Raw genomic sequence first — 60948 nt, 5'->3', positions numbered from 1 at the left:
TTCCAAAGCACACTTGAATCTCCACCAGTAGAAGCTTCATTCTTGCACTTCTAAGATCTTGATTTGTCCGACCTCTTCTCTCTTCAACACCTTTGAAAATGTCTGGCCCCTCCGACCGTCGTTTTGACTTGAACCTTGTTGAAGAGGCAGCCCCGCCTTCTCCAGACAACATATGGCGCCCATCCTTCGTCTCCCCTACTGGTCCTCTTACCGTTGGGGATTCCGTGATGAAGAATGATATGACCGCTGCGGTGGTGGCCAGGAACCTTCTCACTTCCAAAGATAACAGACTACTTTCCAAACGGTCTGATGAGTTAGCTATTAAGGATTCGCTGGCTCTCAGTGTTCAGTGTGCAGGTTCTGTGTCTAATATGGCCCAACGCCTATTTGCTCGAACCCGCCAAGTTGAATCATTGGCGGCTGAAGTGATGAGTCTCAAACAGGAGATTAGAGGGCTCAAGCATGAGAATAAACAGTTGCACCGGCTCGCACATGACTATGCTACAAACATGAAGAGGAAGCTTGACCAGATGAAGGAAACTGATGGTCAGGTTTTACTTGATCATCAGAGATTTGTGGGTTTGTTCCAAAGGCATTTATTGCCTTCGTCTTCTGGGGCTGTACCGCGTAATGAAGCTCCAAATGATCAACCTCTGATGCCTCCTCCTTCTAGGGTTCTGTCTAGTACTGAGGCTCCAAATGATCCCCCTCCGGTGCCTTCTCTTTCTAGGGCTCTACCGACTGCTGAGACTTCTCCTAAGCAACCTTTGTGAAGGCTCCCTCTTGTGTGCTTATTTTGACTCATGTATATGTACATATTTGTAGCTTATCGGGGATATCAATAAATAAGCTTTCCTTCATTTCAACGTATTGTGTTAAATACACCAAAGCCTTCTTCGCTAAGTTCTTTGAATTTTCTTTTGTTAAAGCTTGTATGTTGAAGCTTTCTGAGTGGAGCATGTAGGTTGGGGTAGTGTTCCCTTAATTTCCCGAGTGAGGAAAACTTCTCGGTTGGAGACTTGGAAAATCCAAGTCACTGAGTGGGATCGGCTATATGAATCTTAGAACGCCATTGTGCTCGATCATGTGTCATGTCCTTCGTTAGATCCAAGTACTCTAAGTCTTTTCTTAGAGTCTCTTCCAAAGTTTTCCTAGGTCTTCCTCTACCCCTTCGGCCCTGAACCTCTGTCCCATAGTCGCATCTTCTAATCGGAACGTCAGTAGGCCTTCTTTGCACATGTCCAAACCACCGTAACCGATTTTCTCTCATCTTTCCTTCAATTTCGGTTACTCTTACTTTACCCCGGATATCCTCATTCCTAATCTTATCCTTTCTCGTGTGCCCACACATCCAACGAAGCATCCTCATCTCCGCTACACCCATTTTGTGTACGTGTTGATGTTTCACCGCCCAACATTCTGTGCCATACAGCATCGCCGGCCTTATTGCCGTCCTATAAAATTTTCCCTTGAGCTTCAGTGGCATACGGCGGTCACACAACACACCGGATGCACTCTTCCACTTCATCCATCCAGCTTGTATTCTATGGTTGAGATCTCCATCTAATTCTCCGTTCTTTTGCAAGATAGATCCTAGGTAACGAAAACGGTCGCTCTTTGGTATTTCTTGATCTCCGATCCTCACCCCTAACTCGTTTTGGCCTCCATTTGCACTGAACTTGCACTCCATATATTCTGTCTTTGATCGGCTTAGGCGAAGACCTTTAGATTCCAACACTTCTCTCCAAAGGTTAAGCTTTGCATTTACCCCTTCCTGAGTTTCATCTATCAACACTATATCGTCTGCGAAAAGCATACACCAAGGAATATCATCTTGAATATGTCGTGTTAACTCATCCATTACCAACGCAAAAAGGTAAGGACTTAAGGATGAGCCTTGATGTAATCCTACAGTTATGGGAAAACTTTCGGTTTGTCCTTCATGAGTTCTTACGGCAGTCTTTGCTCCTTCATACATATCCTTTATAGCTTGGATATATGCTACTCGTACTCCTTTCTTCTCTAAAATCCTCCAAAGAATGTCTCTTGGGACCCTATCATACGCTTTTTCCAAATCTATAAAGACCATGTGTAAATCTTTTTTCCCATCTCTATATCTTTCCATCAATCTTCGTAAGAGATAGATTGCCTCCATGGTTGAGCGTCCTGGCATGAACCCGAATTGGTTGTCCGAAACCCGTGTCTCTTGCCTCAATCTATGCTCAATGACTCTCTCCCAGAGCTTCATTGTATGACTCATTAGCTTAATACCCCTATAGTTCATGCAATTTTGTACGTCGCCCTTATTCTTGTAGATAGGCACCAAAGTGCTCATTCGCCACTCATTTGGCATCTTCTTCGTTTTCAAAATCCTATTGAAAAGGTCAGTGAGCCATGTTATACATGTCTCTCCCAAAAGTTTCCACACTTCGATTGGTATATCGTCTGGGCCTATTGCTTTTTTATGCTTCATCTTCTTCAAAGCTACAACCACTTCTTCCTTCCGGATTCGACGATAAAAAGAGTAGTTTCTACACTCTTCTGAGTTACTCAACTCCCCTAAAGAAGCACTCATTTCATGTCCTTCATTGAAAAGATTATGAAAATAACCTCTCCATCTGTCTTTAACCGCGTTCTCTGTAGCAAGAACATTTCCATCCTCATCCTTGATGCACCTCACTTGGTTTAGGTCCCTTGTCTTCTTTTCCCTTGCTCTAGATAGTTTATAGATATCCAACTCTCCTTCTTTGGTATCTAGTCGTTTATACATATCGTCGTAAGCCGCTAACTTAGCTTCTCTGACAGCTTTCTTCGCCTCTTGCTTCGCTTTTCTATACCTTTCACCATTTTCATCAGTCCTCTCCTTGTATAAGGCTTTACAACATTCCTTCTTAGCCTTCACCTTTGTTTGTACCTCCTCATTCCACCACCAAGATTCCTTTTGGTGTGGGGCAAAGCCCTTGGACTCTCCTAATACCTCTTTTGCTATTTTTCGGATACAACTAGCCATGGAATCCCACATTTGGCTAGCTTCCCCCTCTCTATCCCACACACATTGGGTGATTACCTTCTCTTTGAAAATGGCTTGTTTTTCTTCTTTTAGATTCCACCATCTAGTCCTTGGGCACTTCCAAGTCTTGTTCTTTTGTCTTACTCTTTTGATATGTACATCCATCACCAACAAGCGATGTTGATTAGCCACGCTCTCTCCTGGTATAACTTTGCAATCCTTACAAGTTATACGATCCCCTTTCCTCATTAGAAGAAAATCTATTTGTGTTTTTGACGACCCACTCTTGTAGGTGATCACATGTTCTTCTCTCTTCTTAAAGAAGGTGTTGGCTAAGAAGAGATCATATGCCATTGCAAAATCCAAGATAGCTTCCCCATCCTCGTTTCTCTCCCCAAAACCATGGCCACCATGAAAACCTCCATAGTTGCCTGTCTCCCTGCCCACGTGTCCATTTAAATCTCCTCCTATAAATAACTTCTCCGTCTGAGCAATTCCTTGCACCAAGTCTCCAAGATCTTCCCAAAATTTCTCCTTCGAACTCGTATCCAACCCTACTTGAGGTGCGTACGCACTAATCACATTGATAAGTTCTTGTCCTATTACAATCTTGATTGCCATGATTCTATCTCCTACCCTCTTGACATCTACAACATCTTGTACCAAGATCTTGTCCACGATGATGCCAACACCGTTTCTCGTTCTATTTGTGCCCGAATACCAAAGTTTAAACCCTGAGTTTTCTAGATCCTTTGCCTTACTACCAACCCACTTAGTTTCTTGTAGGCACATAATATTTATCCTTCTCCTCACCATAACTTCCACTACTTCCATAGATTTTCCCGTTAAGGTTCCTATATTCCACGTTCCTAAACGCATTTTGCTCTCTTGAACTCTACCCTTCTGTCCTAGCTTCTTCACCCTCCCCCGTCTAATAGGATCAAAGTACTTCTTTTGTGTGTCCCGGGTAAAGTTGATAGGAGCATATGCTCCCAAACAACTTTGAGTGGAGTCGTTCGAAAAGAAGTTTCTATGGCCCCCTTGCTCATTTAACACTGCATCCGGGTGCCGATGGAGATACAGCGACCCTTGCTCACTTATCACTGTGCTCAGGCCACACAGCGCGCCACTTACGGGTGACGCCCTAGCTTTAGCGCGATTTTGTTCTGGATTCATTTTCATAAGGATTCGACGTGATCATGGAGTGCCGGCTGTCGACTACCTGACGCCCTCCCCCTCCTCCTTTATCCGGGCTTGGGACCGGATTTTATTTGAGTTTTGTTCCAATTTTTATGTTATTTACCGGCGTAGTTTTGAAGACTTATCTTGTTTTCACGATTTGGCATTTGGGCCAAAATCTAAATGAATCATAAAACAATGCGACACTTTGGATGCGGTTCTTAACTATCAATATTCTTTGACTGATGTCATGTTGGTTTTCAATTTTTTATCGAAATCCTTGAAATTAATGTGATAATGTATTTATATGTAGGTTACTATATTTTTAAAATTTAAATTTAAATTTAAAGTTGTTTGTATTAATGAGATTTTAAATAAAAAAAACCCATAATTTGTGGATTAAAATTATTAAAATATAAATTATACTCTCCAATATATTGTATGTGTGTGTGTGTCTATATATAAATACATGTATGTATATAAACATGGGTACATTCATCAAAATTAAGAAAAAAAATTATTGTACCAAAATTTGGGTACATTCTTCAAAACCACACAAAAAATAATAGACATTAAGCTTAATAACATTAGTAAGTTTTTTTTATTAAACTTGATATGGATACATTCTCAAATCAAGAAAAAGAATGTACCCATATAAGTTTATAAATGGATTAGAAAAAAATTGAATAGATTTTATGTAAAAAAGTGTACATTTTACTACAATAAATTGGTATATTGAAGAATGAGTACATTTTACTAGGGAGCATTTTTGCTCACCACCATAAACTATGGTGTATGCTCACCATACACCTAATCAATTGACACGTGTCATTTCACTTAATCTTGGTTAATTTTTTTTCAAAATTGAAAAACTAACATTTAATGTGAAAGTTAACTAGAGTTAAGTGAAATGACATGTGTCAATTGATTAGGTGTATGGTGAGCATACACCATAGTTTATGGTGGTGAGCAAAAATGCACAACAAATGGGTATATTGAAGCATGGGTACATTTTAAGATTGAAAATTTGAAAAATTACATGAATGGGTACATATAAGATTAATAAATTGGAAACCTTTTTATGAAAAATTAAGGGGTACAAACTTATTCTAATTTTTTTGTTTTTATGGAAATGTTTTGAATTGAAAATTAGTTAGGAGTTTTGTTGATGCACAAAATCAGCGAAGACTTTGGTACAACAGAAAGTGTCAGGTTTTGTGACCTTCGCTTGGTTGCTTCGGTCACTAGTGAGGATAAGTACGTAAATAAATAGAGATAGAGAAGCAAACACATGATGTACGTGGTTCACCCAGATTGGCTACGTCCACGGAGTAGAGGAGTTCTTATTAGTAGTGAAGGGCTTACACAAGTACAAAGGATCAAGCTCTCAATTTAGTGAGTTCTTGTGAATGATTTAACACAAATGGCATTAGGCCATATTGTGGGGGAATGACCCCTATTTATAGAAAAACTTGTAGCTTTGTCACATTGACATGTGTCATGTTATGATTGGTTCTTGATGTCGACACGTGCTGCGCTCTGATTGGCTTCTAATCTTGACACGTGTCGAGTAGTGATTGGCCTCCTGGTCGGAGGGGAACTCTTCTGGGTCCTTGACAGTATAGCGTTGGCCGGTGCTCGGTAGTTTCGGGATTGGTCAAGTATGGTACAAACAGTGCTCCCCTAAGTTCCCGAGTGAGGGAAACTCCTCGGTTGGGGACTTGCAAGATCCAATCCCTTGAGTAATCACGAAACTTCTAAGTACCGAAGTGTGGTCTGATCTTCATCTGCCCTTCTCTGGAAGTACCTTTCCTCCATCCGGGAATGGTGTACTTAGCTGATGTTGACGCACAAGGTAATGTATCAATTTCACTTAAAGCTTAGTTGTAGTTTCGGGCTTAGTCAAGTGTGATACAAACCCTATAGTAGGAGTCCCCCAAGTCGCCGAGCTAGGAGATCTGCCGAAAGAGGTGACAGACAAGGTAAACAGTCAAACTTCCAAGTAAGCAACCCAGGATCAGAGGTTTGACTTCGGCTTCCGGTTGATTGTTCTCATTCTCCTTGTCTCTCATTCAACTGCCAGGATAAGGAGAAGCAAATGGATAAGATATGATATGAGATACTTTTGCTTTTGAAGAAGTAACTTTCCACAGGCTTATTCTTGAACTGTGCTGGAGGGTTTTCTGGTGCCCTTCAGAGTAAAAGCCGACTCAAAAATTTGAGGGTCAAAATAAGTCCATCAAATCTAGAGTACGTTCGACCTTGATGATATGGGATACTTTTGCTGTTGACGGAATAATGAATGTGGTATGGAAAGGTGTCGTGCTGTAGTGATCTGTTTCAGCTCACCGTTGAACCTTCTGCTTCAATCTTTTGCATGGCAGAAGTGGTGTGCAACCTTTGCATTTAAATGGTCCTTCAGAACATTCCTTCATAGTGACTCATCCACGCTTGGCAGCTTCAGTGTAAAGAGCCAATATCTGATCAACTGTCATGAGGTATTTGCCGGTGGAATTCGTGACCTTGACAGCAGTTGAGGATGAGTACTCGAGAGCAATGCTAAGTAAGCAACCAGGCAAAGGCTCCAGGCAGTCAGTTCCAAATTGGAGGTTTGATTTCAGGTTCCGACTGACTGCTCTCTTTCTCCTTGTCCTGCAGGTATGGACAAGGACAAAGACAAAGACAGGGAGAAAGCATGATATGGGATACTCTTGCTTTCGATCCTGATGATATGAGATACTCTTGTTCTTGGTGTGGCTTATTTGCTGAGGTATTATCGGGGGGAAATAAAGCTGAGTATTTCGAGAGGTTATGTTGAGGGTGCCTTTTCGAATGCGAGAAAGGGTTGAGCATTTTTGCAGGTTTGCCTGTCCGTTGAGGAGGGAGGTCAATGTATATAGGGATTTCCCAATAACAAGTAGTAATGCTATTCCTTTACCCTTCTTGGTCACAGCAATGTAGTGGGAGCTGCCAGCTTCACGTGTTTTAATTTTGTCAGAGTACTTTGAAAAAGTGGTATGTGGTATCTGGAAAGCTGATGTTACGTGTGAAGATTACAGACAAGCTTTATCTAAGGAAATCTGGCTCTCGAAGTTCTGAGAGTTGTGCCTCTTCGGTTTTCGAACAAGCAATCCCGTCGAGGATTTGACTCTCGAGATTCGGAAAGCGGTGCTACTCCGGTTTTTTAGAAAGTAATTATGTTGGGAGTCTTTTCTCGAATGTGAGTAAAGGTTGGACGTTCTTGCCAACCTGTCTTGCCGCAAAACACGGAGGTCGACACACATAGGGACTTTCCAGTTGTCAAGCAGTGGTGCTGTTCCTTTACCCTTATGGGTAATAGTAGGGTAGCTGGAACTTCGAAATTCTCGTGCCTAAACTTTGTCAGAGATCTTTGACAAAGTTATATGTGGTACCCGAGGAGTTGATGGTGCATATGGAGAGCGGTGATTGAACAGTAAGATTCACGTGCTTTCTACTTCACCAGAAATCTTCGACAGATTGCCCGTAATTTCCGCAAAGCTGAGTGTGCATGTGACAGGTGCTGACGAGGCTGAAAAAGCAGGTGCTTCTTCGATTTCTGAGATCGGCCCTCGTGGTCTCTGAGCAGCCCAGCTTTTGAGAAAGCAAACGCCTCTTCGATTTCTGAAGCTCCGTCGAGTGCAGATTTTTATAGAGGCTGGCATTAAGTTCCACAGCACACTTGAATCTCTACCAGTAGAAGCTCATTTCTTGCACTTCTAAGATCTTGATTTGTCTGACCTCTTCCCTCTTCAACACATTTGAACATGTCTGGACCCTCCGACCGTCGTTTTGACTTGAACCTTGGAGAAGAGACAGCCACGCCTTCTCCAGACAACATATGGCGCCCATCCTTCATATCCCCTACCGGTCCTCTTACCGTTGGGGATTCTGTGATGAAGAATGATATGACCGCTGCAGTGGTGGCCAGGAACCTTCTCACTCCCAAAGATAACAGACTACTTTCCAAACGATCTGATGAGTTGGCTGTTAAGGACTCTTTGGCTCTTAGTGTTCAGTGTGCAGGTTCTGTGTCTAATATGGCCCAACGCCTATTTGCTAAAACCCGCCAAGTTGAATCATTGGCTGCTGAAGTGATGAGTCTCAAACAGGAGATTAGAGGGCTCAAGCATGAGAATAAGCAGTTGCACCGGCTCGCCCATGACTATGCTACAAACATGAAGAGGAAGCTTGACCAGATGAAGGAATCTGATGGTAAGGTTTTACTTGATCATCAGCGGTTTGTGGGTTTGTTCCAAAGGCATTTATTGCCTTCGTCCTCTAGGGTTGTACCTGGTAATGAAGCTTCAAATGATGAACCTCCAATGCCTCCTCCTTCTGGGGTTTTGTCAAGTACTGAGGCTCCGGATAACCACCCTCCGGTGCTTTCTCTTTCTGGGGCTCTACCGACTGCTGAGACTTCCCCTAAGCAACCTTTGTGAAGGCTCCCTTTTGTTTGTTTATTTTGACTCATGTATATGTACATATTTGTGGCTTATCGAAAATATTAATAAATAAGCTTTGCTTCATTTCAACATATTGTGTTAAATACACCAAAGCCTTCTTCATAAAGTTCTTTGAATTTTTGCTTTTGTTGAAACCTGTATTGTTGAAGCTTTGTGAGTGAAGCATGTAGTTTGAGGTAGTGTTCCCTTAATTTCCCGAGTGAGGAAAACTTCTCGGTTGGAGACTTGAAAAATCCAAGTCACTGAGTGGTTGTGAGACTGCCGAGTATCAAGGTGCAGTAGCATATGGTGGGAGTCCCCCAAGTCTTCAGGCGAAGAGAGTTGCCGAATGAGGTGTCTCGCGTGTTACTAATTTGTCAAAGTAACGAATCCTTGTTTCGATGTCACACATTCGTATATGCTTTATCTAAAAATATTTCCAACTTTTGTGTGTTTGATGCTGCATGCTATTGACTAGACAAGATCAAGTGCAATTAGTAGCTTTGCTCTCTTTTTCATCTTTTCTTTGGTGGAATTGCTTTTCGTTTCCACTAATCAGCCTGAGTGGATGCAAGATAACACCTTTCTCTATAGCTCAGATTGCAAAGTCGTCTTCATGAAAGTTTTTCCTTATCTTGTGAACTACAACATATCCAAATTTGAGATCCATCGGAGTAGTACAACTTCAGAAATTCAAGTATGATGAGTAACTGTTCATCAATGTTCTGTTAATCCGTCAGACTTGTTGTGAGCTTCGAAACTCCATTTGCTCTTGTTCAGATCAACATACTTTCTTCATCGAAGTTGTTCCTCAGCTTGTGAGCTACAACATATCCAAATTTAAGATCCCTCGGAGCAGTATAACTCCAGAAATCCAGGTATGATGAATGACTGGTTATTATTTTTCTGTCAACCCGTCAGATTTGTTGTGAGCTTCGAAACTCCATTTTCTCTTGTTCAGATCGGTATGCTTTCTTCATTGAAGTTGTTCCTCAGCTCGTGAACTACAACATATCCAAATTTGAGATCCCTCGGAGCAGTATAACTCCAGAAATCCAGGTATGATGAATGACTGGTTATTATTTTCTGTCAACCCGTCAGATTTGTTGTGAGCTTCGAAACTCCATTTTCTATTGTTCAGATCGGCATGCTTTCTTCATTGAAGTTGTTCCTCATCGTCTCTTTCATAACATATCAAAAATTCAGAATGAACTAATGGTTAAATATTTCCAGATCTTCGAAACATCACAGCAGCTTCGAAATCTGCAAGAATCCGACTGTCATGTTTGGAGCTTCAACACTTTAATTTCCGTCGCTCAAACAGAAATGGTTCCTTCTTGAAAGTTGTTCATATGCTCAAGAACTATAGGGTGTCCAAAATTCAGCTCCATTGGAGAAGAGTAGAGGTTGCAGAAATTTGATAGATGAAAGGAGGCGGAAGAGGGAGAGAGAGAAAAAGTCTCTTGGGTTGGATTTCTATTTTGGGGCAGATTCCAATTTTTGTAGCACCTTCATTATTGATGAATTGCTTGTACTTTTGTCCATTATGAAACTTGGGACTTTGGCTTGTTGTTGGATCTATTATAATATGTTTGGGAACATATATAAGTGAATAAATAAGAAGGAAAATTTTGGGCCCTTGTGGGTGTAAAACAAAAAATGTTTATGTTTACCCAAGTGTTTTTGTACAAGTTCAAGGGCATCTTGGGTTTTGTGAACAAAATTTGTTTATTTGGAGCAAGGTTTTGTGTTGAAGCTTTGTAGGTGAAGCTTTGGTGTTGAAGCTTTGTAGATGAAGCTTTCGAGGTGAAGCTTTGATGGTGAAGCTTTGTAGATGAAGCTTTCTGGGTGAAGCTTTAATGGTGAAGCTTTGTAGATGAAAGTATGTAGAGGGAGCTTTCTAGGTGAAGATTTTTTAGGTGAAGCTTTGTAGGTGAAGCTTTTTTAAGTGAAGCTTTTCGGGTGAAGTTTTTTTTGGGTGAAGCTTTGTGGGTGAAGCTTTTTAGGTGAAGCTTTGTGGGTGAAGCTTTGGAGGTGAAGCTTTTCGGGTGAAGCTTTTTGGATGAAGCTGTTTTTTTTTTTTTTTTTTTTTTTTTTTTTTTTTTGGCGCTTGACACGGTCTTCATTTGCTTGTTTTGTAGTGACTGTGGAAGACGGATTGCTTTCTGATTGAGAAGGGTTCCGGCATCGCTTGCTATGAATGTAAAAGAGTGAGGGCTGAGTTGGCTAAATTACCTCTTTATTGAATTCATTGCCAAATGGCCTTCATTACATAGGATGCCGAACGGCTATAGCTCAACACTTGTACATCGTGAGTCTATTTGTAGTAGTACTTCAAGTGATCAGCGTTCCATGGATGGCCAAGGGTCTTGCCATCGGAGCTTCTAAGTGTGTAAGAGCCAGGGCGACTGATGCCAATGACTTCATACGGTCCATCCCAGTTTGGACTAAGTGTGCCTTCACTCGGGACTCTGTCGCAGAGTAATCTTTTCTTTAAGACCCAGTCTCCTATTTTGAAAGAACGAGGCTTGACCCTAGAGTCATAATAGTTGGAGATGCGCTGCTTGTAGGCGACATTCCTCAAGTGAGCTTGGTTTCTGTGTTCCTCGACTAAATCCAAGTTGAGGGTGAGTTGTTTGTCATTTTCACTTTGAATGTAGTTCTGGACTCGGAATGTTGCTTGCTCGAGCTCAACAGGGACAACCGCCTCTGTGCCAAAGGCAAGTGAGAATGGAGTTTCTCCTGTTGAAGTCCGATATGAAGTGCGATATGACCAAAGAACTTGGGGTACAAATTCTGGCCAACAGCCTTTAGCTTTGTCCAAGCTGGTTTTCAAAGTGCGCTTGATTATTTTGTTGATGGCCTCAACTTGTCCATTAGACTGGGGATGAGCTGGAGAGGCAAAGCATAAGTTGATGTTGAACTTAGAGCAGAACAACCTGAACTTCTTGTTGTCAAACTGTCGCCCATTGTCAGTGACTATCGCATTGGGAATGCCGAATCTACAAAGGATGTTCTTCCACACGAAGTCTTCTATCTTTGCCTCAGTAATGGTTGCCAAGGGTTCTACTTCGGCCCACTTTGTGAAGTAGTCCACTGCAACGACTGCGTAACAGACTTTGCCCTTCCCTGCCGGCATTGGGCCGATCAAATCAAGTCCCCACTGGGCGAAGGGCCAAGGGCTGATCATAGGAGTAAGAGGCTCTGGAGGGGAATGAGGAATAGTTGCATATCGTTGACATTTGTCACATGAGCGGGATACTTTGATGGCATCCTGGTGGAGTGTTGGCCAGTAATATCCTTGGCGAAAAGTCTTGTGTGCTAGGGACCGAGATCCAGCATGATCTCCACAGACTCCCTCATGTATTTCCCGAAGGACGATTTCCGCCTCGGCAGGCGTAAGACACCTTAAGTATGGCAGGCTAAAACCTCGCTTATAGAGTTGATCATTGATGATCAGGTAGCGGGTAGACTTGTATCGAATTTGCTTAGCCTGGACTTTATCATTTGGGAGGGTGCCATGAGCAAGGAAATTATAGATCGGGGTGATCCAACTATCCCCCTGTTGTAAGTTGCATACTTCTGCGGCCATGGTGCTTGGTGTTGCCAACAGTTCGACATGAATTTTTCTTCCAATCTTGTCTTCCACAGCTGAGGCGAGGCGAGCCAGGGCGTCTGCATGACTGTTTGCCGCTCGAGGAACTTGGGTGATCTGGTAGTGGAAGTGCTTGAGCAAAAGTTGTGTTTGCGCAAGATATGCTGCCATGGAGCTGTCCTTAGCATCAAAGTTGTTGGTAACCTGGTTGACCACTAATTGGGAGTCACTGAAAATATCAATTTGTTTAACCCCGAGGTGTTTGGCCAAACGTAATCCTGCTAGAAGGGCTTCATACTCGGCCTCATTGTTTGATGCCTTGAATTTGAAACGAAGAGCATACTCCATTGCTACTTTGTCGGGCGTAGTCAAGACTAGTCCCGCTCCACAGCCCTGTTGGTTGGATGAGCCATCAACATACAGACTCCATGCTGAGGTCGTTGATTCTACTTTCTGAGCTTCCGATGGTAATGAAGCTACTGCTTCAGGTGTAGAAGCAATGTCAACAGGATATGTGAAGTCGGCGATGAAATCTGCTACTGCTTGACCTTTTTCGGCTGGTTTTGGTTGGTAGGAGATGTCAAACTCACCCAATGCTATCGCCCATTTGATCATTCGCCCAGACGTGTCAGGACTCTGGAGTATCTGTCGAAGAGGGTGATTGGTAAGCACGATGATGGCGTGTGCTTGGAAATAAGGGCGAAGTTTCCGAGCAGACATGACCAATGCTAGAGCTAATTTCTCAATGTTGGAGTATCGCGTCTCCGCATCTTGTAGGGCCTTGCTAGCGTAGTAGACGGGTCGTTCGACACCACTGTCCATTCGAATAAGAACAGAACTGACTGCTGAAGCCGAAACCGATAGATAGATGATGAGAGTGTCACCAACTTCTGGTTTGGAGAGCAGAGGGGCTTTACTCATGTACTCTTTGAGGTTCCTGAATGCCTTGGCACATTCCTCCGTCCATGTAATGTACTTCTTATTTCCCTTGAGTGCTTTGAAGAAAGGAGCACATCTGTCTGTGGCCTTAGAGATGAATCTGGTTAAGGCTGCCACCTTGCCAGTAAGGCTTTGGATGTCTTTTGAAGTTATTGGCTCTTTCATGTCGAGGATTGCTTTGATCTTTTCAGGGTTAGCTTCAATGCCTCGTTGGCTAATCATGAAGCCTAAGAATTTGCCAGAGCCCACGCCGAAGGCACATTTGTTGGGGTTCAACCTCATTCGATACCTCTTTAGAATGGTGAAAGTTTCAGATAGGTCGGTGATGTGTTGGTCAGCATGTTTGCTTTTGACTAGCATATCATCAACGTAAACTTCCATGTTCTTCCCAATTTGTTCGGCGAACATTGAATTGACCAGTCTTTGATAAGTTGCTCCTGCATTCTTTAGGCCGAAAGGCATGACTTTATAGCAATATAGTCCCCTGTCAGTAGTGAAGGCCGTGTGTTCTTGGTCTGAGGGGTTTATGAGGATTTGGTTGTATCCTGAATAAGCGTCCATAAAGCTCAAGAGCTCACACCCTGCCGTAGAGTCTATAAGCCTGTCAATAAGAGGAAGAGGGAAACTATCTTTCGGACACCCTTTGTTTAGGTCGGTGTAGTCAACACACATCCTCCACAAGACCTTTTGAAGCGAAAGACTTTCTTTGGTCGGATTTTTCCTAACAAGGACCACATTTGCTACCCATGTCGGGTAATTGACTTCGCGGACAAAGCCTATGCCTTTGAGTTTTTCAACTTCTGCTTTCATTGCCTCGTATCGTTCAGCGTCATAAGATCTTCGCTTCTGTCTCACCGGCTTGATCTTGGGGTCAATACTCAAACGATGACAGATGACATTGGGAGAGATGTCTGGCATGTCCTCGTATGACCAGGCGAAGACTTCAGTGTTCTCTTTCAAAAAAGATATCAATGCTAACCGAAGGGGTGGTGACAATGTGGTGCCAATATTCACCATGCGGTCTGGATGATCTCTTGAGATAGGTACCTTCTCCAACTCTTCAGCAGGTTGGGCTTGCTGGGTGAAAGAGTCATCTCGAGGATCATCGGGTTGATTGTTGCTATCAGGAAGATCCAAGGTCGCTTCATCTAGGCTGGTCTTTGTGACTTGGTCATGTACAGACAGGGTTTCCTTGGGTCCGGGCAAGTGTTGTTGCTTAACTGAAGTGTTGTAACATGATCGTGCACTAAGCTGATCTCCTCTGATGTAGCCGTTGCCATGGGGGGTTGGAAATTTCATCAACAGCATATGCGTGGATACCATAGCCTTGAGATCATTGATGCCTGTGCGCCCAAAGATGACATTATATGCCGTTGGGCAGTCAACCACTAGGAAGTTAGTGGTAATGGTAGCCGTGTAAGGGCCTGTACCAATAGTAAAGGGTAAATGTATGCTCCCTAAGGGTTGCACGATATCACCGGAGAAGCTTATCAGAGGAGAAATCGAGCGATCGAGCAAGTGTTCAGCTACACTGAGTGCCCTGAAAGCTTCGACAAACATGATATTGACCGAAGCCCCTGTGTCTACGAGGATTCGTCGAACATCAAAGTTGGCTATGTGAGCCTCAACGATCAATGGGTCGTTATGAAGGTAGATGATGCCTCTTTCTTCCTCAGGGTAGAAACATATCGGATCCCAGTTAGGTTTTTGATACTTCCCTCCCCTGATGTCTTCCACGTGAAACACTTGGTGACCAGGCCTCAGACTTCGTTCACTGTTTTTCATGGCCCTATTGGAAGATTCAGATATGGGTGTGCCGCCGCTTATGGAATATATGACATTCACCTGGCGTTGGTTACGGTTATCCCTTTGAGGGTGAAGAAGGAATTGATCAATTTTTCCTTCTCGTGCCAAAGCTTCAATACGATCACGGAGGATGATACATTTCTCGCTATCATGGCCGTTATGCTCATGGTAGCAACAAAACATGCCCGCGTTATTCGGGGGCGTGTAATCTGGGTGCCTCAGCTTTGGCTTTGGTATCAGGTGAGCTATGCTGGGGTAAATGGCCGCGCATGTGGCATTCAAGGGCGTGTATGTCTCATACCTTGGGGTAGGGGGTATCTTGACGCGGGTTTGACCCACTGCATTGACTGCCTGGGGGCGAGCGTTATTGTGGCGATACCCTTGGTTATCGGGATAGTGTCCCTTACTCTTTTTACTGAAAGGAGAGTGGTGAGGATGGAAATCCTTCCTCTTGCCTTGAAATTGATATGTCTGTTGATTCGGTGAAGCATTATGCAAGGCATGGGGAGGTGCCACTGCTGTTTGGAAAGTCGAGGTCTTCTCATTTAGGTGAGTCTGGCTTCCACCTCCCACTTGTTGATAAAGGATGGTTGTAGGGGGTTTCTCCTGATATGTCTTTGCCTCGGCGGAGGCATGGTTATAAGCCTGCGCCATCACCTCAGAGTAAGTCTTCCAAGTATTGGCATTGATCATGTATTTAAAGAAACAATCACGTAGGCCTGCCGTGAAGGCTTTGAGGGCAGTCTTGTCGTCTGCCTCGGCACACCGGGAGTATTCATGGCTGAAGCGGCCAGCATACATACGTAATGACTCGTCTGGCTTCTGGCGGATAGTGTACAAGTCATCTGCAGAGTGCAAGCGATCGGTTTGGAAAATGTGTTGGGAAACAAATAGTTTCCTCAATTCCTCAAATGAGTCTACCGTCTCAGGTGTAAGACGACAATACCAATTTAGAGCTCCACCAGAGAGGGTGGAGGGGAAGAGAAGACATCGCTCTTCGTCGGTGTGCATCCGGTATGCCATGGTGGACTCAAAGAGGTTAAGGTGCTCAATCGGGTCCTCTTTTCCAGTATAAAGTTGCAAGCCAAGCTTTTGCTTTGTCTTTGCTTGAATGGGGGTGTTGAGGATCCTCCTTGTAAGAGGGCCAGGCCTGGGTTGGTTCCAGTCAGGTATTTCAGCCTGACGTTCAGCCTTCAACTTGTTTACTTCCTCAAGAAGTTGTAGGACAAGGGGGTCCTGAGCGGAGTTATGTGTCACTGGAGCTTTCTTTCGTAAATCTCCATCTCCTCTTGGAATTAGGAAGGTTTGATCAAGGGCATGTGATTTTTCCCTGGACTCGCTGTACTGGCTTCCAGGGTATGTCTGTCGGAACACCTCTGAGTCCCCTGTACCCTCATGTCTCTCTAGGACTTGTTGCCCCTTCCCCAAATTGGTGGCCGGCTTGGGCCGTGGCAGGGGACCGAGTCTCTCAGAAATCCTTGGGTCATTAATCTTTGAGCTTATATGGATGGAATTCTCTTGACGTTGCTTCAGGAAATCCCGACAATCGCGAAAGACGGCTTTCGATCATTCTGCCCCTTCAGCAAAGAGGTGTCTCCCTCCACTTCTCATGGTTCGGGTCGAAGCAACTGGGTTAAGAGAAGCCTCATGTTGATTATCAAGTCGAGGGGTAATCTGTTCCCTATCAGGGATATCTATGTCGAATGCATGTGACCCTCCATGTTGGAGGGCACCCAGTTGATGGTTGACTTCCACGGGGGCAACAAGCTCGCGTGTCTGAGCTTGCCTAGCTTCGTGGAGTGTCTCGAAGAGCTTCTCATATTGCTCCTGGAGGACCTCATTCCTCATTGCTATCTTGTTGTTCTGAGCTTCCAACTCATCGACTTTAGCTTGAAGAAGAACTCGTTTTCCTTCATTCTTTCGTTGTTTCGCACTATGTGCAAGGGGGGTGTCATTCTGTGTGCTGTGGCTTCCTTCGCTTCCCATATTGGAGAGGGATGCCTGGTCAAAAGAAAGTGTACGAATGATAGAAACCAGCTTGACACAGCTGAAGAGAGTAGGAATAAGTGTCGTTTCCCACAGACGGCGCCAAATGTTGATGCACAAAATCAGCGAAGACTTTGGTACAACAGAAAGTGTCAGGTTTTGTGACCTTCGCTTGGTTGCTTCGGTCACTAGTGAGGATAAGTACGTAAATAAATAGAGACAGAGAAGCAAACACAGGATGTACGTGGTTCACCCAGATTGGCTACGTCCACGGAGTAGAGGAGTTCTTATTAGTAGTGAAGGGCTTACACAAGTACAAAGGATCAAGCTCTCAATTTAGTGAGTTCTTGTGAATGATTTAACACAAATGGCATTAGGCCATATTGTGGGGGAATGACCCATATTTATAGAAAAACTTGTAGCTTTGTCACATTGACATGTGTCATGTTATGATTGGTTCTTGATGTCGACACGTGCTGCGCTCTGATTGGCTTCTAATATTGACACGTGTCGAGTAGTGATTGGCCTCCTGGTCGGAGGGGAACTCTTCTGGGTCCTTGACAGTATAGCGTTGGCCGGTGCTCGGTAGTTTCGGGATTGGTCAAGTATGGTACAAACAAGTTTAATAAAGATGTGAGTATTAAAATACTAAATCAATTATTAATTTTTATTTTAAAAATTATGTAACTGACATGTAAATTCATTATTGCATTAATGTGATGTACCTTAATCAAAATCTGAAAACTAATAAGATTTCAATTAAAGAACATTAATAACCAAGGATCAGATACTAATTTTTCCTAAAACAATTTATTAATAGTTTGAGGTGTGTAAGGGGTGGATTTTTTTGCCAAATTGCCGTGCCAACCGAATTACCAACCGTGCCATACCGATTTTGTGCCAAATTTTTTGTGCCAATCGGTAATGGTACGATATTGTACCGTACCGAAATTTCTTGGTACGGTATTGGTAATGGATATCATTACCACGGTATTACCTTACCGTACCGAACATATAATATAATATATAATTTATAAATTATATAATATATAATTATATAACACATATTTATAATATTCTAATAATTTGATATGATGAAAGAGGCTCAATCTCGGTTCAAGATTCCAAATAGGAAGAAGATTGTGGCCAATGTGTGGGATTTATATGTGTTGGAGAAGTCTAAGTTATTTGAAGCAATGCATAATCAAAAGGTAAGTATCACAATCGATACTTGGACATCGGTACAAAACATTAACTACATGGTAGTTACCGCTCACTTCATGGATAGTGAATGAAAGTTGCACAAACGGATCATAAACTTCATAAAGATCACGGGTCATAAGGGAGAAGACATTGGGAAAGTTCTAGAAGTGTGTTTGAACCAATGGAGGATAGAGAAGATCTTTAGCATGGGGGAAACTTCTATTTGTTTTGGTTCGTAACTTCTATTTGGATTGTAAGCTTAATTTTCATCATGAATCTTGATGCATCATTTGAATTATTGTGTGTGTGAATTGTAAATGATGAATAATAGATGAATTTAGGCTACAATGTATGAGATAAAGGTACACTAAAAAAGTGTTTTGCCCTTGAATTGGGTTAAAAAAGCAAAAACAAATTTTGTCCCAAAACAAAGTGGCAATTACCATTGCCATACAATGCCAACCGAACATTTGGCAATACCGAACTTCGGTATACCGAAAGTTTGGTATGGTAATGGTAATAGATTTTACCAAACCGAAAGTTTGGTACGGTAATTGGTACGAGGGTTTTGGTACGGTAACCGTACCGAACCCACCCCTAGGTGTGTTATATATAATTATTGCTGTCGTATAAAACTAATTAAAAGTGTTTTAGTCATTTGACATGGATCTCGCAATTCACACCAGACATGGAACATCAAGAAAGCTAAATGGATCTCATACTTTTCCTTAAACAAACTTGCCCCTACTCCCTAGGAAAAGGAAGGAAAGATCATTGGACATTGGAAATTAAGGTAGACATAAAACTATTCTAAAGAAACAAAATGAGGATTCATAATACAACTTTTGCGGTTCAGATTCATTTCGCTTAATTGTATAATAAACGTTTAAAATAACAGGAGCTTACATACAGTGTTTTTATCAACATCATGTCATACACATCGAGTACATGCAAGACCTTTTCTTTTACTGATGAAGCACCAAACCCCAAGCATTAGGGTTGGTGAGGGCCTTGTATTTACTTCAAGTAAATTAATCAATACACCAACTTGCTTTTCGCAATGGCAGAACCAGAATTTTATGTGAGAAGGGGCCTCGTAACATGAAAAATTAGAGTAAATTGCACAAACTTTGAAAGACCCATCAAATTCAATACAGATAACTGAAAACATAAAAACATTGTATAAACTCAAACACTTGAATATGAGGTAAAGAGTTAAGCTAGAAAATTTAAAAGTATAACAAAAGGACTAAAGAACATACAAAGAAGCAAAAGGAGGTGAAAGGAAGTCTGCATTGAAATAAAAGAGATGAAGTGAAAAAGAATGCATGTAAAGGAAGTGAGTTTAGAGTGAAAATGGGCACACTTGAATTTTAATGGTATTCGACTGATAAATAGTAATGAGAAAAAAGACAGATTGGATCCAAGACTATTCTGGTCTCTGGCTTTTCATACCTCCAATATACAGATTTTAGAATTTGCTCAATGAAAATGTGCATACATGCATAAAATGATACAAAGTACAAAAAGAAAATGAAACTATGCACTAAAATATATCTATACTGATCAACTCGTAGTTGTACCATCTCCTCGTGACAAGAAGTAAAATAAAAGCTGTGATGTCTTCTTTTTTTCTTTTTTTCTTGATTTCTCCAACCACCCCCCCTTCATCCTGGGACGACCTATTATCAAAGGTTAATCCCAAACCAAACGGATCGTTCCTTTTTTGGATGTACGAAGTATAGGATTTTAAGTAAAAACGAGGTTGTGGGAGAGCAATACCGCAAGGCCCCAACTCCCAAAAAAAAAATGAATGCATTTTATATATTATATGACAAAAAACAACAAAATAATCATCATCTTTGATTAAAAATACATCATAGTTTAATTGTACTTAAAACTCAGAAATGACTTAAGTAATGGCAATCATCTAGCTGGAGACTTAATGATCAAGTTTGTTCATCGACGGTTAAAGAATAAACTAGAAAAATCATTTAATCTCTACTAAAAGTGATCAGTTTGTCTCTTGAAACGGAAGCATTGGTGAGGCAAATACACCTGGTTATGATCAAGTTTAATGTATCCGAAATTTCCACCTGCAAATACAAAAATGTTGCAATACAAAATTTTAATTTACTAAATTAAATAAATAAAATAGTTTGAATTTAAGGATCATGGACACCAGATACAATGTACTAATTAATATTCTAATATTACCCAAATGGGACAAACAAATCAGCATAATAAAAATAGTAGAAGGGTTGTTTTATTAACACCTTATATATTGTTGAATATATCTCACATACTAAATACACCCCACATCTACTTTTTCAATCAAAATTTATCTTAGTACATACACCCCACATACTTTCCTACACTATCCTCACACCCCAAACTTTCTACATACAACCCACATTATTCACATACATTCAACATTCTCTCATTGTTCAATCTCACTACACCTCCAAATTTCAAGACACTCGCTAAACATGTAAATACTAATTATGAGGTCAACTACATGACATTCGATTGTTGGTTTATTTTACTGGTAGAGCACAAATCCAAAATTTGTATCCCTCTCTGTTATTCCTCTAGAGTCGATCTCACAAAATTTTAACCTAATAAAGAATGATAGGACATGGATGAATTTTTATTTTTTTTTTCAAAATTATAATGGGTTCAATTCTTTTTACTGTATAAAACTTAAAAGAAAGTAGCGCCAACTGCCAAGCTTACCACTTAGAGACAAATTTGTTTTGGAGTAGTTATGGTTACGAATTCGTAACATTTTTTTATTTTTAGGGTTTAGGTTTCTATCAATTTGGGGGTTTTTATCAATTAGGGGTTTTAGGATTTCAGGGTTCGGGTTTAGACAACTAATTTAGAGTTAGGGTTCATATTAGTAAATAATTTGTGTATTTAATTTCTTTTAAATTTTTTGGGGCTAAATAGTCATTTCATGTAAAGATAAATGAGTGATTTAATAATAATATTTATGTGAGGTGTATTCAATAATCTGTGGGGTGTTAATAAAAAAACCAATAGTAGAATGGCATAAATTTCGAGGAGATTAAGATGCCAAAAAATCATATTATAATAGCATAATCCAAAACCACAATTATTATATTAGATTATATTAATGATTCAGAGGAGCTGAATCGGAATATAATCAAACTAATTTGTTTAATGAGGTTTTTGACGATGGGCTTAAAAGTTAATCAAGTCCAAATTATGGCATGCTTATCAAATCAAGAAATGTTTTTTTTTTTTGTAGAATTAAAGAATGTTTTGCAAACCAAACATTTTTGCATAGTTTAGTGACAGGCTACAGCTGCTTCAAGGGATTATTCTTTCTTCACAATGTTTAAAAACAAATATGATATTAGAGAGACCATTTGCTATAGACCATGGTGCAACAGTTGATAGTTTTGGACCAAATGATGGTATTTACTGTAAGAGGTGGAGAAGTTGGCTAAACTTCACACTGGGCTCACCATAATAATATGGTTCAAATTTGTCTTTAGCAATAATCTAACCTAAGACCTCTGACTTACAAGTAAGGAGAAATACTACTAGACCGTAGTACTAAGTAGCGTGTAGTAGTTGATGGTTGAATTCCTTATTTAAGTCCTTAAATAAGGCATTCAACTATCAACCACAATATCATGTTATCAACAAACCATGATCTTAAAACATGATCTCTCTAACATTTTCCCAAACAGCTATACAAAAACATGCATATGAATATTAAGAGAGAGAGAGCATGCGCGTTCTGTCTCATATAAACAAAAAGATAAACAAGCAAATAAGGAAACCTTAAAACCTAGTCCAAGGTTTGACCTCTTCTCATGTATATTATTTTGGACTACGTTATGACCTTTTAGGTTATGAACAGGCAACACAGTTTATATTTGTTTAATTATATATATATATATATATATATATATATATATATATATATATATATATGTAGGAATATAAAATCACCCTTTCCTTGGTTCCTAGAAAGAATAAAGAAATAAAAAGAGTAAATTGTGTTCAACTTGAATCTTGATGGAGTACATGCGAAGACTAAGAAATTGGGAACTTTAACGAAAAGCACCCGGTACTGTTCACTTTAACGAAAAATCACATTTTTACACTAAAAAGTCAATCCTGGTACTATTCACTTTATCATTTATTTTGTCCTTATCATTAAAACTCAAAATTTTCAAGTCCTTTTCATTAGTTTTCCTTAAGAAATTCTTGTTAAAGATCCGATCTAGTCTTGTAGACTAGCTACATTATTTTGAAAGATATATAGTAACCATGATGCATGTGAAACATAATCAAGTAGTGGTCCATGATATATATCCAAACCAATCTAGATCTTTCAGTATTTTTTTATACTACCAATACTGAAGAAGGCGAGAGATCAGGAGAGTCATATACAAACTCCCGTCCATAGTAAAAGGCTCCACGCCTGAGCCTTGCTAGACTCAACGATAGTGTAAGGTGTAAGTTAAAAGAACAAGAGAGAGGAAGTTTGTCCCTTAGTCTAGTCTGGATACTGTTAGTTTATTGAGTTATAAGTTGCGTGGAACGCTTCTTCCCCGTCTCCTCCTTTTATTGGTTGAGATAAATGATATCATTCTCTACTCTAAAGATGGCTTTTGCCTTTAATTTCATATTAACATGCGCATCAAGTAAAGCATATTTCCAATAGGATGTCTCAAGAAAATAATGGCTCTCACCTAAACTCCATTCATAAAAGGTAACACAATAACATCATGAGAAAAAAAGAAAACTAGTGTGTATAAGAATATCTATCATTGCACTCGAAGTTCCAAGTTGGATATCTTCAACCCCATTTACTTAAGAGCATGTTTGGTACCTAATTTCTTTGTCCTTCAACTTGAGATCATCATTCCACTATCCTAATCTTTGTTTTTTCTCTATCATCTTTCATTAAACAGTTCTCTTATTTCAAATCAGTATGCAATGGCCTCTAATTTTCCACCCTTTTTGTCAGAGGATTCAAAAAGTGTTGTTCTTCTGTTTTCCTTCTTGTAAGTTAAACATGATTGGCTAATCCTGAAATAAACTAATTTCCAATATTAGAATAAAGGTAAACAAAACTTGGTGTTAACAAAGATATTATTACCATCACTCTACCTCACTCATCATGTGACTAGGAATGCATTTTCGACTACATGTAAGAATCTCCCGATCCACAGAAAATGGGCCTATAAATAGCACATAAAATGGCATATCCTAGTCTCCTAGATAGGTACCGTCAATTCTCTTGGGCTTTACCTACTTGCTATGGGCAAAGATTAAATGGACTCAAATTCACAGGCCGGCAGCGGGACCTGCTTGATGCAGTCTGGTGCATTATACTGCCAGTCAGTCTCATTTGAGGACTTGGATTGTCTGCCCTTCCCATCTCATACCTTTCCCATGCGCCATATATTTTGTGGTCACGGTTAAGACACGTCAACATTTTATATTGATTTTTTTTATAAAAATAATAAGACAAAAAGTAATGGAAATATAAAATGTTGACATGGCTTAACCGTGATCACATAAATTGAAGGGCATGAGGGTATGGGATGGGGAGGGCAGACAATCCAAGTCCCTCATTTGAAGTAACAACTCGTATTCTGACCGGTGGGTTTTGCTCTACCGGACTTCCTTGTACACCGACTAGCTCTTTGTCTAACGGTAACTTCCCAAAATTTGGAAGATGTCTGTGAGTTTGATTCCTCGCTCCCCGTTGATTAAGAAATGATAAAGATAACAAATTGTACTACAGAAAATGGTGACGAATAATGAGTTTGTATATACTGGCAAATACCAAGAAACCTGTCAACCAACATTCACTATCAACAACTTCACATCGAACGGATTATACACCCTGCTCATGAAAGGAGTACAAAACATAGAAGATAAACACAAACTCTAAACCTGCTAAGAGAAAAAAGGGCCCTCAGCAAGTTTTAAATTTCAGTTGATCTTTCCTGGATGGTTAGCTTTGTGCATGGAGAAGTGATGCGTATTGAGTTTGTAAGCTGACCTGAGGCACATATTTTTTCTACCATCGTATTGAATTTCTTGCAAATTCCTACACATTTATGATGCTGCTTTCCTTCAGATTGATCACTGAAACCTTTTCCCGTCAAAATTAATTATGTCGCTGTGTCCTGCATTTGTGTCACTACAAAATGAGACTTTCACTCTAAAGAAGAAAACTCCTAAACAAACTCGAGTGGCAATATTTTCTTAAAACATATAAACCGAGAAGACATTTTCCATAATCATGCAGGTGGACAGCAGAAAAACCTTGAAATATGGAAACCGATTTTCTAAAACATATAGTGAGAAGGCGATTTCCACAATCATGCAGGTGAGAGCAACCATGCCAAGTGAACTCATATTAGTTCCTCAGTTGTCAAAGTGGTTTTTCCAGTGGGATATCACATAAAAAATTACTAAATGATACATACTACGCACTAAGTACTCCACTCTCTGTGCTGTTGATAAATTGCCTTAATACAAGAAGTCTTAGTGACAAACCTTGGCAATGAATTGTGTTTATCTCTGGTCCTGTCAGTTCTATTCCACCATCGCTTAGCAATGAGATTCCAGATGATGTTATGTTGAACGCGAAGGCCAGAGGGGGTGATATCGGAGACTTTGCCAGCTTGATGAACCTCTTCCCTACAAGAGGGAACGAGAATGTGGAGTCAGAATGAGGAATAAGGGAAATGACGATTCTGGATTCCAAGAAGTGTCACCATTGCAGCCATCTCATTAAAAATCATTACAATTTGGCTGTCTCTGGGCATATCTTGTAAATCTTCAGAGCCATAAAATGTTATCACCATTCAATTCCAATAATGTATGGTAAGAATTCCGGTTTCAGAAAGATGCCTATAAGGATGTTGCTAAATGCTAATACAGAACAATCAAAATGAAGGAAGAGGTTTTACTTACTGTCAATCTTCTGACAGATTTGTGAAGATATTAAGAAGGAGAAGGCAAGGCATACACACTCATATCTTAAAAACGGATTTGAAACATATCCTAGTTCCAACGATGGATATGCAGCATATGAATAACATGCATCAAAAGGAAAAGCATGTTCATATACAACTAAGGAGAAAGAGGCGGCTTCATGACAGTATAATCGTTTTGAAGTCCAAGCATACAAACCAGATTTAGAATCAAGCACAAGACGTATGGTCACAGCATGAGCCCAGTGAATCCCCAAAGCAGCAACAAGATGAGAATCATATTCTGTATGTTCATGTAATGCTTTTTCCCTGTGCTGCACTGCAGAGTAAGATATATTACATTCATAATTCATATGAAGAATCTCACAATTTGACCAAACTATCCTACCTTGAAAAGCATACTGGCAGGCTTCATCATGAATTTGAGATCTCACTTGGTTCGTAACAACAATAGGGATGCGTGAAAATTCAGCAAGTGACCTAGATATGTTAAGGAAGTGAAGGAGCTTAATCCCGAAAATAAAAAGCACAATCATCAACACCAATAAAGTTCCAACAGTCTAGGATTCTCACTTAATAAAGGAAATATGCCAACCCAGTAGATGCTGCCTAGGTGCGCCCTGCCCCTGTTCCCTGGACAAATATCATTAAAGCAAACTGGATAAAGCATGACTATTCTATTCGAAGACATGTTATGTAAATGTACACGAAATAATGAAAAAACATAGGATTATATAGCTTAACCAAGACATAGGGATAAAGGAAAACAGACCATATTTTATAAATTCACGAACCAAAATTTGAAAACTAGATATATATGTGTGTGTGTCTATATATATATATATATATCTATATATATATATATATAGTGCATTGACATGGGTGTCAAAGAGGTTCTCCGATATTTCTATAAACAGCTTGTAATGAAAGTAAATTTTATTTTATCTGCTCGGAAATTCTAAATTCTATTGAGACATGGGCCTGGAACAACAAGGTTTAGTATCCCAAGTACTATTTCTTATCCTAAAACAAAGTCATAAATGGAAATCAATTGAAAATGGCCTAATCATAAACGACTATATCCAGAACAGGTTACAAGCATCGTAGAATATTTGAACTTACCCTGCAACAAGAGCAGCCATGCTATCAATAATTAGCAACTTCACTTGGTTTTGAAGGAGTGAGATCTTGAGTTGTTGCAAACTGGAATGAAAATCATCTTAACAAGTTGGCATAGTCCGACACTCATGTTGAATCATTTAGTTGTATCTCAAAAGTCCACAGCACATTTTGTCAATGCTAGTGGACAACTGAGTTCCCTGTACACCAGGATTAATGTTCTCACTAGGGATAACAGAAAACAAATTTTGTTTCGAATAATACCTCTCAGTGAACTCAGAAAGTGATGTCGGCCGCATAACAAGAATCCTACCAGCCATCTACCATGCAAATAGAGGATAATATTTCATTAATCAAGCATATGATATTCACTAAAAATCTTATAGAGAGCGCAATCATTTCCCATATGAATACCTCTTGTGCCATTCCTTTCTTGTGAAATATTTCTGGGAAACTCTTTGATCCAATTTCTATCATCCTAATAATGACAGGTCAAGGTAAAATCTCCCATCTTTAACAAAATATGGTAAGGAAATTTTTTGACACAAAACAGCCGATAATTGATGTTTTATAGATCTTCAGTTTATTACCTTCTCGAACTAAATTTGGATTCTACATCGATGTATATTACCCGACCATCTAAACCTCCATAAGCTTCTGGCAACGAAGCCAACAATGCAAGCTTCAGACAGAACTGCAATTGAAATAATCATTCAAACGGATACTTAGTTACACGTAAATATAAATCAGGATGTATGATATACGACGATCAGATTGGCGAAAGAATTAGAAGTATACCTGTGTTTTGCCAATGCCAGCAGGACCAACCAACTCTGTCAAAACCCCAAATGGAATGCCACCACACAAGGCATCGTCTAGGCCTTTGAGGCGCGTCGAAAGGTGACCGCCATTGTGTTCCTTCTGAACCTGTTGCTCCATTAGACTTAGCACCTAATCAAACACAGATAAAACCACAGCATATCAGAAACACACCCAAAGAAAGAAAATTTTCAAATATTTCTATAAAAAAGTAAAAATAAAAATAAATAAATAAGGGTTTTGAGGATCACGGTTTGATAGGGAGGACATGTGATTTCACTGATGCGGGCTATCGCAGACGTGACTTCTGCCAAATTCACATCTAATACCTCCATTAATTCGAATTCGGTTAACGACAGAGCTTCCTGAAATTCATATTTAAACCCCCCAAAATTGAAAATTTCAGAAAGTATTTAAAATTTTAATTTTTTTTGGAACATTCGATTGAATGTTACCTTGGCGGTGGTGATGTTACGAGCGGTGAAAACGTTGGCGATGGATTTGGGGAGGCCCATCTGGTTGATGAGCTTGTTCGCCATTTTTACTCTGAGAAGCTCAGAAGCTTTCTTCCGTCGTCTGAAGTCCACGTTCCCGCCAAATGGTAGACCCTAACGCGCCATACTTTGTTTAGAGTGCGGAACATGTCAAATAAGCCCAGTGGGCTTTCCTCGGGTACGGATATTTAAGGCCCAAGTCCAGCCTAATTTCGTACAAGTCATAATGCTTTAGGTATCGTTTGGTATGCAGACGAGACGGGACAGGACGGGACGGAATGAAGAGAGAGCAAAGATGCCCTCAGATGGAAACAAGAAGGAAGAAGAAGGAGACGAAGAGGTTATAATTTTGTATTCCACGGATGTAGAACGAGTCGTTTCAGGAGGGGTGAGGCGGAACGAAAATTCACCCAAAATTCGTCCAGTGGAACAGCGCGTTCCATCCGTTTTAGGCGCACCAAACGTGGGACGGAACTGAAAGTCCTAGGATGGGTACTAACTTAATCTATAAATGACAACTTAACGCTAAAGCAAATTATGGTTTCTATTAATCAGTTATTCAAAATTAATCCTACACAAATATTCAACATGAATATAAAAAGCACACACATGATGTAGGATTTAACGAGGCAAAACCCACCACTGGGAAAATCCTCGGGCTACCAAGCCAGGAAGCACTAAGAAAGAAAGAATACATAAAGACTTACAAAACTCATCAACTAGACACTCATACCAGTTGGCAGCTTTGTCTTCACGCTTTGCTACTCGATCTTTCTTCAGTCCTCGAGTTGAAGTGGCACGGTACTAACGCAACCGTCAATCACCTTTCCCTCGAACTTTGCACGATGCTAACTCGATTATGCAGAATGTTTATATGATGAAGTGTTTATTTGGAAAACAATCAATTACGAAAATCACAAGGCTCATTTCCATAATTGGTATTCAATTTAAAACCTCAAAGAAAAACAGCATGAAAAATAATATCTTCTCTTAAAAACCCATGCTGTTGGAACCATAAGCAAACAACAGTATTTCAATTATTTTTCCACGCACACGAAAAACCCAACTGATGTTTCTTCAAAAATCCTTTTCAATAAAATCAGTTTCTATGCATAAAATGGTTCGCTTGAAACAATTTCAAAGCTTCCTTATAAATCCTCAATGCACGGGAACCAATTTAACCTGATAAGATTTCATAACTAAAACCTGTTTTAGCTAAATCGACAATCCATATTGATCAATAACTCTACCAACACCCAAACACGTTTTGATAACACGGTTTGAAAAGTCTCAATACCATCAGATTAGTCCTAATGCAATTAGACTATTTTGCATGCTTTAAAATCTCGAATATAAAGGAATAAGATATTTTAAAGAGATAAACCACACAATGGTTAAGAGTCCTATATCAAAAACAATAACATGAGATATAGATGAATGTAGTTGGATGTATGCATGCAAACATACCTGAATATTTATCGCGTGTAGGTAACATCTTTGCATCGAAAGTGTGAGAACCCTTCCTAGACTTAACCTATTACAATTGAAAATGTATAACAAGTCTAAGCTATTACAGACTCAGGCATTATGTCAGGGATTGCCAATTTTACCCTAACAATCTCCCCCTTTGGCATTTCCTTGACAAAACCCTCAATTAACAACATTGTAGAAACCTTAAACTAATGTACTGAAGTCTGTAATCTGCACACATTAAACAAAACACCCGTGACGTACAAAAAATAGATGTTGCAATAAAATTAAGACTTAAAGATGATTCAAGCATATCAACATCTTTCATCGTGCAGCAATTAAAAAAAACTTTATTAAGAAATAATCATCCAAACATCATGTAACATCAAACAAGCTCGTCTAACTAAAAACTCACAAACGAAAATACTCTCCTAGCTAAAAACAAAAAGAACTCTTCTAGCTAAAGTCTCTCCCCCTAACTCTAGTCTCTCCCCCTTTTTGTCACAGGGAAACGCCAAAGCCAATAATCAATCATGCTTGGCAGCACCATCGTCATCCGAAACCCAGTAGAGATCAGAATCCTGATCGTCGTCGGGATCCTCTTCGGGATCCTGTTCTGGATCATCTTCTGGATTAAGAGTAGGCAGCGGTGAGTGGTCCGGAATAGGTGGACAAGGAGGACGAGGAGACGATGGAACACAATCAGGATGAAAGTCATCCTCGTCATCAGAAGAAGAAATATGAATGAGAGGAGCAAACAAGTGGTTGGGAAGGCGATGAAAACATTGCTCCAAATTAGAAATACGATGACTGAGATCATTTGTGGATGACTTAATGAAACGTTCGAGAAAAGAAAATTTCTTGTTCAGATCAAGCATTTGTTGGAAGACCGCTTGGGAAAACAATCAGAAGGGGAAGAAAACAATTTACGTTTCACAGAACGTGTATAGTGAGGAGAGAAGGAAGGATTAATAACAGGAGTCTTGCCTTTCAGAACAAGAGGAACTGCAGACTTGCGTGAGGATGCCATGACAAAAAAAATTAGTGTACAACGTGCAATGAACAATGAAAGAAACCGTACTATAAAGAAGAGAGAAACCCAATTTACTCCAATTGCAAAGCAACTAGAACACCCAAAAAGATAAGAAATAAAATAAAAAATAAGAAATAAAACAAAAGGCACAATGTAATGGCCACAGAAACATAATACAACCAGGAGACTGCCAAAATAGTCGAAACCATATACATGCAATATGATTAAACAAGCCATCTCAACATCAACCCCTAAACTCACATGGAATATGATCAAATATCACTCAAGGTGTTTGGGTTAAAGTGTTTACACTCAAAAAGATCATTATGTGAATGCCCGACCATAGGCTTGCAGATCAATCTTATCTCCACACATCAACAACCTACTCTCAAGAGATGAAAGAAAGTCTTACGAAGGGTAGTAACTAGGCTTAGGGACTGGATAAAGTTAAAAGAGAATAAGGAGAATAGAAGTCCGGAAAGTTTTAGAGTCCTTGAGATATAAAACTGGAGAGAGTTTGAGACTGAAAGAACCACTGGAGCAATAGAAGACGCTGCACACATTTGAATTATTAGTGGTCTTCATGTATAACTGTAGCGGTGATATTACGTCCTTGGATTCTATTGATAGGCCTGCTGTTGATTCCGTTGATATATGTGTGGAAATCATACGACGTTGGTCTCCCTTTGTTTTTTTTATTTTTTTTATTTTTTTATTTTTTATTTTTTTATCAATATCTTGTCTTGACTTGGAAAGTTGCTATCAGCACAATAGTTTTGTCTGCAGTAGTGAAACACTCTTGGACTCTAAAAGAACGATGGAGGCAACTGGCTTTGATTTTGCAATGGAGGTGAGAAACAGTGTATAAAAATGGAAGTGGGTAATCTGGGCTTAAAAAGAAGCTCCATAAGACAGATAGAAAAAAAATAATAAAATAATAATAAGGCAGGGGGCTTATAGGTTAATGATGAAGAACGTAAGTCGGACTTTCATCTTACAGGTAGAGTAAGTAGTGATACAAAGCCTTGAGAGATCTCAAAGCAAGTTCTAGAGAGTCAAATCACATAAGATATATCACACAGAAACAATTAAAAGTGTATGAAAAATGCATACACTAATGGAGGCTCAAAAGCTCACAAGGTGCGGAGTTTCTGGCAAGTAGTCATGTTTAATCAGAAAACATACATATAGTATCAACCACCAAGGCAAAATATATCATGTTTAGCACAAAGCAAAGAATTTTGTGGACAAAAGTTGTGCATAAAAGATATGGAAAACCCCTTTTTTTTTTTTTTTTTTGAAGCTAGAAAAATGAAAAGAGAGAAAAAGAAACATGAAAAATGAAAACCAACAGAAGTTAAGACACACGACATATTCCTAAAGCCTTGCGAAGGGTTTCAAAACGATGAGTGTCTAAAGGCTTAGTAAACAAGTCTGCAAGTTGATGTTCAGTGGCAATGTATTCCAGCACTAAAACCTTCTCTTCAACTAAAACACGAATAAAGTGATGACGAATGTCAATATGTTTGGTACGAGAATGTTGAACAGGATTCTTGGAAATGTTTATGGCACTAGTGTTGTCACAGAAAACAGAAAAAGAACTTTGATGAATGCCATAATCACGAAGCATTTGCTTCATCCAAAGCAATTGCGTATAACAACTACCAGCAGCAATATATTCAGCTTCGGCAGTGGATAAAGAAACACAGTTTTGTTTCTTACTATGCCAAGCAACGAGATTATTTCCAACATAGAAACAACCTCCAGAAGTACTTTTTCGGTCATCAGCATTTCCTGCCCAATCGGCATCGGAAAATCCAGCAATTTCAGAATTGGTTTCAAAAGAATAATGAAGACCATAATCAATTGTACCACTCACATACCTGATGATTCTTTTGACAGTTTCCAGATGCGATTCTTTTGGATCAGCTTGATAACGTGCACAAGCACCAACGCTGAAAGAGATATCAGGCCTACTAGCAGTAAGGTACAACAAGCTTCCAATCATGCTTCTGTAAAGTGTTTGATCAACACTTTTTCCATTTGGATCCTTGTGAAGTTTTGTGGTTGTTGCCATGGGATTTGAGACGGGTTTTGCTGAATGCAAGCCAAATTTTTTAACTAGGTCACTAGCATATTTTGTCTGAAAGACAAAAATACCATCTACACTTTGTTTGACTTGTAATCCCAAGAAAAAATTTAGTTCTCCACACATGCTCATTTCGAATTCACTCTGCATGACCTCAGTAAATTCTTTTACACAACAGATGTGGAACCAAACACTATATCATCCACATATACTTGTGCTATCACCACGTCCTTCTTGATTCTTTTGACAAACAAAGTCTTGTCAACAGCTCCACGTGTATAACCTTTCCTTAACAAGTACGATGAGAGTTTGTCGTACCATGCTCTCGGAGCTTGTTTTAAACCGTACAAGGCTTTCTTCAAACGGTACACATAATCAGGATGCTTTGGATCAACAAATCCCTTTGGCTGCTCCACATAGACTTCTTCTTGAAGTATTCCGTTTAAGAAAGCACTCTTGACATCCATTTGATATAATTTGAAACGCAGATGACAAGAAAAAGCCAGTAACAACCGAATGGACTCCAATCTCGCAACGGGTGCAAACGTCTCATCAAAATCCAAACCTTCTACCTGAGTGTATCCTTGAGCCACGAGACGAGCTTTATTTCTCGTGATGATGCCATGTTCATCAGTTTTGTTCCGAAACACCCACTTTGTTCCTATAACATTTGTTTCTTGGGGTCGGGGAACAAGGTACCATACATCATTGCGAACAAATTGATTGAGTTCCTCTTGCATGGCCATAATCCAGTCATCATCTAAAAGAGCTTCCTTGGCATTTTTTGGCTCAATCTTTGATATATAGCACGTAAAGTTTACTACAGCAGTAGTTTTACTTCTTGTCAATATTTGATCTTCTACGTCACCAATGATGTCTGACTTGGAATGATCTTTTTGCACTTGCTTGTGTCCTTTCCTCAAAACTTTTGTTGAGTCAATATTTTGGTGCACTTCTCCCTGAGTAGCAGATAATCCATCAATTGATTTGCTTTGAAAGAATTCTTCATCTGAGGTAGGTTGTTCAACATTTAAGAGAGAGTCATTCACAATGACATTAATGGACTCCATAACATTTTGTGTTCTCTTGTTGAACACCCTGTATGCTCGACTTGTGAGAGAGTATCCTAGAAAAATTCCAATATCACTTCTTGAATCAAATTTTGCTAACATTTCTCTATCTCTGTAAATGTAGCATATACTACCGAATACTCGCAAATGCTTAACATTTGGCTTCTTCCCTTTCCAGATCTCATAAGGTGTGCATTTTGTACCGGGTCTAAGATAGACTCTATTTGTCGTATAGCACGCAGTGCTAACTGCTTCAGCCCAGAAATGCTTTGCCAAACGAGCGCTTGTCAGCATGACACGACTCATGTCAAGTAAAACACGATTCTTTCGTTCCACAACTCCGTTTTGTTGAGGAGTAATAGGAGCAGAAAAATTGTGATCAATACCTTTTTCATCACAGAACTTAGAAAACGATATGTTTTCAAATTCAGTTCCGTGATCAGTTCTGAGTTTTACCACACGATCATTTGAATTAACTCTATCATTTTGAATTTTATTCAATAAACCAAAGAATGCAGTGAATGCATCAGATTTCTCTCGCAAGAAAGCAACCCAAGTAAAGCGTGAGAAATCATCCACCAAGACAAGTATATATTTTTTTCCCCCAATGCTTTCGGTTTGTACTGGTCCAACCAAGTCCATGTGCATCAGTTCTAAAGGTCGTGAAGTTGAGATGTAATTTGTGGATTTGTGTGCACTCTTTGTTTGCTTTCCCACTTGACATTCTCCACAAATTCCAAGTTCTCCAGTCAACATCGGTAAGCCCCTCACATACTCTTTCTTGGAAAGCTTGATCAAATCCTTACAGTTCATGTGACCTAACCGTTTATGCCATAAATCCAAAATATCATCAGTTGCCTTATTGCATATGTCAGGCACATGTAACTCATTTGCATTCACACAATAACAATTGTCCTTAGACCTTTTTCCTTCAAAACTGTCAACCTCTTTAGCAACCTTTACACTACATTTCAATTTATTGAAAAGTACTTCAGCATCATCATCGTCACAAATTTGACTAATGCTAATTAGGTTAGCTTTAAGCCCATCCACTAACATGACATTTTTTAAGCATGGAATTCCTAGTGTTTTGATTTCTCCTTTTCCAACGATCCTTGCTCTTTTTCCATCTCCAAACGTGACTGCTCCATTTTTACAATCCTCGGTGAAAGATGTGAACCATCTTTTGTCTCCAGTCATGTGCCTTGAGCAACCACTGTCTAGATACCAAGTATCAGACTGACAAGATGAGAGAGCAGTGAATGCCACCAAGCATGTAAAATTGTCTTCCTCAGATGAAGGTGACACCTTATCCAATAGACAAATTTGAGTCTCTTTTCTTCTCCATACTTGCTTTAAGTTTGGAGTAAGGAAGTTAGGCATTATTTTTGAAATTCTATTCATTCCCTTTGGGTGAGCCACAAATCTCCCTTTGAGATTTGATTTTTCAGAAATCCAAGAAGTTTTAGTCTTATTTTCCTTTTGAAGCTTGTAACACCTAGGTCTGATATGTCCTATTTTTTCACAGAAGTGACAAATAGGAATAAAAGTTTTTGCCCTAATGAACTTCTTTGGTCCAACAAAATTTCTTACGAAATTTGACTCTTTTGTAGTGATACACGAATTTCCAAAAGGTTCATCACTACTCACTTTCATGCTAGGTTCTTGTAACGCTTTAACAAACTTGGTAACAGAAGTGGACGAACTTCCAGTTATATCAAAACCTAGACCGCTTTTATCACCTGAAATCTTTCCATAGCTCAACATTTTGTCAATTTTGCTTGAGCCAATGCTAAACTCTTCAACTTTCTTCTTTATGTTACTTAATTCATTTTCAAGACCTTTGTTGTCTGATGCTAGCATATGTAACTTCTCCAACATTGACTCTCGTAACTTTTCTGCATGTTCCATTTGAGATTGATACTCGATTTCTGCTTCATTCTTCTCACTTTCAAGCTGCACGAGTTTATTTTTCAGTTCTTCATTTTCCTTCTTCACTTTCATGGTGATATCATACAGTGCAGTGTACTTTTGTAAGACTTCTACGGAATCAGGCTCTTCAACTTCCGAATCATCTGTCTCATATCCATCAAAAGTTCCAAAAAATGCAACCACTTCCTCATCATCTTCAGATGCCGTGTCTTTCTCTGAATCACTGTCACTCCACGTGGAAGTTAAAGCCTTGTTCTTTTCATCTTTCAGCCTTTTAAGAGTATTGGCACATTCATGAGCATGATGTCCATACCCTTGACACTCGAAACACTTATCTTTGTCATTCCAACTTTTCTTTTCACCAAGTTTGACAGACTTAGATGTATTTCCATGAGAACCATCACTAGAACGAGGGACTTTGGAGTTTGAATCAAAATTGTTTCGATTTTCACGTCCCCTAGAACTTCTAAGTTTCAAAAATTTCCTAGCTTGTTTGGTAAGAAGAGCAAATTCATCTTGAGTCAAGGTTTCAAATAGATCCTCATTCATTTTTTCATTATTGACTTTAAAGGCAACATTTTTCCCTTTCTTGCCTTCTGTAAAGTCGGACTCATATGTTTGTAATGATCCAATCAATTGTTCCAACTTGTAAGTGTTCAAATCTTTCGATTCTTCTATAGCTGTCCTTTTTGCATGAAACCTTGAAGGAAGAGATCTTAGAATTTTCTTAACAACCCTATGCTCTGGAATGCTATCACCAAGATTGTGACAACCATTGACAATTACACTAAGCTTAGCATAGAAGTCAGAAAAACTCTCATCATCTAGCATTTTGATATTTTCAAATTTAGTGATGAGATTTTGAAGCTTGGATTCTTTGACAGTAGAGTTACCTTCATGAGTAACTTCAAGAATATCCCAAGCTTCTTTAGCCGTTATGCATTTACTAATGTAGTTAAATTGCTCAGGCGAAATGGCAGTGAATAACGCATTCAGTGCCCTTTGATTGAACGTGCTAGAGCTGCGTTCTTCTTCGCTCCATTCCCTTCTAGGCTTAAGCAACGACATGGTTACCGAAGACTGTCCTTCGTCTTTGGTTTCTTTAACTGTTGGAGGTTCCCAACCTTCTTCAACCGCAAGCCATACTCTGTCGTCAAGCGCCCAAAGAAATGATTTCATCTTTGCTTTCCATGCAGCATAGTTGTCACCATCAAAATGTGGTGGATGAGAAACTGAACCCATAGCACGATTCATCCTAGACTACCCACGAATCTCACTAGATATTTTTAGTGACCTGCTCTGGTGCCAATTGAAAGTCCTAGGATGGGTACTAACTTAATCTATAAATGACAACTTAACGCTAAAGCAAATTATGGTTTCTATTAATCAGTTATTCAAATTTAATCCTACACAAATATTCAACATGAATATAAAAAGCACACACATGATGTAGGATTTAACGAGGCAAAACCCACCACTGGGAAAATCCTCGGGCTACCAAGCCAGGAAGCACTAAGAAAGAAAGAATACATAAAGACTTACAAAACTCATCAACTAGACACTCATACCAGTTGGCAGCTTTGTCTTCACGCTTTGCTACTCGATCTTTCTTCAGTCCTCGAGTTGAAGTGGCACGGTACTAACGCAACCGTCAATCACCTTTCCCTCGAACTTTGCACGATGCTAACTCGATTATGCAGAATGTTTATATGATGAAGTGTTTATTTGGAAAACAATCAATTACGAAAATCACAAGGCTCATTTCCATAATTGGTATTCAATTTAAAACCTCAAAGAAAAACAGCATGAAAAATAATATCTTCTCTTAAAAACCCATGCTGTTGGAACCATAAGCAAACAACAGTATTTCAATTATTTTTCCACGCACACGAAAAACCCAACTGATGTTTCTTCAAAAATCCTTTTCAATAAAATCAGTTTCTATGCATAAAATGGTTCGCTTGAAACAATTTCAAAGCTTCCTTATAAATCCTCAATGCACGGGAACCAATTTAACCTGATAAGATTTCATAACTAAAACCTGTTTTAGCTAAATCGACAATCCATATTGATCAATAACTCTACCAACACCCAAACACGTTTTGATAACACGGTTTGAAAAGTCTCAATACCATCAGATTAGTCCTAATGCAATTAGACTATTTTGCATGCTTTAAAATCTCGAATATAAAGGAATAAGATATTTTAAAGAGATAAACCACACAATGGTTAAGAGTCCTATATCAAAAACAATAACATGAGATATAGATGAATGTAGTTGGATGTATGCATGCAAACATACCTGAATATTTATCGCGTGTAGGTAACATCTTTGCATCGAAAGTGTGAGAACCCTTCCTAGACTTAACCTATTACAATTGAAAATGTATAACAAGTCTAAGCTATTACAGACTCAGGCATTATGTCAGGGATTGCCAATTTTACCCTAACAGGAACGCCTCGTCCCACTTCATTCTGTCCCGTCCCACGTACCAAACGGTACCTTAGGTAACAAGTTTTTCTACGTTGTAGTTAACACATCTTCGAAGAAGCGAACATTCCGTCGATATGCGGTAGATATATTGTTGATATTGTTGTGATTGCGAGCATATATACCTTTCAATATGTGGTTAATACACACGTTCATTTGATTCTATTAATGCTAAATCCTCATCTAGAAAAGCATGAATAAAGAAAATAATATCCTGCATTTTCCCTTTCTTTCCACTTTAGCAATGTTGGATCCTATCAAGTTATCATTAAGAATTCATCCAAATCGAAAATTGTTAAGTTATTTGATTATTGTCGTGATTTCATTGACAAAAAAAAAAGCCGGTTCAGATATGAAGAGTATTTGAAGTTGGTTCAAAAAATGATTAGCTTGTATTAGCTACTAATTGATATTGAGAGACATCGCATATATAATTATTTAAGTTTGTTGAGAATGAATTACACATTGATGAGAGTATAGACTTTGCATATACTTATAAGTAGTTGGGTTACTCCCCATATTGCTAATTGGTTTTATGGTGGAACCTCAACTTTCTTCATGGTATTAGAGCGGGTTGTCCCGCGTGTGAAACCCAACGGCCACAACTACTCCATGTCATCCAAGTTGTGTTGTCCACGTGTTAGGCTTGAAATTCGTCATACATGAGGGGGCATGTTGAAAATGAATCTCACATTAATGAGATGATAGACCTTATATGTGCTTATAAATAGTTGAACTACTCCTTATATTACCAAATAATTTATAAGTAATAGCGTGTATTATTTACTAATTGATTAGTGATTGAGAGACGAGATATATAATTATTTAAGTTGTTACTTTTTAGGCGTTACCAATCAGCATTCCTTGCGCAATAATGATCCATTCCTAGACAACATGCGATACAATACACAACACTCTAGAAGAAACTAGAAAAGTAATGTGAACATCTAAAGACCAAGTAAACCTAAAAAAATTGGAAACAGTCCAACCATTTATTATTCAAAGTTTTCAATACATTGAATGTGGGTGAGATCGACTTATAACGAGATCAAAGGACAGTCCTATATTTCTAGTACACCTTGGACGGTGCTTTTTCTCCTAAAGGTAGTTTCCTTGCACCTCTGGTATAAATCAAGTAATTTTAAGGCTACGTAGCTGCATGTTGGGACTAAACTTAGATTTCAGCCGGATATGTAGATGTCAGAATTGGCATTTGACTATGTTCCCAAATTTAGTAACCCTAGCCCCCGGAGTCATTCCAATTTTGGGGAGGGCTCTTTCATAGATGTTCCATCCAAATCAAGGAACTCATCCATATATTCTTCAATGTTTGGAAGCATCTAAAAGTTTATACGATGTTAACTACTCATTTGGACTTAATTCACGATTTAATCTCACGATCCAAACAATTTATGCAAACCCTAAAATCGTAAGCCATTTGATTATTGCAAAACAGTCTTTCTGGCTCCCAAAAGATTGAATGCCGTAACGAAACCACCAGCTGATCTTTTTTTGAAGAAAAAAAAAGGGTGCTCTAGCGAGTTGTATTTATACTTTTTTAAGGCACTTTCTTTTATATGTTTCAGAAATAAGTCAAATAACACTACCAAGTTACCAACCAATTAACATTCTTTCATAATTATTTCATACAATAATACAGTATTAAAACAAACTAGAAACGTAATCTGAACATCTAAAGACCAACTCAACAAAAAAACTTGGAAAAAGTACAGTTCAAATCAGCCATCTACTTTTCAAAGTTTTGAATAAGTTGGAATTCGGGTGGCATTGATCAAAAGATAATCCTATAGCCAGCACAGCATGGACGCTCCCAAAAAGCATATTTTCTCCTAAGCAATTTTAATATCCTTATTAAGAAGCAGATTACCAAAACACATAGAGGAACACTGTAGATTAATGGTAATTTTTGAGGAACATGAAAAAGATTAAGAAGAAAAATTAGCACCAAGAGTACAACGGGTGCAGTAGGTTTTCTATTATTAAATACTAAGGGTGGAGTTGTGGTGTAAGTTGTAACCCGAGTAGAGAGGAGGAAAATGGGATAACTGAAGTCGCTCATTTTTTTAAGAAAAAAACCAATTCTTTTAGTTTGTTTATTTTTTTTTACCTTTTTCATAAAAGTTTAATCAAATGCATAGACGTTAATTAAATATTTAATCAAATGCATAAAAGATTTAATTCATTCGGAGGTGTTATATATTTTATCAATGAATTGTTGAGATGTTCATGGAACATGAGAACTTTGATGTTGCATTATTTCAAGGAATAAATGTATTTGCATGCGTGGAAATTAGAGCAAAGAGGCCATTAGAGCAGCTCTACAGAAGATGTCAAAATGTTTAAATCAACACTAAGAGTAAAAAAAAATGTAGCAACAAAGTTTTCCAACCAAAAAGCCAAATATGATGTAGCATAACATGAATTGGCAGCCTTCACCCTTACTACCAAAATTGATAGCAGCTTCAATTTTTTTATTAATGATTTTGTCATTGTTTGTTGTTTTAAAACATTTATTATAATGGTTTAGTGTAATAAAATATAGTTTAATTTGAGATAGCGGGTGAAGAGCAAAACTTAAAAAAAATCAAAGTACCGCATAAGTTGTCAAATTTATATTTTAATGTTTAAAATTTAGAATCTCCTATAGATATACTCTTAGGAGTCACACGATGATTTATATTTGATGAAAGATATAATAAACATGCAAATGGATGATGCGAATGTGGCTAAGGCTTTTGATATATTATGATATGGTGTGGAAAACATCATCGCTTGATTGACATTATATATTCCACTCACTAGAGGACGGGTGGTTGTTGTTCACCCCTCATCCTTTTGTTTTTCAGATGAGTTATTTGACAAGACATGAGATAGACGAGTTGACTTCATTTGAGATAGACGAGTTGACTTCATTTTAGACGAAGAATTTAATAGCTTTTATTATTTTGTACACCTGTAATTATTTACATAAGAAAAGTTATTTTCAACCCACAATTTCATTTATTTAAAAAAAAAAATTTAGACCAAGAAAATAGCAAAGAATTCAACACAAGAAAATGGGAATATTGCTGGATTAATACAACGCAAGTGAAACTCAACAGAATCTTCAAATCATACCAACTTCACTTGAAGCAAGACAAAATGCAAAACCACAAAAGTGTGTAATCCAAAATATATAATATTTATAACCACTGTATCATATAACAACAAGTATACACAAAGCAAACCAAAGATACAAAACCCAAAATACCCATAATTGCACAAACTGCCTCTTCCAAGTATCTCTGCTCTGTAAAACTCGCAGAAACAAATTTGGAAAGAGGCACAAGTCCAAATTATACAGAAACTGAAACACAAGATAAAAAGCTTAGATGGGTTATGATCCTGCAAAACTCTCAAAAATATGAGTTGTGCAGGAACATAATAATTTAACACATGACCTACGTATGGTTTCTAAAAAACGAAACCGAAAAAACAAACACAAAGAACTTTCTACTCGAACAACAAAGCAGGAGCTTGATCTGACTTAAAATAGCAGAACTCCATAGCTTCATAGATAAGTGGGATCACGATTCGGAGCACGAACCGGAGGACTTCAGCGACGAGCTGAAGAAACCATCTTCCCTTCTGATGTCTATCACATGTCGGAATTGGCATCAGAGCTGTAGGCGCTTGGTGGTGAGGTTGTGGAGGCAGAACCTCCGCCGCCATTGCCTTCTCCTCTGTTTTTCCCCTGAGCTCCAGGTTTGGAGGTCATGTTGGTGACGGCTTTGACCAAGCTTTCAAAAATATTAGCCTTGATCTGGCCTCTCCTCGGAGGAAAAGTTGCGTTTTTCTTCTCTTGGGGTGTCGAAGAACCGGTTTCCATGGTTGCACAACGCGTGTTACGGTGACAAAGAAAGCAGAGAGAAAACAGAGCAAAGGGAAGTTAAGATGGAATTTTGATCACAGAAAAGGAGATTTTATAAAAATTTAGAGAGAGAATGGAGAAGCAGAAGCAGAAGTAATTTGGAGAATTATGAGAAAGAAATTAAACTAGAAAAGCTGAAGAAGAATTTGTGAGTGGTGGAACTCAGAAGTCCTTTGTAGAGAAACACAGAGGGGAAGCAGAGGCCTGGGTCACAAACCCAAAGGCAAATTACAATGAAAGAAATGAGAAAAGGGAAGGGGTATTTATACAAAAAATAAGGGAAAACTCCTCACAAAACACCTCCCCCAAAATTTTATCTTCACACCCCCGTCAAGGGAAAAAGCCAACTGTACCTCTCGACCGGAGACATATTATTAAACTAAGGGGGGCAAATGAATGAACTCACAATAGACTAATAATAATGTGGTTCAAATTCATCTTTGAAGAGAATCAAATATAACGTTTCTTACTTACAAATGAAAAAAAATATTGCTAAACTATAATATTACGCGGTCGGATAATTTCTTTTAACATAGTTGACGTGGAAAAACAACCATAGTTGGCTTTTTCCCAAAGGTCACACTGCCCACCCAAAGGTCTCGATGTGTTTTCTGCTTATGTCGCCATCTCATCAGGATTTAGATCTCATCCAGATTCAAATTATAGGAATCTTCAAATTTTAACAGTTCATTATATTTTATGTGGTCAGAAATTATTTTAAATTTTTTATTTAAAATTAAACACAAATAATATTTAACGAAAACTAGTTGCACGATGTACGATGAACGGTTAAAATGTGAGGATTACATAAAGTGTAAGATCCCACATCGCCTGGGGGAGAGGAGGTGATGTGCCTTATATGTACATGCCCACCTCCCTATAGTAAGACGTGTTTTGGGTGGAAGCGTTACAACGAGGACGTCAGACTCCTAAGGGGGGGTAGATTGTAAGATCTCACATCGCCGGGGGGGATGGGGGATGATGTGCCTTATATGTATATGTCCACTTACCTATAGTAAGACGCGTTTTGAGTGAAAGTCCAAAAACAAAACCGTAAGAATGTAGCCCAAAGCGGACAATATCTTATTATGCGGATTGAGATGTCACATAAAGGATCCTCATCCATATCATCAATATATCAAATTGCAAATTGCAGTCGTTCCCAAGTCAATGGAAAGTGATAAGCTTAACAAGAGAATGCTCAGTGTTATCGTGCCCACAATACATTCCCATGAGCACATGTTTGACAAATTAGTGTTATGATTAGCTTCCATGTAATTGCGGATAATCACTAGCTACCTTCTTCGTCGATTTGTCGGAACGAATCTCAATTTTGAAAATTATAATTTTTTTCACATATGACATGTACTCCTATAAAAGGGCGGATAACAAGAATTAAACTAGAACAACTACTTATAAGCACATATAAGGTCCTTTATTTTTCTGATGTGAGATCAATACTCTCAACAAGTGTGGACAACACAAATTCAAATTGAGTGATGTGGAGCACGTGTGGCTATAGAGTTTCACACGTACGACAACATGCTCTGATACTATAAAAAAAAAAATTTCTATCATAAAACCGATTGATAATATGAATAGTAGCCTAATTATTTATAAACGCATGCAAAATTCTACCTGTCGTCACACTTTGCAAAGAGTTGGGAGCCACCTAAATGGTTAGGGTTGTTAGATATCTTTTTCTTTATTGTCGCTTTTTTATTTGAAAAAAAAATTAGGATATATATACCAATCCATACTAATTTTTGGGTGGCTTTATATCCTGACATGTTGTGTTGTGGAAATTCCATTGGGTCCCAGGTCTCTGGCTGGCTGCATCAACATTCCACTGACCAAATTACCGAGTAGGCCATCAGGCCCAAGTGATTGGGGAATATTCCCCCCTATTCCCTCCTACAGTCAACCAGTTCTCACTGCACAGATACACATACATGTAGGGCAGGGGTCCTAATGGCCGGTGCTCGGGGTCCACAACCTTTGAATGCAACAGCTACTCAACTGTGATAAGAGGGTTTTCAAATATTATGTCGTAACACTAGTTGTATATGATATCGTATGATGTGTGTTGTAGGTATAAGGTCGGGATCCTCAACATGTCAGTGCAACAACTACTCAAGTGTGATAATGAGGGTTTCCAATAATTCTATCGTGATACTGGTTGTATGTGATATCATGTGATATGTGTTGTAGGTATAAGATTGCACTCACTGATATCATGTAAGTTATACTCGTGGTTTAGATCCCAAGTGTTATTGAGCAAGGACCATGGCCCTTTTTACTCAGAAATGTTATGATTGGTTTTGGAAAGGTTACAAAATGTTTTCTAACTGAATTTGGCATTTGGCAAAGAAGTGCTTATGGTTTATAAAAGCACGTTTTATGTAGTACATGTATGTTCTTTCATATTGCACTTTTAAGTGCTTTTTTATTTTATTTTTAAAAGTACTTAAATTTTTAATAAAATTTTAAAGTGTATATAACGAAAGACTTGTTGACCCCGAAAGCTTTTGATGAAATATAATTTGATGGCCTTGCATGAATATTTTCAAACGTATATATGATAAGCCTTCCCTACCATTGTATATTGTGGATTGTTAATTGACGACTTTAAAAGATTCCAACGAGTTTTTATTTTTATTTATTGTTTAAATAAATTCATGTTGTCTCCTTCAGAAATTGATATATATTGGAAACTCAAATTCTACAATTTCGGATTCAAACAGAATGTTTTCCAATCTTTCCAGTTGACCCAACTCATCCTGAGTTGCTTGACTTATTGCATCTTAATTTTATGTCAATTCGGATAGCAAAATTTTTTATTCCCTTCCAATTTGCAAAAATTTGTGTTGCTTGAGAGAGATTAACGATAACCGAAAAATTGATTGATGGAGAGATAAAACGAGTTTGAAATTGAAATATTGAAAGATACAATGACTTGTTTTGACAAATTCATTGAGATTAGCAAACTGGATGTTCCTGGTGGCGTGTGCTCGCAGCTGGTGGCCAAGCCATTTGAATCGAAATCGTCGTTTTGAATTGTGGGCTCTCACTGGCAGCGGTGAGGTGTGGCGGAGTAGGTGGGGTCACATAGGTATATAAACACAACACTGTTTTGTTGATGATATGAAGAACAAGGCGGCCGGAAGATATGGAGGATGAGTCCATCGGAATGGTTCTGGTACCAGTGGGTGCCTTCATAAGAGAGGACTTAAACGTTCGAACCGAAAAAAAAGAAAGATTTAACAGTGGTAATTATCTGTTAAGTGTTGGACAGGTGTCGTAATATTAAATAAGAGACATGAAGGAGACATATATTTTGGGGACACCAGACCTGTGGCCCTTTAGATACGGTCCCTAACTACCAATATTCTTTGACTGAAACCTTTGTGGGTTTTAGTTTTTGATTGAAGTCTCTAACATTAATGTAATAATGTATTTCTATGTAGGTTATTATATTTTTAAATTAAAAATGAAATTTGTAGTTATTTATATAATGAGATTTTAAATAAAACCCATAATTTATGGGATTAAAAATATTAAAGATGAATTATACTCTCCAATATATTGTGTGTGTGTGTATATATATACACATGGTTACGTTTATCAAAACTAACCAAAAAATTATTGTATCAAAACATGGGTACATTATTAAAAAACACAAAAAAGAAAAAAGAAAAAAAAAGAAAGATATTAGGCTTCATAACATTATTAAATTTCTTCTATTGAACTTGAAATGGATACATTCTCAAATCAATTAAATAGAATGTACCCATATAAGTTAAAGAAATAGATTAGAGAAAAGATTGAATGAATTTTATATAAAAAATGGGTACTTTTATATTAAAAAAAGGGTATATTTTTCATATAACAAACTGGTATATTTAAGAATGGGTACATATAAGATTAAAAAATTGAAAATTTAATTTAATGAGTAAAATCTTATTATAATTTTTTTTTATATTTGGGAAATGTTTGAATTGAAAATTAATTAGGAGTTTAATAAGGGTGTGAGTATTAAAACTTTAAATCAATTACTAATTTTTATTATAAAAATTATGTAACTTACATGTAATTCATTAATATATTAATGCTAGGGACTTTGATCAAAATCTAGAAACTGATAAGGTCTTAGTCAATGAATATTAGAAACTAAGGATAGGATACTATTTTTTTCTAAATAATTTTTTGCTCTGCCCTTGTCCATCAAAGGTGCATGGTCAAAAGATTTTGAAAAAAAGGTAATATTTGCATGCATTGAGTATATACCTCTTATGTCCCTATCTCTCTCTAGTTATGTAAATAGGGAGAAAATGAATATGTACTCGATGCATGCAAGATCCGCTCTTAGTTTGATAGTGATTAACTGATTAAGAAAGTGACAACAAAATGTATAAAGCAAAACATGATGTTTATAACTTCAATATCATATAACAACTACACATAAAATCAATAAACGATACAAAGCCAAAATATTTGTAGAAACAACTCTAAGAAATTGAAATACAAGATACGCTTAGATGAATTTTGAGCTTGCAAAACTGGCCTAAAAATCAGTTATGCAGGAACATAATGTAACACACGATTCGAAACGCGAACTGGAGAAATTCAGCGATGAACACATAACCCATTTACCCATCTGATCGTGTCTATCAGATGTCAGAATTGGCATCAGAGTTGTAGGCAGTTGGTGGTGGTGTTGCAGAGGCAGAGTTTCCACCACCTTCTTCTCTGTTTTTCTCCTGACCTGCTGGTTTGGAGGCCCTCTTGACCACTGCTTTGACTATGCTTTCAAAAACTTCAGCCTTGATCCTGCCTCTCCTCGGAGGAAACCTTGTGGTTTTCTTCTCTTGGGACGTCAAAGAAGCGGTTTCCATGGCTGCGGAAAGCGCAAAATGCTAGAGGTATGGTGGAGATCAACAGAGTAAAGGGAAGTGGAGTTGGAATTTGGATAAAGAGCGGAGGAGAATGTGCAGAGAAAGAAGAGGAGATTTTAAGAGAAGAAGAAGATAAAGAAGAATATGATGATGATTTTAAAGAGAAGTATGAGATAATCGGAACTAGGATTTATGAAAAGGGGAACTCAGAACTATGTAGAAAAGCAGAGGAGGAGCAGAGACTCTCTACCTTTGCCTCTTAACAGAGTTAATGTCAAAAATACAATGGCAGAAGGAAAAACTAGGAAGGGGGAGGAGCATGGGAAGAGGAGGGTGGGATTGTGTATTTATAGGTCGAAATCAAGAATAATTGATTCCTTTGTTTTCATTCGCAAAATATTATACTATAGTCTAGTGTATGTCGTGCATCGAAACAATGGATGATTGAATGAGCGATCAAGGATTCAATGAACAAGAATTCAATGGTCAAAAATTGTGACTCGTACTATACACTAATGCATACTATAAAATCTAGTTTGTTGTTTGATTTTTATTTTTTATTCGTTATCTGATATGTAATAATGGTTTGGATTTCACACAAAATTAAAACACTAATTACATGTGTCAATACTTAATTACAGTGATATTATCCCCAATTTGTATCTTATGACTTACACAACTTGTCAATTGTAAAATTTTTATCACGAAAGACCCCATTGCAATTTATAGTATAACCATTCAGTCTTCCTATAAGAACTTCTAGGCTTTTGTTGTTTCATTGGTTGTAAGTTTTTCTGGTCAGAGCCTTTTTTATTCTTTATTTGTTAATTACATTAAGAAGGGATGGGTTCGAAACTATTATAAAGAGGGGGAGTTTCGAACTTAGGACACATGGGTATAAATCGCCGAATACAGTTTCTTGTTTGAAAATTCTTTGATCTCATTCTAGATGTGAACATGGAAGACATTGAGCAACAATAGTTCATAGCAGATATAATTGTACGTGGATTTGTTTATGTTTGTGAGTGAGACCTTGACTTGCTTTTGGGACATAAGTAGTCCACATCAAATGACCTCAGTGCTTACCTATCATTAGCATACTATTAAAGCTCTAACAATATACTTCTCTGCATTGTCTTCTCTACAATTGCCAACTCACTTGCGTCTTGATCTAGTTCTCCGAGCATAAACTACTTATGTGTGGCCACAACACAAGAAGTTTGCAACGTGGTGTTACTAATCTAGTATTATATGAACGGACTTCATGTTTATATTCTAAGACATAGTATTAAAGACCAATTTAGAAATACTTCTCTATAAAACAATCATGATCCTACGTGCTTTTATCAAATATAATCAAAAGTGTTTTTGAAAATAAAAAAACGCTTTTAATTATTCTGTTCTATACCCCCTTTTTTCTTTCATCAATCAATGCATTACACAAAAAACTAGCGCCTCCTAAAACTCTCTTAACCCCCAACACAAACGTAATCAAACACATGTTTGACAATTGTGTGCTACGATCACCTTCCATGAAACTATCCAGCAACCACTACCCACCTTCTTTGTGATGACAGAGACTGATAGCCTCATCGTCCCACTTCAAAATTTGAGCATGTGCGAGCACCCCATTGGCCAAGGCTGTGTACCTTTTTCTTTGCCATTTCTTTTCTTTTATTCAAGGCGGCTTGAAGGTCCTAAAGACTCGGTGTTTCAGTGCAGAAAGATCAATGGCAGTCGTCCTTAGGGTTACAGATCCATTTGTCTGTGCCCCATGTGCCTTGGTCCACAGGCTACTACACAAAAGCTCTCAAGCCACAGCCATTAGATGAAGAAGTTACTCCCTCTTATTAATTTAGTACGGAAGAGGACTACCCTACATCCCTTTGGCGCAAAGAGGCGGCCGCTGTCTGCTCCAAATGACTAAGAATAAACGGTATTTTAATTGCTTTGGGACCCTTGGGGATGCCCATTGAGTCAACCAGTTCTCACATTGGGGCCTACATACTCGTATAATACACGGTGGGGTCATGGATGTCACGGTCGGTTCTCGTGGTTGTGGGGTAACCTCAATTTTCAACATCGTTCCGTATGGTAACTGTGCTCTAGTGTGGTTTTGGAGATGATTTTATATGAAACGAATTTACTGTTATATGTTATTAACCGAAAACGGTTGGGAAGATGAAAGGTTTTTTTTTTATTTTATTTTTTTCTAATTTTTTTTTTCAGGGTACTTTCAGGAATAGATTCAGTGAAGACAGGATGAGACCGGTAGCTCAGAAAATTAAAGCACGTGGCTATGAACCAAGGTGTGTCGGGGGTTCAAATCCCTCCTCGCCCCAAAAAGGGAAGGACCTTTCCCTTTGAAGATGATTTTACATGAAACGAATCCATTGATACATGTCTTTTTTTTTTTGTCTAAAAAGTATTGTCTAGTTTAATAATGTTATAGTAAACCCATTTGGTTCTCCAAGTTTTGGGTCACTCAACAGTGCTTTGGCAAATACTTCAATTTGTTTGGTTCGATTTGTAAAGTGACCCGAGCACTCTTTGAAATACAAAATTTTATACTGTGTTACTTTTTTTTAATACAAGCAAATAAATTGGGAGAATTAAACATAACACTGAGTGTAGAAGTAAATATTTTTAATCATTTGAGCTATAAATATTTTGTTAAATTGTGTGTTTTGAGAAAAACCTGCAGAATAAAAGCTCCCTTTTGATCTTCTTACAAAATAAGAGCGCATATTAAATATCAATAACCAAAACGATGCAACATGGTAGCCCTAAAAAGCAAAATCCTCAAAAGAAAAATTGACATAAGCAAAGAAGACCCACTTTGTTCTTGTTTTGATGTCATTTGATTTCTTGTGCTTGATGAATTATCTTGAGAGAAATACTAAGGAGACTCTTAAAAGTGGACTTTATATCCTCTCTGCCAGACTGCCACATCATATTTTTGGCAAAATGTTTTATGATGTTAGCACGAAAATTAACGTTAAACTGTAAGGTAATAGAGACTTTATGAAGAGTCTCACTTTAAGAGAGTTTCCTCACCATTTCTCCTATCTTGATAATCGGCAAAGTACTCATTGGTGGCACTAGAAACCAAAATGAAAATCCTTTATTTTGTAAATTAAAATGGTAAAACTATCATTTACTCTTATCAACATCAAGGTTTCAATATGCAGTCCAATAAATGTGAAGTTTTATATATTAAAAAAAAACTCTTAAGGCAATTAAGGTTTTTGCTAATGATTACTCGTATTTAGAGTTTATTGGACGGCATATGCATAATTTGCTAATGGTTGCTTGTATTTGGAGTTTAATTTTAGAGTTTACTGCACTGCATAATGCATAATTTGCTAATGATTGCTCGTATTTATAATTTGCATTTGCATATTTTGCTAGTGATTGTTTGTATTTAGAATTTACTTTACCACAAATTATCTTCTGAATATTTTGTGACCAGGAGACTATTAAACTGATTTCTCCTTTATTGATTTATTTATCATGGATTCATGGTCTGGTAGATCAGTGGCACACGTTTCCGCTTGCCCTACAAATTGAATCTTTTTGCATATCTCACAATTGTCACACCCCCTCCTGCCATTGATGTAATTTTCTCTCTGTCTCGGGAATTTTTTTATTGTAACGGGAATACGAGTAGTACATCATGTGTTTATATATGTAAGTGGTGGAAAATTTTATTTTTTAAGTTATTAATATTTTAACACACATAACCCACAATTTATTTAATGATAAATGATGTACCATCTCGTGTACCGATCATATTGAAAAATCTCTCATCTGTCTCAGACCTATTTTGTCATTATTTAAATTATTTGTTTGAAATAATAAAATGCCAAATGATCCAAACCGTGTTCGCTGACATTTTTCTATATATCTAGACACGCATTTAATTTGAATGATCACATATAATATGATGTTACTAATTTTTATTTTATTTTTTATGGTGTGATGGATGAAAGCATTACTTTTAACTTTTGTATGATGTGGTAAGTCCGTAAAGTGTTTGGAACCACATTATTCTAAATAGGAATATATGATTGTCCAGAATTGGGAAATAGGTTATTCTTGATGTGGGCACCATTCTAAAGTGGTAGTAGTGACCCAGTTCATATACTATAAGACTAGACACTCACCTGAAAATTATTGATCAATATGCATGCATCTACATCTGGATAAAAAGAAATATATAACAAAGTAAAGAAGAAATGGAGATTATTTTGGTTTCAAATCTCAATTGCTGAAATAATTAGCTTTTTAAGACGTCGTCGGTAGCTGATCGCCTTGTCATTAATCTTTAACCACTTTTATCAATTAGCAATTGAAATATGATTTATGATTATTTTAGCCAATTATGAAGAAACCTTTCCTTTAGACTAGGCTAACTCCACTCCAACATATTCCAAGAAAACGCTAGTCAAACGCCGTTGCAAATTATAACTGGGAGCTAATTTTCACATAGTATTTTTAACTTTTCACACTTTATTCTTGGTTGGATTGAATAAAAGGAAAACTAATGAAAAGGGCTTGAAAACTTTGAGTTTTAATGATAAGGACAAAATAAAGGGTATAGTGAATAGTACCATGATTGACTTTTTAGTGTAAAAATGTGATTTTTCGTTAAAGTGAACAGTACCGGGTGTTTTTCGTTAAAGTTCCCTTGAATAAATCACATAAAAATTACAAACATAATTAAATATAAGTGTGTAGAAAGAACAAAAACGCGTGTATCTATTATCGAAGCTACAAAATCTCATAATACTTGAAACTTATTGATGTTCATTTTTGGGAACTAAGAACAAATTAACTAGACCACACTTCTCTTGACAATTTAACGTCTCCTTCTTCACTAGAATTATAATCCCACATTTCTTTTATGCACCTACGGACACTTGTTGCTAAATTAAGTTCCTCCAAATCGTTTTTTTGATTAATTAATAAAATCCAAGAACTTTTTTTTTCTAACTTGGCATTTAGTTTGTTGGCGGCTTCCCTTAAACCAAAACCTAGTATAGTAATGTGCGATTGGGTCAACTTTGGTGGCGGATTTCAGTTACAATGGCTGCACTTTGAAAGGTGCATCTCTTAGGAACTGAAAAAAAAGGTTATATCATCACACCAACTTAGCTAATTGGATAATACAAACACATGCAACGATTAACTAATTGATAACACACAATCATTGTTGATAAGATCATACTTTTTATACAAAAAACATGTACGGAAGGTTCCTGTCATGTATAAGAAATAATATGATGTGCTACCAACAATGTTTACGCGTCGTTTGACTTAATGACTTTTTTTAAAGCCATGTCAATGTGATGCATACGACTGCCATTCTGGTATATTTTTGTGTGTGTATTTATCTATAATTTTTTCATGGGACTCGTAACTTTATTAACTTGTAATATAGCGAGGAGAACAACTTACATGAATTTGAGTGAGTATTTGTTGAGAATGAATTAATCTCACACTGAGGGATAAGGGACATTGCATGTGCTTATAAGTAATTAGGCTACTCCTTATATTGTCAATTAATTTTATGGTGAAACTTCAACTCAACTCTAGTTTGCATATGGAATATTTGTTCTTGGCCTAGACTTGATTTTGTCATCATGTCAATACTAGGATATTAGCAATTATATATAAAAGGTATTCACTCACCAATTATTAGACACTACTTGAAATGTGAGATTTTGTGCCCACAGAATCTACTGAGCTCATTTATTTTCATTTTCATTTTCCTCTTTTGAGTGGGTATTGCGGAATGTTGAGAGATTTTTCAATATGTTAGAACTATGATTCGGTATACCAAATATTATAATACAAGTGGTTAGATACATGAATTTTTTTTTCTCCTAAAATGCAAAGGGAGAGACGCTTTTTTCATATAAACGTACCAAAGTTATTATAAAATCTCTATGGTCATCCAAAATTATAACACTTCATTTTGCTCTCTGTATTTAATTAGAACCACAAGCTGCATGCAAAATTATGACATATACATATTTGGAAGGGTCCCCACGCGTTAATCTTTAATAAATTTTTCTTCTTGCCGGCCAATAAATTAATACTAATATGGCTTGCTACGGCTTCTCTAAATTTTGTGAAAAAAATGAAAATAATTAAGTAAGAATTATATAATTGTGACTTGTGAGTATAAGAAATCTCAAAGATTAACTTCCCTTGATAAATCTCTTTCTTTTGTAATATATCCCAAAATTTCAATATACCGCGTTTTATGATATAGTTTGGAGGCCCACACGTTTAACTAGTTTCCAATGTTTATTTTTAGATGCTTAATTTTTCTATAACTAATAACGAAAATACTAAAAAAAGTTGTGGTTTATATAAGTTGACTATACTTCATGGTGATAACTAATAACGAAAATACTAAAAAAACAGTTGTGGTTTATATAAGTTGATGATACTTCATGGTGAAATATTAATAATTAAGTTACATGTTATAATATGAACAAATATGTTTATATCCATTTGGCATGTTGATATTGCACATTTGTAATACAAAATTGTCTAATATCTCTAACATACATGTCTTTTTCTAAAAAGTGGTACTAGCCACACCTCTTTTTACCTTTCCACATTTAGTTCTCAATTTTTTGTTGTTAGATCAAATAAATTGAAGATGATCAAATGCCAGAAATTAACATAAGGTGTGTGAAAGGTAAAACGAGATGTGTAGATGTCACATTCCAGCCCGGGCCCCTACCACATACGGGTTCGACTCCACCGTAGTACGATATTGTCCGCTTTGGGCCCCAACCACGCACTCACGGTTTTGTTTTTGGGAACTCACACGAGAACTTCCTAGTGGGTCACCCATCATGGGATTGCTCTCGCGCAAACTCGCTTGACTTCAGAATTCCGACGGAACCCGAAGCCAGTGAGCTCCCAAAAAACCTCGTGCTAGATAGAGATGAGAGTATATATATAAGATTTATAAGATCTATTCTCCTGAGCGATGTGGGATGTTACAGTAGATAGCACTACCCTTTCAAAATATCATATACTCAAAATATCCACAAATAAATCATTCTCAATTATTTCACATCCAGGACCAGGAGAAACAAGGTTCGAAAGATTTTCTATTTTTATATTTGATATTGCCCAACAAATTCAATTAGAAAGAATAATTATTCTTTGGACTCGCAATGAGAATATGCAACATTTATAGTTATGTTGTTCAGATACACTGTATATCCATCAATTATAGGACCGACATACATTTTCAAAAGAAATGTTGTTTGTCAAATTATTTATAGGAATATATTACCCCTAAAAGGTTGCAGATCAGATGAATTTTTCATAGATTAAAGATTTTCACCTCTAAAAGTTTGTGGTTTTTTCTCCAGCTCCAGAGGCATCAGACAAGGAGAGCCGTTGGCTCTATATTATTTTGTTTGGCAGAAGAGGTTTTGAGCCGTGGCCTATTGCAACTAGTTTCGTCAAGTCAGTTGATGCTATGAGCATGCATGATGGTCTTTGTGCTCCTTCTCATGTTAGATGCCCTTGGGTGCCAGTGCCACGTGTCTTAATGAAAACACTTTACGAAAAACTTGGCGATCAAGCAAACTCTTCTGCCGCAAAAAAAAAATCCAAAAAATAAAAAAATTCGCCTATAAACGCACACCCTAAGCTCGATTCCACTTCAGTTTAAGCACGCTCTCTCTCTCTCTCTCTCTCTCTCTCTCGCCTTCTTTTCCATCAAAGCAAATTCTCTTTTGTCATCCCTCTCTCTCTCTCTAGTGGGAGAAAAGGCCTTCATCTAAACACTCTGTTTTCCTCTGCTCTCCTACTCTCTCCACCCTTCAAAGCCCTCATGTTGAATTCGAAGAAAATGGAAATCCCAGGTTCCAAACCCAAGCACAGCCAAAAACGGACCCTTCCTCCCAGGAGGGGACAGATTAAGATCAGGATAATCAAGGGCTTGGTCAAGTCACTGGGTTCCATGGCGGGGGGGCGAGCTCGAAAGCCGAACAAATATGGAGGGTTCCTGAGCTCCAGCTCCCAAACCCCAGCTGAAACCCCAAGTGGGTATTGCTCAGATGCTCAATCTGATCGCTCCTGACCCATCAATTTGCTGAAATTTGAGGTTCTTGGTAGGAGCCCCCTTTGTGATTATAAATTTGTAATATAATTTGTTCAATTTTTAATTTATTGATGGGATTTGACGGAAGATTATCGGGGAAGGGATTCCGTTCCGTATCACTCATCTATGTAAGACACGCGAAGAGCGACCTCGTTGCATTCATATCCCACATAGGATGCAGAGATCTCTTAGCGTGTCTTGAGCGGACGGATGACGTGACTCGAAGTTCATATCTATAATTTCTCGGGACGCGAGGGATTGGGGTCGGGGTTAAGAGATAAATTTGGGGAAATGGGTTTGCTATGTTGGTGTGTGCCACCCGTAGGCTATTTTGTTGCACAAGTGATGTCTGGGTTTTGTACAGTATTACAGTGATGTAGAAGCAGGGCGAAATTCTGTGTTTTCTGTGTACCCATGTTGTTCAAATATAATTATTTAGTTTCCAATTTTATAGCCAGATCTGTGTTGCTTGGTATGTTGGGAGTTGGATTTGAGCATTAATTTGACATTTTTTTTGGTAAACAATGGCACTTTGATATTGGTTTCAGTAAGAGAGAAAGGTGACAGTTAAAACCAATCATGTATATTACAGCTTGTAATTGGTCGCTCTCTCTGCACCTTTTTGGGTACAAAGCAACTTTTGGTAACTTTGATTTTTTTCATTGAGGGTTGTTTTTTTGGTATACTCGAAATTCGAGTCAGTATATTATGTAACTAAATAAATTAAAGTTCTTTTTTTTGACTTACATTATGACATGTGATATATAGGTTTCGGTTGTAGATAATTCGTGATGTGCAAATTTTTACCGCTCCAAATTTGTTAAAGCTATAGTTAATGCACCTAGCATAATCATTCTTTATTTTTAGGCCAAAAATAGTGACTCTAAATAATTTGGCCTTTTGAAGGATATTGCTAATGCCCAAACAAAGGGAGGGCTTAAATAATAATGTAGGGAAAGTGTTTTTAAGACGTTATTTTTCTTCTTTATACGTCCTTGTTTATTTTCAGTGTTATATTGAATGACCCAAGAGACAAAAGTAAACAAGATGTGCTGAGAAATGATAGGCTTATAAATAGAGGTTGATTCCCAAAATGTGTTGGTTTTGGGGGGCTTCATGGTAAAATCTCCTTGATTATTTAACTTTCTTGGTTTCTTTCTATCGAAAACCCTAACAATCTTATATATTTCTTTTTGGTCAAATGGTACAATATTATTAAATTGTAATAGAAATGTTAACATCTGGAGCAAGAGATTTGAAAATCCAATCGGGAAATAACAAACTAAATCTATAACAACCACTCTCTCAAGCGAAGAAGGAAGTTACCGAGTGAGCCACTTTATTACAATTGCGTGAAGTGTAAGAGAACCTGAAATACTCCAATTCTAAGGCACATCCTGCAAAATATCTTCAATATTAGCATCCATTTCCAACTCCCCCTCAACGTACAGACGGATAAGATTAGAGGAATCTAACAGTCCCATGTGTTTTGACTAGTTGGTATTTGGTAGTTGCTACTTCTCCTAAATTTAACTTGTTTTGGTTGGCTCTATGTACTCGTGTTCGAAGAAAGTTGAGGTTCTATCACAAAATTAATTGATAATATGTAGAGTAGTCCAATTACTTATAAGAACATGCAAGGTCCATTAACTTGCTCTGATATCATGAAGAAAGTTGAGGTTCTACTATAAAATCAACTGACAATATGAAGAGTAGCGTAATTACTTATAAACACATGCAAGTCAATAGTGTTTTTGCACATTTTAAGATAAGGGGATTAAGATTAACGAACAGATTAGTATAATTTGGACAAACAAAATGATTAGTATAATTTGGACACTTTCTAAGTTAATTGAGGAAATCAATGGGATCTTATAGTACACAATTATCGAACATTTTCTGTTTTGGCGTCACTTTCTAATCATTCCTTCAAAATATGTTTGTTGGGAAAGATGAGAAAATATGATTGTAGGCGCAAGAAATGCTTGTTAAATTATTAGATACCCAGAAAAGCTTAAAGCTTGGATTAAAATATTGTCTTTTTAGGCAAGGAATAACAAGAAATTGTATTCAATTGGTTGTTTAGTCAATGATTTTTCAACTATGTTTGCTTAGTGTGTGACATAGATTGAGAAAGTGGGACAACACATTTGTCCCCATGTCTCTATATACTTCTTTAAGCTGCTATAGGCCTAAGGCTAAGCTTAATTTTTAAATCCAAGTCGTTTGAAAAAGTTTGTTTCTGTTCACACTTCACTTTGCCCCCTCCAATTCCAAAGGGTGCTTAGTGATTTGATATATGAACTTCTGAATTTTGTGAAAGAAGGTGTTGGATATCTTTTAGAATTGATTGAATCCGGCAATGAATTTGGACATGGGGTCTTTGAGTTTCCTACGATGTGTAATATTTAAAAAACATAGGGCTCTCTTGCACAAAACAAAACCAAAACAAATGCTTTCGCACTTTGAGAACGAAGCTTCAACTCTATTCTTTATATATCTCTTGTCGAAACTTATTCTTTGACTCTTCTTTGATTGTTGATGGCGGCCATGGTGGTTCTTTCGACGGAAGAATAGTTAGAGCTCCTAGGTTTTGGGGACAAATCTTTATTTTGTTGTTTGGTCAGTCCATGCTTAACTTTTTTTTGACCTTTTTTTGACCCTTGTTTATGATAATAACTTATCATTTATATATATGTATGTATGTAAAGAGCTTGTGTTAACACCAAGGCTTTAGTTTGTAATTCGGTTGAAATATCTATGGTAATCAAAATTAATTTTAATCTTCCTAATTTGTCCCCATTTCCCATGTTACATATATATAATTCTTTCCTGACAAAAAAACATGATATTAAACTATACGAAGCATTTTTTTTTGTCTTGCAATTTGTAGAAATTTTTTATGTTCTATGGTTTTTTGTACGCTGTACTTGATTAATTTATTACAATATTAATTCTTTATTGGGTGCTCTATCAGTAGTAAACAATTATTCTCAATAGGGCAGTTGAGACTTATTTTATTTTGAAAGGTCGTTCTCTTCCTCTTGATTAACTAAGGGAATCAATATAATCTATCTTGAAGGGTCGTCCTGTTGATTAAATAAGCTAATCAAATGATTTTAATTAGCTAATGCCAACCATCAGATTAGAATAATAAACAAAATATTGGAGCCACGTATGTTTTCTGGAATTTGGGATACAATTTTCTCACGTGCCAGGCTACAGAAGCTTCGATTTTAAAGCAACTCTCTCTTTAATATATATTTATTTGTCACTTTCTTTATCCTTTTGGAAGAAAATTAGGGACTCATCGATGCTTATGTGTCTCATATATGTCACGCAGGGAGCCACTACCAACATCACAGGGAGGAGGGATCACAATATTCTTGTATGACATGAAGTTGAATAGGGATCCCATTGATAAACCAAGTTCCCGACTCAACAAACATATGCGATAATCATGGAATCAGTCAAGGCTCATCTCCATCCATCCCATAACTGTTTGAATATTTTTGAATTCAAATAGTTTGTATGATAATATTGTGATTTTGTATTTTCTGTAATTTATTTTTGTGGTTTGTTTTGAAGAGTTTGTTCTTCACTCAAACTCTACTTGTAAAGTTCTATATAAACGTTGTTCATAACTAGGGACCGTATCCAAAGTCTCCCATTCTTGGAGTAATTAGGTTTTCATCCTTATTTTTACTACTCTATTGATTAAAACCTTATTACTTTTCAATTTTTGATCAAGGTCCTTTGTATTAATAATATCATTAATTATTTCAATAATAAAATATTTTTTATTTCTAAATATATTCATTTAATATTAAAAATGTTACAATTAGTATATTTATATTTATGGCTAAATTTTTTATCATATATTTTTATTTTTAGTTTGTACCCATTTTTAATTTGCAACCCTTTTTTAATTTGTACCAATTTTCCTTTCAGTTTTAATTTGTACCCATATATTAATTTCTTTTTGTGCCCATATTTTTTAAAGTTTTATTTGTATTGTACCCATATTTTTTTATTTATTTGTACCCATTTTTATTTTTGCTAAATGTACCCATTTTGAAGAATGTACCCATGTTTTGATACAATAATTTTTTGGTTATTTTTATGAATGTACCCATGTTTACACACACAATAGTATATTTATATTTTAATATTTTTAATCCCACAAATTATGGTTTTTTATTTAAAATCTCATTACTATAAACAACCATAAATTTTAATTTTTAATTTAAAAAATATAGTAACATACATAGAAATAAATTATCAATTAATTTCAGGGACTTAGATCAAAAATTGAAAACCAATAAGGTTTCAGTCAAAGACTGTTCATAACTAGGGACCGTATCCAAAGTCTCCCATTCTTATATGGTATTATCCCTCTTCTAGTCTCATGACACATTTTTCCTAAATACAATGGCTTCTTCCGTTGCCCTTACCAACATTTCTGCTTTTCTTCCTCTGAAACTAGATAGCCATAACTATCCTTTGTGGCGAGCTTAGTTTGTTCCGTTACTTCGGAGTCGCAGTTTGATGTCCTTTGTTGATGGCACCTCGTAGTAGGGGTGCAACTCGGGTGGGTTGGGCGGGTTGGAAGGTCAACCCAATCCTAACCCAATTTTTACGATTTGGGCTCGGGTTCGGGTTGGGTTTCATTTGGGTTTATCTGGGCTCGGGTTTAATTGGGTTCGGGTTTACTTGGGTTGGGTTCGGGTTGCCCAACTATTTTGAGTATAATCTTGTAACAACTTAGTACCAAGAATTTCTTAAAAAAATTAAGCCAAGTAGCATCAAAGCTAGTTAACTTTAATTTCATAAATAAATCAAAGTTGATGAGCAATTGCTTTGAGACACAAAGAATTTAGGTTTTGGAGACTAATGATTATAAAGCTTTAGGATTTAGAGACCATGAATATGGGTTGACTAATCAAAGCTTCTTATTCCCTAAAAGCTTAAGTAATTATAAAGGGTAATTTATTAAAAAAATATTAAAAAGGCTGTTGAATTTTGGACTTAGCCCACTTGGATGTAGTATGAGCATTAATTGATATGGATTACAATCTAGTTAGATTGAGCTTGGTTAATCAGGTTGGGTTGGGGATAGACGGGCAAATGATCAACCCAACCCAACCCAACCCAATCAATGAAAGGGTTGAAATTGAGTTGGGTTTGGGCGTGTTATAACTAAAAAAAACCTGCTTGTTTGGGTTTAAAGTCGAGTTGGATATGGATGGGTTCGGATTGGCCCAACCTAAGTTGCACCCCTATCTTGCAGTGTCCTCATGCCTTTCTACTGGATGATGACGGTTTACTTACTGACACTACCAACCCTTACTTCAAACCTTAAATCCAGCAAGACCAAATGGTTCTTTCATGGCTCACTAGTTCTTTCTCCCCGCCTATTATGCATGTTGTCGTTAAATGCATTAGTGCTGCCGAGGCCTAGAAAGCTTTACAGGAATTGTATGCACCCTCATCTCACAATCGTGTTATTCAACTCCGTGGGGAACTTCTTAATCTTCGTCACTGTGATCTCAGTATTGCTAATTACATGGATAAAATAAATACCTTGGCTGATCAGTTGGCCTTATCTGGTTCTCCCATGGCTGACAATGACCTCATTGCCACGATTATGAACAATGTTAGTCCTTTGTATGAGAACATTGTAGCCTCTATCCAAGCCAGAGATACTCCTATCTCTTATGCTACTTTGGAAGCCCTGCTGCTCAGTGCTGAAACTCGCCATCTCATATTCTCCTTGTCTAGTGACACTTCAGTTCCAGCCATGATTGCCATGGCTGCCAATCGTGGATGTAGGGTCACTGCACTTGCATGTCTTGCGTGCGGAGGAGGACGTGCTGTTGTCCCTCATCACGGTGGTAATCGGCCTTGCCCCAATGCTGTTGCTGGTCCTCATCTAGGACATTCCAATGATGGTATTCTCGGTGCAGGTCCTCAACCTTCTTTTACTGATCGACCACCTTTTTGTTGTCAGATTTGTCATCGCAATGGTCATTCTGCAATTGATTATTACAATTGTATGAATACTTCTTATGAAGGCCGTGTTCCCAGTGCTCGCCTCACAGCCCTAGTTGCACAGTCAAGCCGTGTACCCCACGCGTCCAATGCTCCCACAACCTGGCTTCTGGACTCTGGAGCCAACACTCATATCACTAATGATCTTGGTCAACTTACAAATGCACAAGAGTACACATGCACAAATCAAGTTAGTGGTGTTAATGGTGGTCAAGGTTTGCACATTTCCAAAAGAGGC

At 37.7% G+C, this 60948-nt stretch overlaps 1 protein-coding gene and 1 long non-coding RNA gene across 10 annotated transcripts; one reads left to right on the top strand and one right to left on the bottom strand.

Moving 5' to 3' along the window:
* Window positions 1–9460: 9460 nt before the first annotated feature.
* LOC139189351 (uncharacterized) lies at window positions 9461–10032 on the top strand. Of its 2 annotated transcripts, XR_011573221.1 has the most exons (3): window positions 9461–9530; window positions 9614–9711; window positions 9886–10032. It is a non-coding gene; the product is annotated as an uncharacterized lncRNA (long non-coding RNA). The 2 variants fall into 2 exon arrangements; XR_011573220.1 differs by lacking the exon at window positions 9461–9530 and having other exon boundaries at window positions 9570–9711.
* A 9945-nt stretch (window positions 10033–19977) lies between these two features.
* On the bottom strand, window positions 19978–27731 carry LOC103447829 (DNA repair protein RAD51 homolog 2). 8 transcript variants are annotated; one of them, XR_011573423.1, is made up of 13 exons: window positions 27570–27731; window positions 27366–27479; window positions 27094–27246; window positions 26886–26989; window positions 26710–26773; window positions 26560–26615; window positions 26299–26379; window positions 25750–25809; window positions 25565–25656; window positions 25376–25490; window positions 24737–24880; window positions 24237–24363; window positions 19978–20277 (listed from the first exon to the last, which is right to left on the bottom strand). XR_011573423.1 is itself a non-coding variant. In XM_008387029.4 (12 exons), the coding sequence occupies exons 1-12, from the start codon at window positions 27651–27653 to the stop codon at window positions 24320–24322; spliced, it is 1116 nt and encodes a 371-aa protein (XP_008385251.1). In that variant the 5' UTR covers window positions 27654–27729; the 3' UTR covers window positions 23980–24319. The 8 variants fall into 8 exon arrangements, 4 of the variants coding, with proteins under 4 accessions (XP_008385251.1, XP_070664736.1, XP_070664738.1 ...); XR_011573421.1 differs by having other exon boundaries at window positions 25376–25495; window positions 27570–27729; XR_011573420.1 differs by having other exon boundaries at window positions 25376–25656; window positions 27570–27730.
* Window positions 27732–60948: the final 33217 nt, after the last annotated feature.

Source organism: Malus domestica, chromosome 11 (genome assembly GCF_042453785.1).
Source record: "Malus domestica chromosome 11, GDT2T_hap1".
Classification (NCBI taxonomy): Eukaryota; Viridiplantae; Streptophyta; class Magnoliopsida; order Rosales; family Rosaceae; genus Malus; species Malus domestica.
This window is presented reverse-complemented; position numbering and strand designations above follow the sequence as displayed.

What these genes read in the sequence shown, in the direction of transcription:
- LOC103447829 (XM_070808635.1), bottom strand. Translation starts at nt 27,653, where the DNA reads ATGGCGAACAAGCTCATCAACCAGATGGGCCTCCCCAAATCCATCGCC. An exon ending in AGAAAGGAATGGCACAAGAG is followed by an intron (nt 26,616 to 26,709) that starts GTATTCATATGG and finishes TTTGCATGGTAG; the next exon opens with ATGGCTGGTAGGATTCTTGT. An exon ending in CTTTCTGAGTTCACTGAGAG is followed by an intron (nt 26,380 to 26,559) that starts GTATTATTCGAA and finishes TTTTCATTCCAG; the next exon opens with TTTGCAACAACTCAAGATCT.